This window comes from Rosa chinensis, chromosome 3, assembly GCF_002994745.2.
Source record: "Rosa chinensis cultivar Old Blush chromosome 3, RchiOBHm-V2, whole genome shotgun sequence".
Taxonomy (NCBI): domain Eukaryota; kingdom Viridiplantae; phylum Streptophyta; class Magnoliopsida; order Rosales; family Rosaceae; genus Rosa; species Rosa chinensis.
The window spans coordinates 7,454,068-7,526,156 of record NC_037090.1 but is presented as its reverse complement, the minus strand read 5'-3'; the positions used below and the strand labels follow the sequence as shown (position 1 = coordinate 7,526,156).

General features: G+C 36.7%; 3 protein-coding genes, 2 long non-coding RNA genes and 1 pseudogene across 13 annotated transcripts; 1 reads left to right on the top strand and 5 right to left on the bottom strand.

The window, feature by feature from the left end:
- The first annotated feature begins 19,357 nt into the window (after positions 1-19,357).
- LOC112195249 lies at positions 19,358-31,234 on the top strand. 4 transcript variants are annotated; one of them, XR_002934430.2, is made up of 5 exons: positions 19,358-20,038; positions 20,122-20,265; positions 20,940-21,013; positions 30,777-30,839; positions 31,005-31,234. It is a non-coding gene; the product is annotated as an uncharacterized LOC112195249 (long non-coding RNA). The 4 variants fall into 4 exon arrangements; XR_005808234.1 differs by having other exon boundaries at positions 31,125-31,139; XR_002934429.2 differs by having other exon boundaries at positions 19,365-20,038; positions 30,777-31,234.
- LOC121048806 lies at positions 27,011-54,375 on the bottom strand. Of its 5 annotated transcripts, none has more exons than XM_024335618.2 (7): positions 54,194-54,375; positions 53,888-54,016; positions 53,034-53,387; positions 52,739-52,936; positions 52,392-52,586; positions 52,039-52,233; positions 27,011-27,457 (listed from the first exon to the last, which is right to left on the bottom strand). In XM_024335618.2, the coding sequence occupies exons 1-7, from the start codon at positions 54,327-54,329 to the stop codon at positions 27,270-27,272; spliced, it is 1,395 nt and encodes a 464-aa protein (XP_024191386.1). In that variant the 5' UTR covers positions 54,330-54,375; the 3' UTR covers positions 27,011-27,269. The 5 variants fall into 5 exon arrangements, with proteins under 5 accessions (XP_024191386.1, XP_024191387.1, XP_024191385.1 ...); XM_024335619.2 differs by lacking the exon at positions 27,011-27,457 and adding an exon at positions 50,546-50,983 and having other exon boundaries at positions 52,739-52,933; positions 54,194-54,374; XM_024335617.2 differs by lacking the exon at positions 27,011-27,457 and adding an exon at positions 50,546-50,983 and having other exon boundaries at positions 54,194-54,373.
- LOC112195247 lies at positions 33,190-35,349 on the bottom strand. Its single transcript, XR_002934425.2, has 3 exons — positions 35,139-35,349; positions 34,905-35,042; positions 33,190-33,396 (listed from the first exon to the last, which is right to left on the bottom strand). It is a non-coding gene; the product is annotated as an uncharacterized LOC112195247 (long non-coding RNA).
- On the bottom strand, positions 48,903-50,417 carry LOC112195245 (mechanosensitive ion channel protein 8). The gene is made up of 2 exons (XM_024335624.2): positions 49,774-50,417; positions 48,903-49,596 (listed from the first exon to the last, which is right to left on the bottom strand). Exons 1-2 carry the CDS (start codon positions 49,866-49,868, stop codon positions 49,194-49,196), a joined length of 498 nt encoding a protein of 165 aa, XP_024191392.1. The 5' UTR covers positions 49,869-50,417; the 3' UTR covers positions 48,903-49,193.
- Positions 54,376-62,818: 8,443 nt separating the features above from the next.
- Positions 62,819-64,298, bottom strand: LOC112195242. Of its 2 annotated transcripts, none has more exons than XM_040516440.1 (3): positions 64,128-64,298; positions 63,825-63,953; positions 62,819-63,282 (listed from the first exon to the last, which is right to left on the bottom strand). In XM_040516440.1, the coding sequence occupies exons 1-3, from the start codon at positions 64,246-64,248 to the stop codon at positions 63,086-63,088; spliced, it is 447 nt and encodes a 148-aa protein (XP_040372374.1). In that variant the 5' UTR covers positions 64,249-64,298; the 3' UTR covers positions 62,819-63,085. The 2 variants fall into 2 exon arrangements, with proteins under 2 accessions (XP_040372374.1, XP_040372375.1); XM_040516441.1 differs by having other exon boundaries at positions 62,819-63,276.
- A 3,200-nt stretch (positions 64,299-67,498) lies between these two features.
- The window catches only part of LOC112194040, a 5,026-nt pseudogene continuing 435 nt past the window's right edge, over positions 67,499-72,089 (bottom strand).

Sequence of the window (72,089 nt, the reverse complement as noted above, 5' to 3'; positions counted from 1 at the left end):
ATTATTTTTTATATAATTATGTTTCTTTACTCTTTTTTATTTTACTAAAATAATTATTTAGATGATTTCATTATGAATTCTAAAAGTTAGACTATAGAGTGTTTAGGACAATCTATATTTTGATGAATCCTCAACCCTTCACTTTATAGTATATATAGATAGATGTAATGCGTCATCTTCTTATTAAGAATCTAGCTTATTAACACAATTGATAAGTAGGTAATGCATAGGGTGCCTGGCGAGCTGGCGGCCGGTTCAAACTGTTTTAGCACAATAGTAATATGATATCCTTATCTAAGTCTACCAATGTATTGGGCAAAGGTTACATATATAGTCAAACTGAAGTTGGGCAACCTTAATAAGCAATTCAAAAGTGAGTAGGCCAATATAAATACATGCAAAAATAGGAGTAAGAATTTCTGGACTTAGGAAGCTATTGAGGAACCGTGTGATATCGATAAAAAATAAATAAAAAACTTACAAAAAATCATTAATGATCATTGAGTTATAACTCGTTGATACTTAACTCACTGCCGTTAAATCTCTTGTTAGAAGTTGATGGTATATTTGTCGAAACACTAAATATACATTTCTACTTAAAAATTAATTTTTTCTAGATAAAAAATCACAGTTTTTTTTTTTCAAATTAAAGTTAAAATTTGTTTTAATATTCTTTTTTTTTCATTAGAAATTATCATTAAGCTATAAAAATTTGAAAAAGAAATCTAATAACTTTCTTCAAAAAAATCATTTTTATTTTAATATTTCTTTTTAAAATATTTATATGTAATTTAACAAAAATAATCCTCTCCGTACAGATTTTTAAAGACACAATAGACGAGAGTGAGTTATGTGAAAGATAAATATTAAAGTAAGTGAGTTAAGTGATATTTTTTAAAAGTTAGTGAATTAAGTATCGAACGAGTCATAACTCAGTAACCATTAGTGATGTTTTTCTTTTAACTTTTTTTTTTTTTCCTCGCTCTTATGCATTCCTTAGAAATGAACACACCGGAAGAGTGAGTTATCGAATTTCTATTTCTTAGCATTCCTCGGTGCTTGAAGCCTCTTCGCTTCGTCTATGGACCACCAATGCTGACCACCAAATGAAGGTGGTCCACAAATTTGAATCTCAGGACAAAACAGTGCATGCACCTACATTCCAATTGAAATACACGTGATTTTAGGCTGAAGTCTAGAAGTTGTCATACCCACGTTGCGACACGCATGCATGAGGTCCCACAAAATTCACGGGCTCTTGAATTGATGACGAGTCATGGTAATATGGACAAACGTTTTTCCCTATAAGATCCAAGACAATGATGAGAATATATATAGAACAATTCTTAAGTTCACCCCTAGGGTGAGTGAACATATTCACCCCATTGTCGATTAACGCATAATAACTTTATAATTTTCTAATCTAACCATTCATGTTGTATAACGTAATACAAAGATTAGCTTTGTAAAAAATCAATCAAATTGAAGACCTTTCAGTTATTCATTTCTATGAAATACATGGACGGTTCATCATAATAGCAGTAAGTGTTGTTAGAACCATCCATTTGTTTGATTCAATTAGATAATTAAACGATTTCTGATTCGCTTAATTTTTTACATAGATGATCTTTAAAGGCTAATTTTAGATATGGACCGTTGGATTATAAATTTATTAAATAAAAGTATGTTAATCGACAATAGAGGTGAATATGTTCATTCACCCTAGGGGTGAACCTAAGAATTGTTCATATATATATATATACGTACGTTCGGTGAATATTTATATGGTAGAAATAAAGGACTAATTAACGTGTAATAATTCAGGGTGATAAATTGGTTCAGATTACTTTTCAATTAGACATATGTAAGTGGTGCAAATATTATATATAAATAAATATATATATATATATATTATATGTATTTATTTTTCATTAGGACACAACGGATAGAAATATTTTCATTTAAATAATTTCACCTTTTTACTGACCATAATAGAAAGAAATTACAAATCTTAATTGAAAACTATATCAATATAATGAATTCAAAACCTCCAACTTCATGCACTATCCCACAACTTAATTACGAAGAAGAAGACGGATGAAGATTATTCACCTTCATCTCATATTCAGAAATGCATACATTTCAAAGACAACATGCATGTAGTTAGGGGCCAAACCAAGAAGTTTGAAATTGGCTGATTGGCACAACCGTAGGGCGTGATATAGAGAGTGCACGGCCAAGCTATTTCAACGACTAAATATAAAGGATCAACGCATGAAGCGAAGGTTACGTGCGCAGATTCAAGCCAAGCCTACCTTGATAAGCAATGCAATAATCGATATATATATATATATATACACATATTAAGGAACGGATTTCTATATTTTGACAATTTTTCGATCACATATTCACATCTTAACCGTTCAGTTTTTAGGTCCTAATGTATAGATCACTTCTGAAAATTTTCAGCCAAATTGATGATCGTTAAGGTATCGAACTCGATTAAATCAATGAACGAACTGAATATGTCCAACCTGAACCGTTCGTGTTCATAATTGTAAATTGCAGTTTTGGATACCTTAACGATTATTAATTTGGCTGAAAATTTGTAAAGATGATTTATACATTAGGACTTAAAAACTGAACGATTAAGATGTGAATATGTGATCAAAAAATTGTCAAAATATAGAAATCCGTTCCTTAGCTAAGGAACGGACCTCCTTAGGCCATCTCCAATAAGAAGCCTAAGGAGGGCTACATGTAACCTTAAGCCCTTTTTGCTAAAAAATGGACTCCAATAAGGGAATGTCCAAAGGGTAAGAGGTGGAGAGGTGGGTGGAGAGAGCTAAATTTAGCCCTATGGCTAACCCTTTAGCCCTTGGTGGGACCCACGACATATCAGCCCAATCTTGCTCTTTGTGATGCAATACATTAATCCAATTGGTCATAATCATGCAAACAATTGAATCAAATGGCTCATAATTAAAGAGTATAATTATACACATGAGCAACTAGCTGTTGGGTTCATAATTTTTTTTTGTTTTTAGTATATATGTATTCTAGCCATTGGCTTCGGTAAATTTGATAAGACTCTATAATAATTAATCTTACCAGGTCGACACTATATCTAATCGGGAATCTACATATTTGCTTCCAAAGTGGCACGTGGCATTTAAAAAACTTATCAGAAAATATTATCAACAATACCACATAAATACCTCATCCAAATATACACCTTAAAAATTAATTTTTTCCTCATAAATTAATTTTAATCTAAATTAAAATATTATTCAAATAAAATAAAATCATAAAAATTAAAAAATATAATGTAAAATCATAAAATACTTGATAGGGCTAAAATTTAGCCTTCTCTTACTGGAGATGGTTCATTTGTTTATGAATAAAGAATAATATTTATGGGGGCTAAATTATATCCCTGACCCCAATATAGCCCTCTGGAGATGGCCTTAGTAGAGCAAATCCGTATACGGAATTTTTTTTGTCTCCTATACACCTACATTTTTTCTCATAAAACATTTCACAATTGCCGAAAATCCTATAAATGACGGGTAATTTGAATAAAATGGCGTTAGCTCAGTGGTTAGAGCGCCCACTACCTATGTACGAAGTTATGGGTTCGAGTCACCATGGGGGCAGGAGTGAAACCTTTGATCCTCTTTAAAAAAAAATAAAAAAATATATATATATGGTGGGACTATTAGGAATGGGTGATGAAAAAAGTTTGTCACCCATACTTTGAATATTTTAAAAATGACTAAATACAATATCTATTAATTAAACATTTCTTAGACCGAATTGATTTCAGCATTTCTCTCAACATTAGTCAATAAAGTCGGAAGTTCAAATATTCCCTTCCATTAAAAACGTTCCCAGAGCATTTTTTTGATGATAAAAAGGTTCCTAGAGCATGTTCCTCCTTATTCACATTTATAGTATTTGGGATGACTTTTTCACCCATGCCAGTTCGTTGATGTTGGAGCTTACGATAGCCAATCAATCTCACTAATCACAAGTTCATCATTTTGAACTTTCGGACACAAAAAGTATGGTTTTATTACACACCTAATGTAATTTTAAAATGAGTTTTTCTATTGGAACCTCCAAATTTACTCACTTGACCTCTGTGCTTTTTACACCTCCTATTAAATTTTCAAATACTAAATTTACTCATTAAACCTCACTAAAGTTTCTCAAATAACCTCACTCATATAATTAATTTACAAACAAACTAAGATCTTTATAATAAAAAACTTAGTTATTTCAATGATTTAATTACTCTATAAATCTTTATTACATCTCAATTCCTTAATCAGATAACATAAATCTTTTATCCAATAAAAAAAAATCAAACACAAGGTATTGAGTTTTAAAAATTAATAAAAATAAAATAACATGAACTATTATGTGATTTTTTTTTATTTACTTTTTCTTTTTTAGCTGTTCAAAAAAAAAAGATTGCTCTATTTTCTGTACCTCATGATTAAATATTTTTTATTTATTTTTATTTGCTAGCTCTTTTTTCTGTTTTTCTTTTTTTTACAAATATAATAGATAGATTTAGATTTAGGGCATAATACAATTTATTTTGTTCTCCCTGACCAATATGCGTTCAATATGCATATCATACATTTTTATCTTAATCATAGTTTTATTTCTTAATATATATATATATATATATATATATATATATGCTTTAATGAGTACGTAGTGAAATTGGAAAATGAAAATAGATAGGGAAAATAATAAAGAATGCAATCTAATATTATTGAATTGGAAAGTCTAGAGAAAATAAATATAACCATTTTTTTGGTATAATTATTGTCCCTAATAGTCATTTTATAGTAGGTTATATATGTCATTTAATAATTCATAACAGAGTGAGGTCAAGTGAGCAGATTTGGAGGTCCCAATAGAAACTCTCTTTTAAAATTAGATAGCATTTTTTTTTAATCTTCGCTCACTCCAACCTTATATATGTCAGTAAGAATTAAACTCATGACCTTTACAATGTTGGAATTATAACTTATTACACGTCATAGCTCATTGACAAATAAAATATAAAAACAATATTAAAAAAAAAAAAAGAAGAAGAATGGATTGCATGTTTAATTATTTTAGTCATTTTTATCTCCTATACACCTACATTTTAGTCATTTTATCTCCTACATTTTAGTCATTTTAGTCATTAAAAGAAGAAGAAGATTGTCAAATACAATTGTAAAGTTATGGCTCTGACTCTCTCCCGAGAGAAATATCGTCGTCTCCTCTCTTCGGCGAGGGGCGGCGACAAACCTTCTCGCTTGCTTCTCTCTTCTTATGGCAGCGGCGATAAATCTCTTCGTTTTCCACTATCTGTTTGGCTCCAAAACCAGCTGGTGTGCAAACAGTCTCTTTTGGGCGTGTGATTGCGTAGGCGTGCCAGCACCGCGGGGTGCAGTCGTTGGGGTAGTCCCTTGACCTGACTTCTTCTTCAAGCGCTGTGGACGAGAAGAGCACCAACCTCGTCACAGGGTTCTTCTCTTGCCTTTTGGGAAAGGACTTTTGCCTTACGGGTAAGGACTTTGGTTGTGATATCTTCGGTCACCAAAATCGATACTCAACGTTGTAGGTTGAGCAGAGCAATCACTGGGAAGTTCTGAGAAAGCACGGGGTTTGCTAAAGCGTATCTTTAGCTTCGCTAGGTTGCGAGGGCGTTACCCTTGCTTCACTGGGTGTATCGGTGGCAGTAGTACTGGCAGTCGGCTCGCGAGGAGACTGGGACTGGAAGTACGGTCGCCGGGTTGATCTGGTGAGGCTGACAGTCGGCTCGCGAGGATACTAGGACTGACGGGCGGTCACCGGGTTTCAACGAGGTTGAAGGTTTGCTCCGGGGAGGCTTTGTAATTGCTGGGATTGATTGATCAGAGAGAGGTCCTTGATTTAGCCACTTAACCCTGTACTTATACCCTAGGGTTTCGACTGCTCCTTGCCTTGTAAGGATTCTTAATTGTAGTTTCCTATTTCATCTCTACTACTCAAATTCAAGAAGGTTTCGTCTCCTTATGAGTCACGGAATGGGCGAAACTATAACCCAGACCCGAGTAGTTTTATTTTTGGGCCGCAGGTATCGGCCCACTGCCTTGAACCCACCAAAGAATCTTGCCAAAAATGCTTTTGGGCTCAAACACTATCTTCGGTTTAGGGAGGCGATTTAGCTGATGTTGGTGGGATTGGGATTGGAATTGTAATCGTTCAGATCTGGTTTGGTAGTCCTGTTGATAGTGATGATGGATCTATTTTTGCTCCATCGATTGATGGTGGTGGTAGCGACCGACGCGGTGGCCAGAATGCTTCTGTTAGAGGTGGTAAGGCTTGGTGGCGGGGTTGTGTGCCTCCGAATGACGAACCTAGGTGAGCTGATCGTTTCGTTCTCTGTTCCATCTTCTCGTTGTATTCAGACGATAGGGGTGGTGCAGGGGGTTGCCTCTGGTTCGTGACGGTGGAGTATCTAGTCTTCGATGATGGAGGTGGTACTTTGTCTGGAGGCGGTGATGGTTTCTGGTTGGAATCTGATCCCTTTGGGGTTGTGACCCACGGCGGTGGCAGCGGTAGCTTGCACGGCGGTGATCGAGTGCTTGAGGTGCCCTTAGCAATTTTGCCCTACTGGGCCAGCTGGGATGACGGTGACGACAAAATTGTTGGGGAGGCTATGGTTTCTCCTAAACTGGCTTTCTGGGCTCTAGGGTTTACCCAACTTGGGCCCTGGAGGTGGTTACTTTTGACAGGGTTTTGGGCCCATTTTGGGTCTCCTGATGCAGAGGATATGTGGAAGGTGGTCTGCCATCTTCTACTGCTATTTTAATTTAATTTCTTTTTGGGTCGCAAAAATCAGTGCCTTAGTTATTATTTATGCTTGGAGGATGGTATGTCATTCTCTGCTTCGAGGTTTCTGGTTTTGTCAGAATAATGGTGCGTAGATTTCCTAAAAGGTGGGTGTACTCGGGATTTTTTGGGATTTTATTCTTCTAGAATAGGGTGTCATAAGGTTCTAAGGAACGATTGCTTTCTGTCAACCCCATAGGGATGTTTCGTTTTTGTACTGCTTGCTGAATCTAATAAAATGGCTGACCTATTTCTTTCAAAAAAGAAGAAGAAAAAGAAGAAGAAGAATGGATTGCATATTTTAGTCATTTTTATCTCCTACACACCTACATTTTTGTCTCAAAAAACATTTCACAATTGCCGAAATGTCCTATAAATGACGGTTAATTTGAATAATATAGTGGGACTATTAGGAATGGGCGACCTTGTTTGTCACCCAAATATTTTAAAAATGACTAAAATACAATATCTATTAATTAAACATTTCTTGGACTGAATTGATTTCAGCATTTCTCTCAACATTAGTCAATAAAGTCGGAAGTTCAAATATTCCCTTCTAGTAAAAACGTTCCCAGAGCATTTTTTTTTTATGACAAAAAGGTTCCCAGAGCATGTTCCTCCTTATTCACATTTAGAGCAAGTTCACCCGTAGTTAAAAAATGTCAAGGTTGAAAAGTCGAGACGCCGACCTGTCAAGTTACTGTTCACTGCCACTGGACATGGGTTTCCACTCGTTTTTTTCTTCACCAATCAAGACTGTTCACTTTCATTGTTCATCATTTTTTTTAATGTTCAATGAGTGTTTTACTTGTTCATTTTTACTGTTCATTGATTTTTTTATTATTTTATTATTTTTATAAAATTAAATTGTATTTGATGTAAATAAATGATAATAATGGAGATTTATGGATAATTAGTGTCATAATTATGTAAATTTACTATTTTTCTAATATTTTCGGTGGACAATAGTTGGTGTGCTTTTAATTTGGCTAATGTCTATATTTTTTATGTTAGTGTGATTTTAATTTGGTTTGTATTATGTTTTTTATGTGCTATGATTTTGAATATAAGGTGTGTACTTTAATAAGAGAAATTTTCAAATACAACTTTTATTTCATTAAATTGTCACTTACATAAATGAAAAACTATGAATAAATACAATACAATTACACAACATGCATAATCACCTAATTATTCAAATTATGATCCTCATCCTCTTTAAGAATCCAATTTGTGTTTGAAGGTTCATCATTAGGGTTAGGGTTGGTGGAATCACCCGTAGAAAAAGGTGAAAATTGTGGTTGTGTAGGATATCCCCCAGGGTAAGGTGGTTGCGGTAGTATCCACCGGAGTAAGGGGGTTGTGGGAATCCACCGGTGAAGGGAGGTGGTGGGAATCCATCGGGGCAAGGTGGTTGTGGGTATGCACCGGGGTAAGGTGGTTGTGGATATGCACTGGGGTAAGGAGGTTGTGGGTATGCACACCAAAATTTGGTTGTGGGAATGCACCACCAAAATTGGGTTGCAGATAGTATCCACCTATAGAAAGTGGCGTCTGCTCGCCAAGTTCTTCTTTCTCCGCTATCTTCTTTTGCTTTCTTGATTAATAACGGTTTTTATTTAGCGTCATTTGACTTGTATCAATCTCTGTAATATGCTCTTCTCTCTCTTTAATTCGGTCTTCCCTCTCTTGTAATAGGAGTTGCTCTTTTAGCATTTCGATTTGCAATCGGATACATTCTAGTTGATTTTCCTTTTGGAGACTTCGAGCGAATTCCTCATTGAATTTTTTCTTACCCGCGGTTGCCTTTATTTGGTTGTTCGTTATACTCTCAAGTGTGTAAGACAAAGGACTTTGGTCTTTACCTGCCTTCTTTCCTTTCCGAATTGCTTCTTTCGCAACATTCCTTCCTTGAGGCCTCACATTAGGATCTGCAGTCTCACCTGCAATTACCTCATCTACATCCATGTCCAAGTTGATGGTGGAATTTTCAGCAATTGGTTGTGTGTGCGCATGTTGACTTCCTTCATTTGATGTTCCTCCGGATGTATGGCTAGGGATGTCTTTAAATTGTGCAAAGACCTCCACAACAGCGTAACTATCAAAACTCTGAAACAGGTGTCTTTTGGTCCTCCCTTTTTTCTTCATCCCGTTATGCCACAATTTTTGTGCTTCATCTTGCTACGTAATTAAAAAAAGTAATAAAAAATGCAATTAGTACAAATATAAACGCTATTATGAAGGGTCATCTATTATAAAGGTCATAATTTTAATAAGAAAGTATCTCACCATTTTACAATAAAAATCAATAAGTACAAATATAAACATCGTTGTCATTACATCATTATTTATCAACTAATTATTTTAAGAGTTAATTTGATTTAAGTCCAAAACATAGATGTAGTCCGGATGAATTTTTTTATTAATCGCGGTCCTATGACTCACCTGCCACGTTAGATTTGTTTCCTTTTCTATCTTGCTGATTCAACACCTAAATTTTTTATTCCTAACATATCCTTATTTAATATATTCTACAATAAACTGTAAAAATCAATTATGGTGATTATAATCCTAAATTATTGCAATCTTGTTAATGTAAATTAGCAAATTTAATATGCTGACCTTAATTAACATTATTAGATCCTTGATTGAATTCAAAAGAGGAATCTTTATATATTAAGACATTATTTTTCCTTGCTATTGCTTATTACATATTGTCTTCTTCTCCTTCCTCCTCCTCCTCCTCCTCCTCCTTCTTCTTCTTTTCTACCGAATCATCTCTGGTCAAGACAATTATCTAGTTAAAACAATTAATACAATTAAAATGATATTATAATTACTATATTATTTATCAAGACATATTTTACTATAATGTATCAACAAATTAAATAATTTATCAAAAAATATAAAGGTCATAATTTTAATAAGAATGTAACTCACCGTTTTACAATAAAAATCAATAAGTACAAATATAAACATCGTTGTAATTACATCATTATTTATCAACTAATTATCTTAATTGTAACGAAAAACAATTACTACAATTAAAATGATATTATAATTACTACATTATTTATCAAGACATATTTTACTATAATGTATCAACAAATTAAATGATTTATCAACAAATACATACCTCATCATCCGCATTCGAACCGCTTTTGTACCAATTTTTCGCTTGCCTTAATGCACAATGCCACTCAAAGAGTTAAACCTTCAAAATTTTCCACCTTCCCTGCAAAGATTGGGTTGATCGGCTCTTGGGCCAATTTGGGTCAAAGTGTCGCTTCACGCGCAACCATAAGTCGTTTTTTCTTATTTGTGACCACAACCGAACATTGGCTTACAACTTTCCAAGACTTGCACAATTGTACATCTTCCTCATCCGTCCATCTCATTTTCTCTTCGGTATTATCATCTTCACTTTGATCTCCCACGTGTCCGGCCACTGGACGTGTGTTTCCCCTTTGTTCGGCCATATTGGATAATGAAAATTTTGGATGATGAGAGCTATATGAAGAGGAGGAAGGTGTAACCATGAACTCTAATTTTTTGGGTGTGAAATGTAAAAAAAATGGTAGGTATTTATAGATAAAATTTTAGAATTTTTTACAATTTATTTTGTTACCGTTTATTAAAAATACAATTTTTTTCCTTACTCTTTTGTTACCTCACATATATAATCATACATATTAATTGCCTAGTCGTCAGATCTGCCTTCACTATTCAATCCAACGGTCTGGATCATTTGACCGTTAGGCCCTCAAATTCCAAACCATCCAATTCTGGTGTGCTAGTCGACAAAAGAGATGCAGACGCCAGATGGAGCTTCCCCATTCGTCTGTGCGCTCCAGTCTCCCTCTTCTCTGCGTCTATCTCTGTGCCCTGACGTCAGCCACCGTTCTCTCCACTTCCGACGTGGCAGCTGGGCCTCTCCTTCTACTGGTCAAGAAATTATTCAGGGCTTTGCCCTTTTTCTTACCCTGGGTCATCAAAAGCCAAGTTTTGGTTGGGTAAATTAGGCCCGGTGGAGGAGTGGAAATGGAAATGCCCGATCACCACACCATGTTTCCCTGCTGGTGCCCGGTCAAAACGAGACCGCTGCACTTGCTCTAAGAGAAATGGATGACTTTTTCACCGATGCCAATTAGTTGATGTTGGTGTTAACCAATCTCACTAATCATAAGTTCATCATTTTGAAGTTTCGGACAACAAAATTTATGGTTTTATTACACCAAATGTAATTTTAAGATTGGATAGCATTTTTTTTTTTTTTAAACCTTTAGTCCACCCCACCCTTAGGGCTAGTTTGGGATTGCTGTGACTTTAAAAAGAAATTGTTGCTACTGTGTTTTGAGAATAATTAAATGTGAATTAAAACACTTTCGTGTTTGGTAAATAATATTTTTAAAAGTGTTTTCAGTACATAAAACAATTGTAGAGTGTGTTTTGATCCACAACAGTTTCTAAAAGCAACCTCTAGGCTGCTTTTAAAATCTGCTACGAGTGACCTATAACTTTCAATTAAAGCTGCTTTTTATTTATTTACCAAACACAATCAGAGTGTGTTTGGTAAATAATTGATTACACGCATTTATATACATGTAATTATTAAAACACTAGAATTAAGCTAATCTTCAAACTAATTATTTTGTAATTAATCCATTTTTATTTATGTTGTAGTAAATAAGTGGAGTTATGGATTTCAGAAGAAGTTGAGCAAAAATAGAGCTAATTGGAGTGATCGACAAAAAGTCAACAATGATCAGGAGTCAATGCCCCAAGCAAATATGTGAAAATCATTGGTTTGAAGCAAAAGAAGAAGAAGAAAATTGAAGCAAAGAAAAAGTTGTATTAAATAATTATTTGATTAATTAACCCTTGTATTAATTAATTAAGTGATTAATCCCACGTTGCAATTAAACCTTAATAATTGCTTGCTTGTTAATTGAAGGCTACCATGTGCTAGTGTGCCAGCCATCCCTCTCTTTCCCCTTGCCCACTCGCATGCTGCCACATGGCAGCCCCTTTCCCATCATTTCCTCTTAGTTACGAAAGCAGTAGCCACTCATTCTCTCCACTCTCCCCCCATATATACATATATCCCATCATTCTCTCTGACCTAAATCCAAGAACTGTCGCACACCCCAGACCCCATTTTTTCCTTCTTCTCCAATAGTGCCGAACCCACCTCCATCTCTCTCTCTCCTCCATGTTTAATTCTCTTACCATTTTCTCTCACTCATCACCTCACACTCTCTCCTCTTCCCTTCTTCATTTGTTAATTCCAATCTTTTGGGATTGGACACTCAAGGCCTCAAGGGAATTATCATCAAGAGTACCACACCTTAATTTGGGTAGTTGGGTGAAGAAATTGCTTGATTCATACTAGCTCATAGCTAGAAGTGACCAAGCTAACTCTCCCATTTCTTCCTTATTATCCATTTCATAATTTTTATATACTTTTGTTAATGAATTCTTGTATGGGTTGTGTGTAGTTTAATTTTGGGAGTTAGGGTTGTGAAGCCCTAACTCATCTTGTATAAATATTGATGCTTTAATTTTAATAAATGCAATTTTCATTGTGTATGCTTTAAATCCGAATGTATTGGTCCTTAGAAGCATGTTTCTAGGCTTTGTCACCCTTTGAAATTATGTTGTGGGCAATTGTGATGAATAGATTGATAAATTGACACTTTGTTAATCTTGTGGCATCTAGGATTTAAGTGTGGTAACCATTAGCTAGCTTAATTGGAGCTAAGCTTGCTTGAGTCTCTATTATTTTGCACTCTAGGCCTCTAATTTTAGATATTGCGGCCTTAACCGGCGTAATACCTAAGTTAGAGAGTTGATTGTAGCCCTAACAAGCATTATCGATACACCGAAAGGATAATTGGTTTAGTAGCCTTGACCGGTACTAATTACGGGACTTAACACATATAGGAAATCCATGCATTTGTGAAATTGACATCGATATTTGCAAGAGAGTTAGTGTGAATCACCCGACACTCCCATGTTCCCATTAATTTGAAAATCAAAATTTAATTTCTTGCTTGATAATTAGTTGTTTGCTTTTATTTTAGTTTGCATTTAATTTAGTTAATTCCCAATTCAAAAATCCCAAACAAAATTCTACATTCCATTGTGCATAACTCATTTGGGCTACAAGTTAGTGGCTTTGATTAGGCTTAGTGTGAGCTAAGCCGAGCATTGCGGAGGCTTGGTGCCTTGTGAATATTTTATTTTTATTTTATTTTTATTTTTCATTGAATGCATTTGAGTTACTCTACCGCTAATTACCTCGGTTAGGTCCAACACTTAATCCCCGAGGTACGATAATCAAGGTTTTAATATTTCCCTTACTTGACAACGATTCGTACGCTTGCGATAGCATATGAACCAAGTCAATAATATTTTTAAAAGTGTTTTCAGTACATAAAACAACTGCAGAGTGTGCTTTGATCCACAGCAGTTTCTAAAAGCAACCTCTAGGCTGCTTTTAAAATCTGCTACGAGTGACCTATAACTTTCAATTAAAGCTACTTTTTATTTATTTACCAAACACAATCAAGTCTAAAATTTTGAACAAAAGCTGATTTTTTTTAAAGCGAAGCAATCCCATACAGGGCCTTACTTCATCGAAAAAAACATTGGTCCAGGTTAACTTTATCGATTGGCCGTTCAATTATAGATAGGGTGTATGTATAGACCAATATTACATATTTTGCACATGTTAGACTAGATTTTCTGGCATCTTCTAAGTTGCAAGATAATTGAGAAGCTTGAGCTTCTTTTTGAGTTTTTTCACTTTATGTATATTAATTCTTTTATTCATGACATTTTTTCTTTTCTTTTTCTAATGAGAGTAGAAAGAGCTTTACAATGGCTGGGAAAAAGGTTAGGGTTAATGCTAATATTGCTCGTAAACTTTATCACAAGAGAAAATTAGGAAAAAAAACTAAAACAATGAAGCTTCTATTAGGAAAAACTCATTTTTGTTTAAGGAAAACTGAAATTTGGAGAGAATTGAATTGTGCTTTCATTGATAATAGGGGTCTCTTTATATATAGGATTACAAGCATAGAGATAGAGTTATACATGGAAACATAATAGTACATTGATTGGATATCTCCTAAGATTCACCAAGAATATCTCTAATATAAATCATATTTCAACTAGAACAAGTAACCACGAGTTTGGGCCAGACACATATTCTGGATTTACTTGAACAATTTATATATTTTCTTTTAATTTACACATATTCACATAATTAAACCTTCCTTATAGGTTTTAAGTCTAGGGTTTTTATCCATTTACCCCTTTTTTAGAGATTTTTTTCTCACTTACCCCATTAAGTTTTTTTAATTCTCTCTTACCCACAACACTCTAAGGAGGTCTTCCCTAATACCCCATTAAGATTTTTTTTTTGTTTTTTTAATTTTGTTAATACCATTTTACCTTCACCCCTTTGTTACTTAGAGAGAGAGAGAGAAAAAAAAAATGGAAGAGAGAGAAACCATAGGAGACTTCGTAGGAGCCCAATCACCAATCACCGACTGCCGGAATCAGGTCAACTTTTGTCGGATTCCGGTCATCGGTTGCCTGATTTCTGTCACCGGCCGCCGTCCACCAGATTTTTTCTGAAAATCTCACTGTAAATGTTTATTGCCCCCAATAGACATCTATTACCCCCCAATAGAGGGGCAATAGACCTCTATTGCCTCCCAATAGACCTCTATTGCCTCCTAATAGTTGTCTATTGCCCCCCAATAGACGTGCCGTGTATTACCCCCTAATAGACGTCTATTGCCCTCCAATAGAACTTTTGGTCGCCGAAATGAGAACTAATTTCAGTAAAATTAGACAAATAAAACTTTAATTAAGAGAAAAAATGAGGAGATTATATCAATTCAAAACATTTATTGCCCCCTAATAGACATTTAACGGACCTCTATTACTCCCTAATTGACTTTTTTTTTTCTTTTCAGGGTTTCCTGGCCCCTTTTTACCAAAAGAAAAAAAAAAAAAAAAAGAGAGAGAGTGCAGACATGTTCGATCTCAGACGGAAAGAAAAAAACATATAATTCGTGGAACACAATCTAATCAGTGATTAACTGGAGTATAAGTTACCATGTAATATTGCTGGCTTAAATTTGACTCTTTACTAAACTAAGACCCAAGAGTCTGTACCACCATTTCTTTGATTCACAATCACATTAAATATTCCCAACTATACAAACCTTGAAACCACGTGTAGCCATTACCTAACCCAAAGACCAACTCACATTTACAGAGCCTCCATTTTGATCTCTCTCTCTTAGTTCCCAGTGAGTTACTCACTGAGTCAGTTCACCGACTCACAATGTGGCCGGCTCTCTTCACCGCAGCATTCACGGCCTCCACCGGACTCGTCACCAAAAACTACCTCCTCAAGCCGCCGCCGAGATTGCGTGCGGCTTGATCATCAACTCCGGATCCACCAACCGACGTCGTCTTGGACGATGCGACGCTGCAACGCTCCGTTGCTTCTGTTTCTAGGTCTCCGGTGCTGCCGTGGGAGAGTGACTGTGAGGATCAGTTGAAGGAGGTTCTTTTTAGGTTTTCGAGCAACAGTGGGAGTGGGAAGAAGAAGAAGAACTTGTCTTAATAAGAAGATGAAGAAGAAAGAGCCCAAAGACTTGTCCCTCCCAGCTGCTATTGTTGTTGTGGCCGAAGATGCGAATGAGGAGGAGGAAGAAATTGAAGACGGTGAAGAGAGACAGAAGAGCAAATGCACTCATGAACCAAGGGCAATTGCTGATTTGCTAACCAAATTGGTACTACCAATCCACTATTCATCCCAAATTGGCAATTGCCTCCAGCTTAGACAATGCACCAATGAAAGTCAATTTGCTTGCCAATTCACTATTTACAATTCAAATTTGAATAATTCATTAATTCAAAATAATGTAAAACTTATAATTTAATTAATTAAATAATTAATAATTAGATTAATCATACAATATTAATTTTAAAAAATTAATGAAATTTTTTTAAAAACAAATTAAATTGTATATCAAGTATAAATATCATTCCCAATAAAGAAAAACATAGATATCGTTATCATAAAAAAAAGGGTATTTTGTTGTGAGAAGATTGATAATTGAAAGAAATGAAGAGAAGATTGATGGAAAAAGAAGATGGAGAGGTAAAATTTTAATTTTTGAATATTTTGGTGTGAGAAATTAAAGTGTGGAAATAGATATTTATAAAATTTTTGAAAATAAATTTTAAGAATTTATTTTACCTTACAGATTATTTTTTTGGTGAAACAAAAATTGCCGTTGTCATTTAATCACAACCATTGGATCGAAGGATCCAACAGCTACGATTAAATAATCGTTACAAAAAAGTATGGGTCAAAAAAAAAAAAGTCGTTGGCAACAGGTCTACATGCTTGTGGAGCCCACCACCACGGTCGGGCAATTCATTGACCGACGATTAGCAAACCAATTGCCTGGGCAAGTGGTCCTCATGTGCTGCACAGTGAGTGCCTGGGCAATTTTGTCCCGCTGCATGGCCAATAGTGATCCTCCTCTCCAATTGGTCACCCAATTGGCTTGTTGGTGCATCTGCTCGAAGAGAGCGATTGATGATGAGAGTGGACAATTGTGTAGTTTATCAATTAGGTTGAGGGCAAAATAGTCATTTTACTTTAAATTGGGTTAGTGGGAATAAAAATTTGTTGTTGGGGTAAGTGAGATAATTTTGAATCATTTTGGTGTTTTGGGTTAAGAACCTTTAAGTATATAATTATGATTTTTCATTTTTTTTAGTTTGACTATTTTACCATTCTGATTGAATAGGTAAAATATTCCTCAAATATAGATGTGTTGAAGGAAAACCTAATTTGTGTTTAGCCCAAACTCTAGGTTACTTGACCTAGTGGTAATAGGATTTAATTAGAAGGATCTAGAATCCTAATCAATGTAGAATTACTTTCCTTGTATGATTGAGATTCTATGCATTGTAATCCTCTATATAAAGAGGCCCCTATTATCAATGAGAATACACAGCAAATTCCTCCCAAATTCAGTTTCTCTACAACACGTTATCAGCACGAAGCCCTAACCCTGAAATCCTAAATTCGTAGCCTTCAAATCCCAGAAACCACCGCCGCCCACCTTGAAGATCCCAACTCCAGGAGTTCAGAACCGGCGGCCTCACCCCCAGAACCGGCCGGCAAACCACCGAACCGGCCACCGGAAAAAGCAAAGGTTCCCCTGCCCGGTTCAAAGCTTTTCTCACCACCTCCTGCAGCCATACTCGACCACCTGCAGCGTCTCCACCCCAGAAACCCAGAACCGGAAATTTCATCACCAGAACCGGCCAAAATTCCACCGAACCGGCCACCGGAATCCTCCTAACCTGAACCGGCAGAAGAAAGAAAAAAAAAAAAAAGAGGACCTGTGCAGCCCACCTGCTGCAGGCTCAAACCCACAGGTTAAGCCCACGTGCAGCAGGCCCCAACCCAAGCTGCCAAACCAAGCCGCCAAGCCGCCAAGCCTTCTGCCATGTCAGCACCGGACCTGCCACGTCAGCGCGCGGACCTGCCACGTCAGCTACCGGTCAACGACCGGTCAACACTTTCCGACGACTTTTCCGGCCAACTTCCGGCGACTTTTCCAGCCACTTCCAGCGACTTTTTCCGATCAGCTACAGTAACTTCCGGCGACGACTTTTCCGACCATCTTTTAAGGTAATTTTTCTAAAAGTTCCCGTTTTTCTGAAGTTTTTCAATTTCTTCTTCTTTTCTCGGGGACTTCCAAAATCCCTTCTTCTACCCCCCTTTCTCTACATAGGGGAGACCAAAAGCCGAACTGTGGGGGTTCGCGCTCACTCCAAGCTTGGAGCTTGTAGAGTCCTCCAAACTTAGAGTTTGTTGAGAAGAAAACGATCGACCACATACATCGTTATTTCGATCTAATCCAAACCCCCTCTTGGAATCGGATTTTCTTGGAAGCGACTACGCTCAGAAAATTCATAATTTCTTGGAAGCGACTACGCTCAGAAATTTAATAGTTTTTCGTGGTAGCCTTTTTCGCTCCGAAACTAACCCTAATCTTGTGTTGTTTTTCAGGATGAGTTACCTGAACAAGTTGAGCTTTGTCCCACTCGAGACAACTGGCGCAGGATACCATAGGTGGGTCCGAGATGTGCGCCAACATCTTAAGGCTGATGGAATTCTGGAAACCATCCAAGAGCCTGGTCAGAACGTACTCTCAATTGAGCAAGCTACTGCTTTTGAAGCAAAACAAGCTAAGGCCATAATTCTCATGACAAGGCACATGAATGATGCGCTCCAAAATGAATACCTCAATGAGGAAGACCCAAGAAAGCTATGGGTAGAACTAGAGCAGCGATTTGGCAACGTTCGTGACTCCCTGCTTCCTGATTTAGAAGTGCGATGGCATAGCCTCCGCTTTTGTGATTTCAAGTCTGTGCTTGATTATAATTCGGAAGCTCTTCGTATCAAGTCTCTGATGGAGTATTGTGGCCAAGCCATAACTGATACGATGTTGATCGAGAAGACTCTCTCTACCTTCCCCGTCTCTGCATTGATGATTTCAAAGAATTATCGGATTGATGTAAATGCAGGAAGTATCACAAGGTTTCATGAGCTCATTGGCGCCATGAACGTAGCTGAAAAGCACGATAATATCCTTGTGAAGAACTATAATGCTAGACCCGTGGGAACTAAGCCTATTCCGGAGTCTAACTATAGTCGCGCCCCCAATGGAGGACGCAAGGAGCGAAACCCTAAGGATAGGGACAATTCTGGACGTTCTGGTCCATATATTCGCCCTAAAGAGGAAGGAAATCGCCAAGAGAGGCGTGCACGGAACCGTAGAGGTCAACGTGTGAAGAGAGAGAGAGGCGGAGCCTCCGACCATGGTGGTAACGCCACCAAAAGGATAGGTTGTTCAAATCGCGCCCCAATGGCGCCTCGATCAAGGGAGCTTGACCATGATGATGTTTGTTTTCGATGTGGATCAACTGAACATTGGGCTAAAACATGTACCGCACCCCAGAATGTTGCAAACGCATACAAGACGTATCGTGAAGCAAGGGAACCAAATTACATGGCACAAGATGATCAAGATGGTGATCTAGATCTAAGGGTGGAAGACTACAAGGATCAAGACCCAGAAACTGGCGATTTTGATTAAGTCTTTTTATTTTCCAAGAGATGTAGGCGATTGCCATATTCCTTTTTTGGATTAGATTTTCTTTGATCATAGAAACAATGATGTATTTCGTTGGCTTATGAATAAAATTTCGAGTTCTTTTCATTATGACTCAATTTTGATTCTGAGCATATGACTTTGTGACTACGATGGCTAGACCATCAGTATTAATTTAAGGACATGGAATAGCCCAATAAGTTCCACTTGCCAAATGGCACCTTGATTACATGTAATACCCCGAAAATCCAAATTATTTTCCGAGGACATTTTCGAATGATTTAGAAGTCATGGGAGATTGTACGAAGCTTGGAGAAGTGTGGAAGTAGTTCGATCGATCTTATTTCGAAAACGAACGTTATTTAGGGGCACGTGAAAATCGACTTTTTATACGTACCAAATTTGGGAAAATTTCCTTGATGAAAGTTGTAGGGCTCGTCGATATGATCGCGTGCATATGCGGAAAACAAAAATCGGAGTTCGTATGAATTAGTTATGATTTTTTTGAAGAAGTTTCCAGTTTAATATAAAAGCTACCATTTTTGGCAATTTTCCAAAAATACCGTCAGTTTCCAAAATTGGAAGCTGAACTTCTCTCTCTTCCTCCCGCGTCCGAACGGAGCCGAAAGCAGGGACTAAGTTCTCCGGCCAATTTCTTCCTCTTCCGGCCACCTCTGGACGATCAACCACGTCCAGCAGCTTCGTCTCACTCCTCTGAAGTCGTCTGTGGCAACCTTGCACGGTGGCGAGGCCCCTAGCGGCGGCGGCGAGCCGGTTTCGATTAAAGCTCAAAATTGGTCAACGCTGGTTTTCTCCAAGTTCCGGCCACCAAAACTTCCGATCCTTGGCTCCATGAACTCCCCTCAACCTGCTGATCATCATACTAGGAGGATTGCACCTAGAGTGACCGGTTTCACGTTCGTCGGAGCTCGGTATGTATTCGATCCGAAACGAAAATCTTTAGATCGGTATATCTCGAGCTGTAGTGCATCGTTTTGACTGATTCTTTTTCCAGTGGGTTAACCTTGATGTCCTTAGCAACTCTCTAGAAGGAATCGAGGCCTGAAATTGAAGTTTTTACGTCGAAAATCGAGTTGGTCGGTTTCTGCAAATTTCCGCCGGATTCTGGAAAATTCCGGTCACCTTCATACTGTTCAAGGTAATTTTCGACCCCTTCCGGTCATTTTCAGACTTCGTGCTAGTTATGAAAGTTATTCAGCTTGATGAGAGAAAGAGGAGCAGCCCGTCCCCGACACCATTGGCGGTGGTCGGCGGCGGCTCTGCCCTTTTTCCGGCGACCTTTTCCGGCCACCTCCGGGGGTCAAAAATGTGATTTCTTTACAGTTTTAGATGCTACGTTTCGATACGATCGTTTGCATATATAATTCATAATTTTTGGATATCGTATGATTTAATTATGAATTTTTACGGTTTCGATCGATTTCGATAATCCAATTAATGTTTTTCGAAGATCGGACCGTCCGATGGATTTGTAGTTTTGATATGTTGATCGTATGACTGTCCCGGTGACTCTGTGTGGTCATGGGCGAAGATCCGACCGTTGGATCTTCGTATAATTGCTAAACAGTGATTAGGGAGGCGATTCGTGTGAATCCGTCCGTCGGATTTTCGTATAAATTGGTGAAGATGTTAGTAAGGACAATTCAGGAAGATCCGACCGTTGGATCTTCGTGATGATTTTTGGAGGATGATCCTGAAGGCGATCCGTGAGGATCCGACCGTTGGATCATCATTTAATTTCAATCTGACCGTTGGATTGTCGTTTGAGTATGTTTTTGAGTTATTGGCTAAGTTAAGGTCATGTTTGATTAGGTGATTGACGGTCTTCCTTGGGTGAGCGGTTTCGGTGTGTATTGTGTTGAAGTGAAGACGCAGCGGGACTAGAGGTGAGTAAACCTCACGCGGTTCATATTACGAACCGATTACTTTTAATTAATTTTATTTTGTCGTAATTGTGTGAAAAATATTTATGGAATAAATATTTGTTTTAAATCATATGGACTTGATCAACTACGGTCCATAGGTAAGTAAAATGATTTAATTATACAAAATGATTTTCTTGTGTGAAGTATAGTTGGTATTAGTGGTCATTCCTGAGTGGGTGATCACGTATATATATATTTACGTGATTATATATGGAATGGTGTGACATGGAGATGTGTGATTTTATAATGATTTATTTGATGTGAAATCGAATACGTGATTTATCATATTCATTTATGATGATAGTGATTGGTGAAATTATATTGAAAATTTATGGAGGACGTGGTATTGAATGATGATATGATTGAGTATGGATTGATGATTTGCTGAATTATATTTTGAGCACATATTTACACAATAATAGTACGTATCATGGAATTATTGATCCTATTGTGTGAAAGAATATTATTGTACTCAATTTTGGTTGAGTTTAGGGTCAACATAGTGACCAGCATGGGGGAATCGGATGCCCTAATACTAGGTGGAAGATGGGCTACGATTGGTTGAGTTTAGGGTCAACATAGTGACCAGCATGGGGGAATCGGATGCCCTAATACTAGGTGGATGATGGGCTACGATTGGTTGAGTGTAAGTGATGCCACAACCCTTGTTGGGTGATGGGCTAAGTTGAGTATGTGTATCGGACGTTCTATGCTGATGAACTACGATAAATGCAAATTATATCGGATGCCACAACCAGGGCCAGGTGATGGGCTACGATGCAGTAGAGCTCTAGTCTGTCAGTCACCGTATTTGTATAAATACGCTTTCGGGGTTTTGAGAAGAAAGATGTGAGTCTAGTTCCCGTATTAATCTTTGGTGATTTAGAGTTGGTGATTTTAGTGACTGATTTTGGGGATTGTGGATTGCTTTGTGGGTATTGTGATTTGTGGATAGTGAAAATGTATTCCTTGTGGTTTTCCATGAATGGATTGATGTCTCTTTGCAGACGTAATACTGTTGAGTTTTTACTTGAACTGTAAGAATTGTAATTTAATAAATCAACAGTTCCTTCTTGTTTACTCATACGGGCTGTCATGGCTTACCGGGTTTGGTGTTGTTGCATTCCCGGTACACTATTCAAATTGTGTAGCGGGTAATCCTACAGGTCAGGAGAATCGAGAAGGTGATCAGACTGCTTAGAGTTGTGGTATTCGAGTTACAACTTTGTGGTGAGGTTGTCATGCTCTTTGAGCTTACATTTAATTTTGGAGAGGGTGGGTTGTAATATTAAAGAACTTGAAGATTTGGTTTATTGTAGTAATGAGAGGTGTGAAGTGTGGTTGTTTGTGAGAAAAAAATTCAGGACGTTTATTTGTAATTGTTATTATTCATGTTTCGGATTTGAATTGGTTATTCAAATTCGGGGCGTGACATTACAGTTGTCACAGAAACTCTCTACGCTCTTAGGGCAAATAGTACCCTATGAATAGCCAACGAATTCCATGCGAAAATGCATGTAGAGAACGGAAATGAGTTCCTTTGCATTACCTCTAATGATTGCGAACAAAGACGCATCTTAGAGACGTTTATGTGTCTCTCTAGTGGACTTTATGTCACTATTCGAGCTATTAAATCCAATAAACTTATGAGATAAGATCTCTTGGATTTAGACACATATTGGCTTTGTCACGACAGGATAGATCATCCTAGTCATGATATGATGATCCGTCTACAAAAGACTTCACATGGACATTATTTCTTTTGAGCAAAATGAAGCAAGATGCCGCCATAAAAGGCGCCAACCATGGGCATAACGCCATGGTTGTTCCTCCTTGTGGCCATGACGCCATATATGCTTATTTCCATGGCTCCCACGCCATGATGGGAGATGTAGTCACACATTTTGCTTCTAATAGCGCTACAGACGCTTAGGCCTAACCAAAATCCTCATTGGTTGCTTCTACAGCCTCTCGCTCGTTTTACAAAGCCCATTCCTTAGGGAAATTAGGACTGAGACCGTCCTATGCAAAGGATATGACAATACTCATTCTGCTCTTACAAAGAATCCGTAGGGATTTTGTGGATTGATTCAACCAACTTGCGGACGCTTAAATATTTCATGATGTTGGTTGACACGCAAACACGCCGGTCACGTGTTGTGCCATTGTCCACCTATAAATGCTACTTATGCTACACTCCTAGCACATATCATGTGACAACGGGCTAACTCCCCAAATCATCCTATTCAGTCAATTGGATTTGACTATGCTAGTGAGTTTACATCGAAGACTTTCGATGGATATTGCAATGGGTTTGATGTTGGACATCACATTCCCATGTACACACCCAATTGGTCTCGCGGAAACTACTACGATGGTCGTCCGAACATTGGTAATGCGCACCAATCTTCTTACATCCGCTTGGGGTGATGCGATATTGCATGCAGTCATGTTAATTCGTCTACGACCTACCGCCACTCAATGTACCTATGCGTTACAGCTAGTGACTGGGTACACGTATTTTGTACTTACGCACATTTGAGTGAGCCATTTATGTGCCAATTGCACCGCCACAGCGCTCTATGATGGGTCCTTACAGACGAATGGGCAACTACGTTGGATTTGAGCTTCCAACAATCGTCCGCCACTTAAATGCCCTTGCTAGGCGATCTTCTTACTGCTAGATTTGCGGATGTCACTTTGATGAGACAGTCTTCCCGTCGTTAGGGGGAGATAAGAACACGAATGTTCAACAGGAACGACAAGAATTGTCGTAGTCTGTCCCCACTATGTCTCATCTTGATCCCTATTAAAGTGACGAGATCACACAAATATGCTGCAAACATGCCTGCAAGGAAGGACGTCCCTACGAGAGAACGTAGCGCCACCCTACACGGAGGTAGGCATGGCGCCAATGCCAAAGAAAATGGCACTTTGGCGTTACAGGCCATGGCCCCAGCTAGGATGCGTGGGGAGGCCCGTGGGTTCGAAGGATACTTTGGCACATTCCAATTCTTTAATCATCAAGACTCAAAATCCGTCTCATGAGTATCTTCCGGGTTATGGTTATCGTTGGGGGACGCCTCAACGTCAGAACCTATTCTTGAGAATATAGAGCTCTATGAAAATTACACTAGTGTACATGAGACGTGGGATAGAAACTCCATCATAATTGATGATGTAGTTACGCATTTTGTTGCGCATGAGTTTGCTGAGTCTGAAGATATCGAACCACGCTCCGTTGATGAATGAATGAATGCCAACGTAGAGAGTTTTTGGCCTAAATGGAAAGATGCGATCCAGGTTAAGATGATTCTCTAACGAAGAGGAAGGTTTTCGAGCTAGAGATGCCAACACCTCCTAACATAAAACCTATCGAATAATAGGTCTTCGTTAGAAAGCGTAGTGAGAAAAGGAGATGGTAATCTCGCCTTATGGCGCAAGGCTTCTCACAAAACGCCCTGGAATCAACTACGATGAGACATATTCTCTCGTAATGGATGTCATTGCACTCCACTACCCTGTCAGTTTGGTAGTTTCCGAATAACTGAACATGCAGCTTACAAATATGGTCACTACGTATCTCTATAGGGATCTAGATACGGAACATACATGAAGGTTCATGGCGAACTTCATTTACCCAAGTCAAGAGGTTCTAGACCATGGAGCGCGTTTACAAAGAGGTTGAAACGCTCACTAAAGTGACTACTTGATTGGGAAGGGATATGCCCACGCGTTTCTATAACAAGTTTCGGATTCTATCGCGGTTCATGTTGGACATGATCTTCATTAGAAGCCCTTAAAGAGTTAAGGGAAACCGCTGAACACTTGAAATCCGAGTTTGAGATGAAGGATTTTGGGAGAACACGATTATGTCTCGGTTTGGAACTTGAGCATCGTGTCGATAGATGCTTAGGCATTTTGACAAGGTCAAGCCTTCAAGCACCCCCTTGATCGTCCGTAGTCTTGATCCTGAAAAGGATCCTCTTCGTTCGAAGGATGATGACGAAGATGCGCTAGGGGCAGAAATGCCCTAGTTAAGTACAATAGGCGCATTATTGTACTTATCTCAATGCACAAGACCGGACATCTCATATGTTGTGAACTTGTTAGCTAGATATAGCTCTGCGCTAACGCGACGCCATTGGATTGGTGTAAAAGATATCTTTCGATACTTGAGATGTATGAATGATATAGGCTTGTTCTATCCCTACAAAGAGATGATGGATTTGGACCCATCACACACCAGATACGCCGCCAACGCTGGCCTGCGTTCTCTATCCCCATCCCAAAATGACATGTGTTTTGGAAGGTTTTGCTGATGTTGGGTATCTCTCTGACCCACACAAAGGTCGCTCCCAAACTGGTTAAGTGTTCACCATGAGAAAAGATCTTGATATCTTGGAGGTCTACAGAACAGACCGCAGTTGCTATATCTTCGAACAATGCAGAGATCATTGCTCTTCACGAAGTGGTTCGTGAATGTATATGGATTGGATCCATAATTACGCATGTTCAAACAATCGTGGTTTGAAGTCTACCACAGATGAGCCTACGAGCATTTAGGATAATGCTACTTGTTTTGAACAAATGAGGCAAGGCTACATCAAAAGCGACAACACCAAGCATAATCAGCAACAACAGACACTCCTCGAGATCAAAGTGAACTAGGTTCGATCTGAGGACAGTGAGGCAGACTTGTTTACTAAGTCATTGCCCAATTCCATGTTCGAGAAACATGTGGCAAGAATTGGCTTGCGGAAATTATCTGAACTCCCATGATCGTTGTCATCAGGGGGAGGCGCAGACATCAAGGGGAGATGTCTACATGTTCACCTCGAAACGTGAATGGTGTGTTGTGCTCTTTTTCCCCTTCGACCGAGGTTATTTTTGTCCCACTGGGTTTTTGTTACTCGGCAAGGTTTTTAACGAGGCAACGAGAGAAGCACCGCGTTTGGGCAACACAAGGGGGAGTGTTGAAGGAAAACCTAATTTGTGTTTAGCCCAAACTCTAGGTTACTTGACCTAGTGGTAATAGGATTTAATTAGAAGGATCTAGAATCCTAATCAATGTAGAATTACTTTCCTTGTATGATTGAGATTCTATGCATTGTAATCCTCTATATAAAGATGCCCCTATTATCAATGAGAATACACAGCAAATTCCTCCCAAATTCAGTTTCTCTACAACAAGATGTTGATTTTTTAGTAAAATATTCATATCACCTCGTTTACCGGAAATGAAATAGAATAATCCAACACCCTTGTCATTAACTTTCACTTGCTAATTTTGATATTTATAGATGAACCATAGGCCTAACTGTATAATCATTCCTATCGTACGTACATGTGTTAAATATCATTTGAGTTTTAACATAAGCAAATGATTTAGGTACCTATCATTTAGGAGTTCACAATTTGTACCTATCAATCAGGGAATAACTTAGGTAGAATGAACCACAGGTAAAATTGCATAATTTTGTCTATCATTCATATGTTAAACGTCATGTGGGTTTTAACATAAGCAAATGATGTAGGTACCTATCATTCACGGAGTTCACAATTAATTTGTACCTAAATCATTTAGAGAATGACTTAGGCACCTATAATTCAAGCTTTTGAATGTGGAGATTATATGACCTCCAACCCAAGTATTGATTTAAATTAAGCTTTTGAATGTGGAGATTACACAACCTCCAACCCAGATATTGATTTCAATTGTTGGAATCAAGAGTTGATTAATTATGGGCAATGTCTTTGCGCAACCGTTTCAAGACTAGCATCTGCAGAAAGTTTGGGGATAGTGACAGCTTTAGTAATTCTTAACAACAATGGTTTTAATATTTATCTTATTTAATAGTTTTTTTTTTTTAGATAAACCTAATTAATAGGTTTAAGTGTATATTAAAACAATCTTATAGATGGGTTTAATCTAAAAGGTGTGTGTGAATTTGGGTGTAGAATCAAATTCCCCTTTTCATAATAAGCTGATTGAAACTGATCGATAACAAGCATACAACATAATTAAGGCCGCTTACATATAGGCATAAACAAATGCAAGCTTATTCTACATAGAAACTAACTAAAGCCTTAAAACACATCATTAAGGCAGCTCAAAGGAAGTCTAGGGCATCATCAGTAGGAGTAAATCCAACAAATTATAGCCCTTTTATTAATCATCGAACTCGACCATTTGAGGAAGAAGCTAGCAGCTAAGCTAGACGGGGAGGGCTCTGGCTTCAGCTCCGGTCGTCTTACCGCAATAGCACAATGCTCTCTCAATTGGATAAATAAGTGTACATACTGTGCAGTCATCACATTTCTCTATGCATTCTAGATATGGAATAAAGCCTCCCACTGATTTTGCAACTGGTTTGGCTACGTCCAATTCTGTAAGTAATTTTTCTGCATGCACGAATATGGTAGTAACACATATTAAGATTGTAGAACCAATTAATATATATGCCAAGTAGGATAGGAAAAATGTTATAAAAATAAATACTCAAAGGAAGAACACCAAGTTAACAAACAAATAAGAACATAAAATCGAATTAACTAGTTACCTGCATATTCGATTGCTGGCTTCTTGGAGTCGGAATCAGTCTTTTTACCACAATAGCACAATACTTTCTCCATTGGCAAATTTTTTGTACAAATTACACACTCATCACATTTTTCGATGCATTCCGGATATGGAATAAAGCCTCCTACTGATTTTGCAATTGGCTTGGAGACCAAGTCCAATTCTTTATGCAATTCTTCTGCATGTATGAGCTTGTTAGTAACACAGATATTTAGTATTGTTGATAAAGAAAGTATTTAATGATTATTGATTCAAATTGGTTAATTACCGGCCGCTTTATTGGCTGATGATTTGATGTAGTCACCACAAACGCACGTTGATAGTTCAGGTGGCCAAATTAGTGTACAAGCGCATACATGCTTGCAGTTTTTCTGGCAGTCTGAATAATTCATTATCTCTGATTTCACGTTGCTGCTACTCATTTTCGCTTCTTGGACTAAAGCAACTGGCTTCTTGGACTCGTCGTTGTCTCCGCAAATGCACACATTGCTCTCAGGGGGCCACATTCGTGTACAAAAACATTTATCGCAAGTTTTTATGCACTCTGTATAAGGAATGGTGCCTGAAGACTCAACTTCAATATCTGATTTTTCTTTTTCTATCACCTGCACTTGTGCTCCGTCTGCACAAAAAAGTAATGCTATCATATTAAAATACGAATACTCAATAATAATTGTTGGATAGTTCTACAATTTATGTGTCATCGATTCTTTTGCGTGGCAAATCTTATATTTTTTTATTAGTTATCCCTATTTTGTTAGATGTCCTCAAATAGACGTCCGTAATGTCTGGTATATTAGTTTACCGGTTCTTGTCTTCGTCGATTCTACATCAAGTTAGTCCTTGTTGATTTGAGTCTCATTCCATACAGTTAGTCCTCGTTGATATCAAGAGCCGGAGTTGGCCGGTACAATTATATATCAAAAGCCAGAGTTCTGTTCCATATAGTTAGTCCTCGTTGATTTGATGCATGCTTTTACTGCATCTATGTGGATAATTCTAGAAGAGTTAAAGTACTTGTCTTTTTTCATATGAATTATAATAGAAACAATACATCAACTATCAATATCAACAAAGAACAACAAAATTATTTTATATTCTCTTAATTTAATTTGTTAACTTACCATATTTTTGGAGTTCTGCAAATGGTTTCCACTTTCCGCAAAAGCACTCTGCAAGCTCTGCCACACGCCTATCGCAAACGCAAGCGTCACAGACACGGCCGCACAGTAGATATGGAATTTTCTGGCATTCTTATAATTGAACAATAACATATATATATGTGTTAATAAATTATACCAATAATATACGTTTATTCTATTATATGATATAATTTAAGAAACAATCATATGAACATGTAAATTTTGAACTGGAACTAATTAATTTATAGCTAGCTAAGTAGGTATAGGTAATTACCCGAATTAGGGTCTGGCTGGTTCTTGGAGGTAAGGAGCTGGCCAAATAGGTCTAAGCGAGCATGAGCACTGGTTGCTGCCAATGTCACGGCAAGCAACATTAAGAAACTCACTTTCAACATACTTCTGAAACTCATGGCGTTCTCTCACTCAACTCTCAACCCAGTGTGTGGGAAATGTAGAGGCGAGTGAGGGCTATTTATAGCTCAAAATTGTACGCATCGACATCTTCTTGATGATAAAATATATCTAATACTAATTTAAAATGGAAACGTGTTTCTTCTGTTTTTCTTTTCTTCTGGCAAGATGCCATTGTCCAATCAAGATCCAAAACGTGGACCACAATATATATATTATATAAGTTTTGGCTGCCTGTGTTGTAAACAAGTAGGGGCCATCGATCAAGATTATTAGGGATAAGGTTTGGTCCAATATTACACTGTCGTACACCAATTATTATACAAATAATGAACAGTGATGAACAGTACTCCAGTGTTTTTCCGGATTTACCCTCAAAACAGATATAGATCAATGATCAATCTTTAGTTTTTTTTTTTTTTTTCCCTCACTACTATATGTGTCCGGGTCTGACATCTTACCGATCGATTGGATTGGTTTGAGGTGAGTTGGTTGCTGACTTAGAGTTTTATTTTTGGTTAGTTTTTTCAGGTAAAACTGTAGTGTTTGATCATTTGAAAATTTTGATTGATTCTGGAGTCTAGAGTATTCAAATGTTTTTCATTGTTGTTGTTGGAAGTATCTGGGTTTTCTAATTTGATAAGAACTTATTGAGGTATTATTGGGTTTTGATTTGGGAAGGAAGGAAGGAATGTACCTCGATGTATAAGTTTCAGTTACCTGTGTTGTTATGCTGCTGTTTGATTTAGTTTTCTAATCTATCAATTTTGGTTTATGCTTTAGAAAGTGTAGATCTGGTATGTCTCAAAGTAAATGTCTCCAAGCATAAGATAGGAAGGCTAGCCTTACATTATAGAGTCCAAAACAAAAAGGAGTAAATCAAATAAACTTCAAAACAATATCAGGTATGTTTCAAATGGTCTAGGAGAAAAAGGCAATGTGCTCTTCTAGAACATGGCTAAAAGGAACTGCATGATTAAGGAAAAAAGCAAAGAAGCAAAATGTGTAATTTTGTTCCTCCTTATTCATCAAGGGAATTGTTTGGTTGGGATCTACATCCTGGTCAAGTTTATGGATATCCAGAGAATATGAATAGACGGAGATACCGTCATGAGGCTATTAACATATATTACAACATTAATAAAGTTTATGGCTCATGTCATGTAGCCATGTCAATGTTGTATTTGAAAAAGTGGATCTACTACTAATGATCAGGTATCACTATAACCCTTATGAAATGGATCTGATAAGAGTACAAGGAAAAAAGACACAACTGCTACAACAATAGCGTGAACAGTTGAGAACCTTCTGTACAGAAGGGGGAAAAGGCATCAATACGTAAGTTAATAGGAATATCAGAAAACTCAGTCTTTAGTGTGGTTAAAAGACTATGCACATATACATTTGCGGAAGATATTTACCGGTTGTTCCATTCAACTTTTTCTGCTTTGCTCAATTTCTAATATTCCTTGAAGCTATGAGGACTAATAAGATTTGTTAATTTGCAAACCTTCAAGAGCAGAATTTCATCAAGATCAAAATCCACACTGATATATCAAGCCTCCCTTTCTCTATGTTGGTTTTGTAGGTGAGACCTACTCTTGAAGAGCCTAAAGCTGAAACCAGAGGCTTTGAAAATCCAATTTTGAAGGTCTGGTATTGATTCCATTCTCACTCTGTTCACTAGGTTTCAGTTCCGACATACTTTTCCTCCAAAATTTTATTTTGATTCTCTATACACTGACTTCATTTATGTACATATTGACTGTTTGGATTTTCTTTTCTTTTCTTTTTCCTTCGTCTTGAGTTTCTGAAGATGTTGGTTTAGTTTTCACCCAAAGGAGGGAAAGATTTGATGCTAGGATGCTCCATATTCTCATACTGTGTGCTGGAGAGAGCTTAAGATTTGGAATTTATTGGGTTTTGTTGACTGTAGGAGTGGAAACAAAACACTGCTTTCAGTGCTTTGACTCTTCCTTTGTACTAGTATTTTGCTGGGGTTTCTTTTTTTAACCAAATATTGTGCAAGTGATTAACCACAGAAAACAATGAAATCTATGCACATTGTCCGCTTTTCTCTTTTGCCAAAAATGTTATCGCTTGGTGTTGGTTGAGTTCCAATTCCATCATTTTTACTTTGCAATTCATGTCATATTGTATCATCATATCTGTATCATGTGAGTTAAAGCTGGCCTTTGATTTTTGAAAAGCAAAAGCACTTTTCAAAGAAATTGAAATGCATGTATACTCGGTAACTTTTGCATTCATGATTGTTTTCATCCATATTAATTAGCTGTAAATTTTGTCTAATGTACTGCAATGAAATAATGAATTGTGGTAAAAAAAAATGAACAGTTTGTGTCTCTTTACAAAACACTATTCTGATTAATGTAATATATGGTATGTTATCAGTTTGATAGATAATAAAGTCATTTTCAATTATATATTTCATTATTGTAAATTATTACCAAACAACAAATCCCACCGCAAAGCGCGGGTACTATTGCTAGTTTCCACAAAATGCCACGTGATATGGGAAGAAGACTGCCTTTACCCCTTTGATGAATTTTTACGACCTTGAATTAATGGAATGGGATGATTTTTACATGCTTTGTTTCTTGGTCTTTCTTGATTTGTCTCCTTGATCTTCTTATTTGGTGAACTTACATCGTGTTTCTCTTTATTCATAATTTTACATGTATAAACTTTGACTTTCCACCCACGTAAATTTGTTGATGTGGTGGTTACTGGTGTTTCTAATCTCTACTACTATAATTGGAGGCCCTCTTTTGGTGTCAAAGGCTTCACCAAATTTTAAAAGTACCTATAATACCCTTCAATAATATAATTATCAAATTAAGTTAATAAAATATACATAAATAAAAGAGTAAATTGAAAAAATACCCAAGCCATCACTATTTTATGTCCAAAAAATAAATAGTCGATCTATTTTCCATTAATACCACATTATCACCCGCGAGAAACGCGGGCACGTTGCTAGTAATTAGAAACCGAACCTGAACAACAACTACAAAAGCGAAGAGAGAAGACCACCCGTGGATAGCCATAATTTGAGTTGCTAGATTCCTTAATATTAGGTACTAATAATTTATGTGGTTATATTTCTATTATCAAGGTCTATTTATATTTTTATAAACCCACATATTCTTGCTATTAATGGTAAATATAGGACAGGATTTTCCGCCATTGAAGATGGATGAAATAGAGAAGTAAAGTGAAAGGTGCGGGTTCAAGCTCTTTCTTTTCTGGCAAATGAGTAGTTTCAACAGTTCTAAATTTTCTAGGAAATATAGATATTTCACAATAAATATATTTGAAGATAGGGAATATGCAATCACACAATATTTTGTGTCATCAATGAATTTGTCAAGGAATTTGTTTTCAATAAGATCACTTGGTAAAATAAGTTGGCGGTATAGTATGAAATCGAGAAAGCTAACTAGCACTACTAGCAAAACAACAATGACCCACAGATTTTAATCTGTATGTAATAAGACTTTCTCACACGGATTTCAGTGTGTGATAGCTTTTACCTACAGTACACGCACAGATTGAGTTACCGTGTGGTTTGAAAGGGGTGTAATACTCATCTCACACGGATTATTTTGTCCGTGTGAAAATTTGACGTGGGCCCCACAATCTTTCTATAAATATAAAATACCGTAATGAAATACAATCAGTGTGAACAACTCTATTTCACACGGAATTCTGGGCCAAATATGTAAACTCTATTTCACACTGATTACTGTGTGAGATACAACTCATACTGATTTTTGTGTCAAAACCTATAACTTTATTGACACAGATTTCCGTGTGAGATCCATGTACCCTAACTCTCACTGAATTCTGTGTGTAAAAGTGACAGCATGTTAAAAAAAAAAAAATTCTGCTAATTTTGCTAAAAGTGACATAATAATACTTTTATTTCTCTATAATAAATATACTTCATATATTTACAATAAAGTTAACAAATCCACAACTCAATCGAAAATATTAAAACTTTACATTCATAGTAAGATGTTCTTTACATTCCAAGCAAAATACATTTCATACCAAAGTAAATTCTTGGATTACAAAAAACAAGGCTGCCTTCCAGAATACATTGTTGTTGAAGGTGAAATATCACTAAGATTTTCCCCCTTGTCCAAGAATAGTTCCCATCATTAAGAGAGTAAGAGCAAATGAAACTGCATTGAAAATACTAGGATGAAACAAATATGCCTAGAGGGGGGGGTGAATAGGCTATTCTTGGAGAAATCACACTTTCTTTCAAATCAAAACGTAACAGACAATACAAGGATTGAAGCACAGGTATGGATCCCAAAATAGCATAAAGACAATACAAGGATTGAAGTACAGGTATGGATCCCAAAATAGCAGAAAGACAATACAAGGATTGAAGTATAGGTATGGATTCCAAAATAGTAGAAAGAGAACTAGGCGAACCAAGATAATCACAAACACACAGCAACCAAGAGACACCAGAATTGTTTGCGCAGTAAAAACCTCAGAATGAGGAAAACAACTGCGGGGCCTTAACTCTCTAAAGCCCTAATGAAAACCAATTCACTTAATGGAAAGATATGAGTACTCTTACAAACAACCAATAGCACTGACCTCGGCTATACTTACTAGACACATTCTAGAAGGTTGTATGATCACGTCTTCGTAAATCTTCTCCACTGATGAACTGCGCTCACTAGTAGGATTGATAGGCACTGACCTCGACCTTCAATCTTCTTTGCACATCAGCAACTCCAACTGACCTCGAGAGTACTTGATATGCAGTATATGATTGATAAATGAAAAAGTGTTTGACTCACCAATCTACTTTAACATGGAACAAGTAGATTACTGATACGATTTGAAGCACATCACTATTCAAAGATGAATGAAGCCTTTTTCTAAATCACAATGGATGAATACAATCTTTTTCACATCAAAGGCAAGCACAATGAACGCATTTTATTGCTGTTTATAATATGCAGACTCCCCCTAAAACTTTGGACAATAATGACACCAAAACCTAATTGACTCCTTATATGGAAGGGACAAATCCTAAAAAGATATTCTACAAATAAACATGATTTTATTCCTAATGAAAAAGATAGACTTAACTGAACAAATCATGTAGAAAAAATATCCTTTTACAACTTAATGACTGACAGCAATAATGCACAAAAGATATCCTAACTAAAGAAATCGAACACAGACCAACTCACATATTCTGACCTAACCGGGATTGCAACACATGCATCAATCCTAGTATGCATAAAGACACAAAATGTATGAGATGCATATGCAATTACCTGTGAAGTACCTTGAGGAGTCAACTGAAGCATTGAGTGCATTGAGTGTTTTTCTTTTCATTCGACTAGGTGTTCACTCCAATGATTGGCACACTTCTAACTTAGACCTAAAACTCTAGGTTTTGTATTAGGAATGCCAATATACAATAAAATCTATACTAACAAACTGCATCGAAGACAATTAACTTGTGAACTTGGGAACCAAATAAAAGTTTAAAGTCAACTACCATTATAACATCATGTATATAAACTTTGAGATCATTTTCTTGGAACCGTATTTGAAGTTAAAAAGTTATTCCAATCTATATAACGAGTCACTACAAGTGGCAAAAATAATATACCTGTCAAAATTATGTAAATCGAAACATGAAAGAAACAAAACAGACCTTGTGAAGAAGCTTTACAAGACTGCGGTGCTGAAGTTTTGCAATCAGTATCACTTCATTTTTGAACTCTTTTATTCCTTGTCCAGAACTTCTTGAGAGCCACTTCACTGCAATTTCTTTTCCATCTAGTAGTGTACCCTGAAGATTATTCACATTTGCATTAAGATTAGTTGTTGTTTTCTCAACATAGATGCTTAACTTGTATAATTCTTTTGTTAGCAGAGTACATATTACCTCGTACACAGATCCAAAACCACCTTCTCCAAGTTTATTATTAATTGAAAATTTATTGGTAGCAGTCTCTATTGTTGACAAGTCGAACAATGGTAGCTCCAGGTCTTCATCCTTCTGCTCTTCAATGTTGTTTTGAGTACCTTATATGATCATTAACAAGCAATAAAAGTTACACACGTTTTGCTCTATATTGTTTAGACCTTCTCCATCACATGCAGCAACTCTTCTTCAAAAGAATGACAGATCTAGATTGTAATCTAACCTTTAAAACTTTCCCTGTGTCTGAGTCTAAGAATGTAACAATAGCCAAATAAGAACATCGCAAGAATTACAGCAATGGCAGATGCACCTATCACTCCTATCTTCCACTTCTTATCTTTCCCTCCTTCATGGGTAATTCTGAGTCAGTTAACAAAATATAGTTATAAATTTAAAATCTACATAAGTTAATTTCTTCAAGAGTAACAGGACTAGTAGAAAAAGACAAATGGAAACAAGACGTCCTAGTACTGCAAAAAACTTGAAATAAAAGAAGCACTAGAAATTGTTACTAGTAAAAAAGCATATGTTGCTTCTGTATGCAAACATATGTGCCACAATGTCTTAGGCAAATTAAAAATCAATATAGGCAGGTAGTTTCTGCAAGACCCACATTTGTGAAATACAATTGTATGCCATGCTAAACTTTTGACAGGGGAGTTTACAAGGCATAAGTAGTCAGTCACCTTGTGCTTCATGTAACTGATTAGAATTGAAGAGTCAGTTGAAATCCATATCCAAAAGTAACCAATTCAAGAAGCCAAAAACAGTACAACTTAATGATACAAACATGTACAAAAGATAAGTATTGCTCGTAGGGTCAATGCCAACTCTCCCACCAGGGGCCAAAAAGATCATTCAGCCATTTAATAGTTGTAGGTACACCGAGATTACAACCCGCATGAGAATCCAACTAGAGCTCAGTTGCTTTTCAGCCTAATAATAGAACAGAGTAAATATATATATATATATATATATATATATATATATTTATATATATCATTCGATCAAAGGAGTAGTAAGCCATCACGATAACCAGAGTGAAAAATTAACTTGCTGTCTTTACAAACCTGAAGATAATAGCGCCCATCTGTCCAAAGAGCTGCTTTATCCTTTGTGACGACAACAGTTCCGGCACTCCCAGTGAAACCCGACATATAGGACCTCTTCACATAACATTCAGCAATGAACTCACTCTGAAAGCCAAAATGAAAAAGTCCTATATGAGCTCTTAATTCACAATCGAAATGGTGCAAAATAGTAAAATCTAGCTGAGTTGATCCCCACTAGCACATCACAGCATACATCTCAAACTTACAACCTTAAGCACAATGTAAAAAAATAGTATCTTGGAGCAGAGACCTAGCTTTGAGTTCAAGGTCTTGTTCGAGCCGTAGTGAGATTGCAAAAGCCGTGTCTAGTACTAGTAGAAAAGAATACTTTGATTTTAGGGTTTTCAATAATAATACTATTCATCCCACAAAGGGGTATATATACAAGGACAAGAGGAGTAGTCTAACCCTAATAGGAAACAATCATTCCTATAATTACATGATAACCTAAATAAATAAGAATCATAATTACATAAGATTTACAGCTATTCTACACTCCTCCTCAAGTTGGTGCATAGATATCTATCATGCCCAACTTGTCAACTGAGCTGTAAAATATCTTTCTGGACACTCCTTTAGTAAGAACATCAGCTAACTGCTCTTCTGAGTTTACAAATGGAAAACGAATAACCTTTCTGTCAAGATTTTCTTTAATAAAATGACGGTCAACCTCCACATGCTTTGTCCTATCATGCTGAACTAGATTATGTGCAATCTCAATTGCAGCTTTATTATCACAATGCAAATCCATAGGTTGTCTAACCTTGTAACCTAGATCTTTCAGGACATTACGAATCCATAACATTTCACAGACTCCATGTGCCATACCTCGAAATTCAGCTTCTGCACTTGATCTGGCCACAACTTTCTGTTTCTTGCTACGCCAAGTGACAAGGTTCCCTCCTACAAAAGTGAAGTACCCAGATGTAGAACGCCTGTCAGTTTTATCACCAGCCCAATCTGCATCTGTGTATCCCCCAACTTCCAATTCATCCTTTTTCTCAAACAGTAATCCTTTACCTGGCGCCATCTTCAAATACCTCAAAATCCGAAAAACTGCATCCATATGTTCTTCACTAGGACAATGCATAAACTGACTGACAACACTCACAGCATAAGCAATATCAGGTCTAGTATGTGAAAGATAAATCAACCTTCCTACAAGACGTTGATACATTCCTTTATCAGTTGGAATTTGATCATGATAAATGGCAAGTCTGTGATTCATCTCAATGGGTGTCTCAATTGGACTGTAGTCCAGCATCCCCGTTTCAGTAAGTAAGTCAAGAAGATACTTCCTCTGTGACAGTGAAATTCCCTTCTTAGACCTTGCAACTTCAATACCCAGAAAATACTTCAGTTGCCCCAGATCCTTCATTTCAAACTCCTTTGACAGATACTTTTGTAACTCATTTATCTCTTTCGGATCATCCCCTGTAACAATCATGTCATCAACATACACAATAAGAGCTGTAATCTTACCATTCTTGCTCTTGATAAACAAGGTATGGTCAGAATTGCTCTGTCTGTACCCAAAGGCTCTCATGGACTTTGAAAATCTCCCAAACCAGGCTCTTGGAGATTGCTTCAGGCCATACAAAGACTTCTTCAATTTACACACCTTGCCAACTTCACTTGGGTAATTCTTAACACCTGGGGGCACATCCATGTACACTTCTTCTTCCAAAATCCCATTAAGAAACGCATTCTTCACATCAAACTGGTGTAAGGGCCAATCTTTGTTTGCTGCAAGTGAGATTAGAATCCGAACAGTATTGATCTTTGCCACAGGTGCAAAAGTCTCCTCATAATCAATCCCATAACGTTGTGTGTATCCTTTGGCAACCAACCTCGCCTTGTATCTATTAATAGTTCCATCTGCATTAAGCTTCACAGTAAATACCCAACGACACCCTACAGTTTTCTTTCCAACCGGCATAGGTACTAGTTCCCATGTTGCATTCTTTTGAAGAGCTTCCAATTCTTCATTCATTGCCTTTGTCCATTTTGATCCGTCAATGCATCCTGCACGTTACTAGGAATAGATACAGTAGATAATTGATCAATAACAAGTGCATGTGACCCAGAAATCCTATGGTTAGACATAAAATTAGCTATAGGGTATTTAGCTTTGGCTTTGATATCTGGTTCATATTGTTTCTTAGGAATTCCCTTGGTAACCCTTTGTGATTTCCTAGGTTCGACACTTTCTAACCCAGAAGATTCATTAAAGTTTAGGGGTACCTGAGGATGATCATTCTGACCGGGATCTTCAGTTGGTGATGTAGAAGGGGGAATATCTTGTGTGTGAGCTTCAGATACGTCTTGATTTTGATTCAAACTATCCAGAAAAATCGTCTCTTCTGTCTCGGAATTCACAACACTCTGTTCGGCAGTTACATTTTCTGTTTCGGAATTCACAACACTCTGTTCGGCAGTCGCATTTTCTGTTTCGGAATTCGCAACACTTCGTTCGGCAGTCGCATTGTCTATTTCAGAATTCACAATGCTCTGTTCGGCAACTGCATTTTCTGTTTCCAAATTTTTTCTACCCTCAAATGTATCCTCCAAATTTTCCAAGTCTTCAAAGACATCAAAATCAATAATAGAACGAGGATTCCCTTCACAACCTCTCTCCCCCTGAAGGGAAGACTGAGAAGCTCCACCTGAGTAATAAGGCTCGGATTCACGAAAAGCAACATCAAGAGAGACATTTAAAGTGCCAGTAAGGGGATCATAACATCGATAACCCTTCTGGAAGTCAGCAAAACCAACAAAGATACACTTACGGGCACGGGGATCAAGCTTGTTGCGTTGAGGCTTGGGAATATGAACATAGGCTGTGCACCCAAACACCCGGGGCTCCAAATTAGGCATAGAAGGGATGGTCAAAAATGTATGAAGCTTCTGATGAGGATTCTGAAACTCAATCACCCGTGAAGGAGTACGGTTGATAAGATATGCTGCAGATTTTACTGCTTCTCCCCAATAGGACCGAGGTACATTCATGCCAAATAAGGAAGCACGAACAACTTCCATCAACTGCCTGTTCTTCCGTTCTGCTAACCCATTCTGTTGAGGAGTATAAGAATTGGAGGTTTGATGACGAATTCCTTGTGACCGGCAAAACTCAATCATAGGGCCATTCACAAACTCTCCACCATTGTCAGACTGAAACACTCGGATGGATTGTTGATACTGAGTTGCCACCATTTTGTGAAATTCGATAAACATTCCAAATACATCACTCTTATTCTTCAGCAATGACACCCATGTCATGCGAGTGCAATCATCAATAAACGTTACAAAATACCGAGCTCCAGAAAGAGAAGGAATCTTTGCAGGACCCCAGACATCAGAGTGAATTTTCATAAAAGGAACAGGACTTTTATGAAGACTTGGTGAATATGAAATACGGTGGCTCTTGGCCAGTTCACAAATGTCACAATGGAAATCCAAATCACTGACAACCGAAAACAAATGAGGTTGCAGCTTCTTAAGATAACTAAAAGATAGATGACCTAAACAGCGATGCCATAACCATACTGCTTCCTTTGCATTCTCTACCCCATTAATCTGATTAGCTTGCCCCAAAAGATGCTTCTGGTTTTCTCCAGTCTCTGTCCGATCCAGGTAGTATAATTTTCCCCTTCTAACACCATAACCAAGAATCCGCCGAGTCAGAATGTCCTGAAACACACAGAAAGATGGATAGAAGGTCACAATACATGCAAGTGCTAAAATAATCTGACCAACAGATAGGAGATTATAAGCTAGTGAGGGAACAACTAGGACAGATTCAAGGGTTAAGGTATCAGATACAACAATAGAACCTTCTCCGGTGACCGGAGTTGGAGTACCATCAGCAGTAGAGACAATATTTTGAGAGGAACGTCTAAGGTTTTTCACAAGACTAGGGTCATTGGTCATATGATCAGATGCACCTGTATCAATTATCCATGTATTATTCAAAGTAGCCTTACCCTTCATACCTGACTGCGCTACATTAGCGGAGGCATTGTCGAGATGCTCTTCCTCTGTAGTAGCAATAGCCGCCTTGCCCGGATTCTTTCGCGGTTTCCTGGTGAAGTCCCACCAATCAGGGTAGCCAATCACTTCATAGCACCGCTCCTTGGTATGACCTACTTCCCCACAGACAACACATTTTTTGTTTGCGTATGGGTTTGGTTTGTCATGAGGACGGCGTGGAGAAGGATCTGAGAAGCCTGGAGGAGGACCTGGTCGGCGTTGAACTGCCATTGACGGATTTGGGGTTTGTTTTTTTTTTTTTTCAGGTTTGGTTTTTCTAGGGTTTCAAAAATTCAGGGATGGCTTGATTTTAATGGTGGTGGTACGCAGCTGTTTGTGGTGTGCTTTGGGATTCAGGATTCAGGATTCAGGATTCAGGATTCAGGATTCAGGATTTAGGATTCAAAGGATGTAGGCAAGTTCAAAGGATTGAACCTGCTTTGATACCAAGTAGAAAAGAATACTTTGATTTTAGGGTTTTCAATAATAATACTATTCATCCCACAAAGGGGTATATATACAAGGACAAGAGGAGTAGTCTAACCCTAATAGGAAACAATCATTCCTATAATTACATGATAACCTAAATAAATAAGAATCATAATTACATAAGATTTACAGCTATTCTACAGTACTCCCACAGCGGAGGCGATCTCGCTATGTTCATGACTCGCAATCCGACTTCTGGAGTCTCCAAAACACTACAGATCTGAACATATATGCAAGAATAGCAACAAAAAGTAATTGAAATAGCTGTTATATAAATACTTTTCATACAAAATTGGTATTCCAACTTGGTTTGCTCACTTACCCAGAAGCCGCAAACCCCACAAATTCACAATCAACTCGACGCCACAAACTTGAATCACTAAAGCTCCTTTACTGTGAGTGGAACTTCAAAATTATAGCGCTCGATTCGAATCAGGTCACACAATTGGCTGCGATGGACTGAGATTGAATTGAATGATAGAGATAGGCAGTAATGGGCGGAGACACCGCTTCGAAATTGGGGGAGATATCAAATTGTTGTTGCCTACGACAGCTTCCAGATCAATTTGCGGGTTATAAGCGGAATTTCCACGAAAATCCATGTGAAATACATTTACATTTGCTACTGATATTTGTGTGTATGTACCTCAGTAATCCAAATTATAAGCAGAATTGCCACGGAAATCCTTGTGAAATACTTACACAATTGCAATTGATATCCTTGTGTATTTACCTCAGTAACTAATAATTATCATGTCAATTGTCATTTGATTGTTTACACGAAATTCTGTCTCTAATAGACTTTTTCACACGGAATTATGTAGCTAATTGTTCTTTTCACAAGGATATCCGTGTGAAAATGTTTTAGTTTTTACATAGACATCTGTTACTGTTATTTATTCACACGGATTTCAGTGTTAACATGTCACACAGTATCCACAGTAATCCGTGGGAATATTCAAATATTGAGCGGGAATAAATTAATTAGCCCGCCCTTATTTTTTGAAACTAAATAATTAGTCATCAACTTTTATTTTTATTGATAATAATTTTCTTTCAATTTATTTTGCCACAGAAATCCGTGTGAAATACTTACACATTTGTAACTGATATCTGTGTATATTTATCTGAGTAACACATGCAATTGTTTGCACAGAATTTTGTCTCTAATAGACTTTTTCACACGGAATTTTGTAGCTAATTGTTCTTTTTCACACGGATATCCGTGTTAACATTTCACACTGATATTCGTGTATTACTCATTTCACACAGAAATCTGCACCAAAAACTTATTGTAACCGAAATCCGTCCCTCCATAATTCACATAAGATAAAAAATTAACAATTTCTCAATAAATTTGGCATTACCCATCTATTTATATCGTATTAATAGGTATTATGTAAAAAAATTAACCCGATCCGCCGTTATTTTGACATGAAATAAACCAGTCAACCCTTTAAATGCTTCTACTTCCCTAAGGGGAGCCAACCCTTGAGGAGATAAAATTTCAGAAATTTTTACAGGGTCCTTGACCCAAAGCCCCAAAATGAGGGAAAATTATCCCACTTACCCCAGCAAGAGATTTTTGTTCTCACTTGCCCATTTTAAAACAAAATGACAATTTCGCCCTAAGCTAATTAATGAATTTACATCGTGCCTCACTCCACGATCTGAACTTTCTCTCTCTCTCTCTCTCATCCCTCTCCGTTTGCTCTCTCTCTCTCTCCCTCTCATCGTTCTCCGACCTGCTCTCTCTCTCTCTCTCTCTCTCTCTCCTCTCCGATCTGCTCTCTCTCTGTCTCTCTCTCTCTCTCTCTCTCTCTCATCGCTCTCGGATCTCCAACTCCGGCGAGGTTTGACCTCTCGCCCAGGTTCCGCTGCAACTCGCAGGTGAGCTCGACAGCGTCCAACCGCTGTCGCTCTGACAACGACCGCGTCCAACTGTTGCAACGCCCAGATTCCGTGCAACTCGCCGGTGAGCTCGACCGCGTCCAACTGCCTCGCCGGTGCTGGTCGACTTTTGCTCGGATTCTGCTGCAGCTCGCCCAAGCTCGGCCGGCGCTGACAACGACGACCACGCGACGTCTTCGATGGCCTCCTGGACGTCACCGGTGCTCGACCCAGGCTGTGGCAGAGGAGAAAGGTGATTGGGTGCCCAGAGCTTTTCTCTAGGTGCCCAAATCAATTTCTAGTTTTTTTTTTTTTTTTAAAGTAACAAGACAGAAGGAAAGGAAAAAGGAAAAAAAAAAGTTTTGAATGTCTATTGCTCTCTAATTGACGTCTATTACCCATCTATTGGAGGGTAATAGACAGCTATTGGGGGGCAATAGACGTTTTGAATTTATGTAATCTCCTTGTTTTTTTCTGTAATCAAAGTTTTATTTGTCTAAATTTAGGGAGATTAGTTCTCATTTTAGCAACTGAAAGTCCTATTGGGGGGTAATAGACGTCTATTGGGGGGGCAATACATGACTGATGTTCGTCTATTGGGGGGCAATACAAGGCTGATGTTCGTCTATTGGGGGGCAATACATGGCTGATAGTCATCTATTGGGGGGCAATACATGGTTGATAATCGTCTATTGGGGGCAAAAAAAACTTTCCAGTGAAATTTTCAGCAAATTCCGGTGGGCGGCAGCCGGTGACCCGATTCCGGCAAAAGTTGGCAGGATTCCGGTGACCGGTGACCGGATTCCGGCAGCCGGTGACCGGATTCAGGCGGCCGGTGACCGGGCTCCGGCGAAGTCTCTCATGGTTTCTCTCTCTTCTATTTTCTCTCTCTCTCTAAGTAACAAAGGGGTAAGGGTAAAATGGTATTAAAAAAAATTAAAAAACAAAAAAAAAATCTTAATGGGGTATTAGGGAAGACCTCTTTAGAGTGTTTTGGGTAAGAGAGAATTAAAAAAACTTAATGGGGTAAGTGGGAAAAAAATCTCTAAAAATGGTGTAAATGGACAAAACCCCATTTTTACATTAGTTGATATAGCTTCTGCTCATGAGTGATGAGAGCATGAGAGTTTACATATCAAAAAAATAAGTTACGAGTGAGCGGTTATGAGCATATTAGTTTTATGTAGTATTTAAGGTTTAGGGTTGACCTACTAGATCGAAACCCAAACGATGACGAAAATAGCTGAAATTTTGAACACTATCATTTATTCTTATCATGATAACATCCTACGGTCGATTTTGATAAAGTCTATTTCCTACGCATTGTTGCTTATGGAAGATATACTTTTCATTATAACTAATAAACTAGTTATACCACATTAGTAGACATATAAGAATTTTGTGCAATCCAAAAAATAAAAATTGAAAATTGATAAATTTGACATTACCTATCAATTTATAGCGTATTAATAGGTATGGTGTAAAAAAATTAACTCAATCCGTTGTTCTTTCAATATCAGATAAAGTGGTTAACCTTATATACACATATACTTCCCTTAGGGGAGTAAAAGCACGAGGAGATAAACTTTTCAAAATTTTTACATTATTTGGTATACCTCATATTCATGACAGTATGAGAGTTGACAGACCGAAAAAATAAGTTGCGAATGAGCGGTTATGAGCATATTAGTTTTATGTGGTATTTAGGGTTCAGGGTTGATCTAGTGGATTGAGACCTAAACGATAACAAAAATAGTTGAAATTTTGACCATAACTATTTATTCTAAACATGACAACATCCAACGGTCGATTTTGATAAAGTCTATTTCCTCCACATTGTTGCTCATGGAAGGTATACTTTTCTTTACAACTAATAAACTAGTTATACCACATTAGTAGACATATAAGAATTTTGTGCGAACCAAAAAATAAAAATTGAAAATTAATAAATTTGACATTACGCATCTATTTATAGTGTAGTAATAGGTATTGTGTAAAAAAATTAACTCAATCTGCCGTTATTTCAATATCAAATAAGTGGTCAACCTTATATACACCTATACTTTTTCACACTGAATTTTGTAGCTAATTGTTCTTTTCACACGGATATCCGTTTGAAAAGGTTTTAGTTTTTACACCGACATCTGTTACTGTTATTTATTCACACAGATTTCGGTGTTAACATGTCACACAGATATTCGTGTGATATTCATTTCACACAGAAATCTGTACCAAAAATTTATTGTAACGGAAATCCGTCCCTCCATAAATCACATAACATAAAAAATTAACGATTTCGAAATAAACTAATTTATAATATATACAGAAATCAGTGTGAATTGATTTTCACACAGATATCCGTGTGAAAATATTTTCCCAATTATACTCATTGCACACGGATTTCTGTTAGTATTTCTATTTTACACGGATTTCTGTGGCTTTTAACTACAGTAAATCCGTGTGTGTTGTTATTTTGCTAGTAGTGTAGACAACTTCTCCATATTCTATTTTTCAGGAACGTTTGGAAAGGTAGCCCTATAATGTTTCAGTTATCAAATGTGTAGATTGCATTCCGGCTGTATTTGTACCTCCCCAAGGGCGGAAGACAACAACGTCATCAAGAGCCAGCTAGAGCAGTCACCGCCATCTTTTCAGGGAGCTTGTTTGTTTCCAGTGCATTATACCTACGTTTATTCATGCATCCATGCATGCGGATATACTAGGTCCATCAAAGTCGAGTAAGAAATTTCACGGGTTCTAGATATTGATGACAAATTGTAGTGATATGGACAATAATGTACATTTGTTGAATATGCTACAAATAAAAACATGACTAATTAACGTGTAGTAACTAACGTTGATAAATTGGTCCCGGTTTTATAGATCGGCGTATTTTTTTGAAAGAACAAAGATTTTATTCATCAAATATGATTTAGATCATACAACAGGGCATTCGAGATAATATCTATAGCAAAAGCGAACCACTCAGTCTGAATAGAGGATTCAAAAGCAAGGCTAACCAATCTATGAGCAACATAATTTACTTGCCTATTTACATGAAGCAATTCAATGAAATGAAAGGACTTGCATAAATCCTTGATGTCACCTACTAGGTTGCTTAATAAAGAATGACCACCAACTTGATCAGTAACAAATTGTATAGCAACAAGACAATCACTTTCAATTTCTACCTTTGTCGCTCCCAATTATTGAAGCATCTCCCCTTCATATCCTTTCAAAGCCACATCTTTGTACATGTTTAATGTTTTAAATTGACCCTAAATTTTCTCACTTTTAGTATCTCATAGTACTCCTGTCATACATGTGTGATTAGTGAAGATCCTTCAATTCACTTCTTTAATCTTTTTTTTATATTTATGTTTTTCTACTCTTTTTTATTTTACTGAAATAATTATTTAAATGATTTCATTATGAATTCTTACTTTTAGACTAAAGAGTTTTTAGAACAATCCATATTTTGATGAATCATGAGCCCTTCACTTTGTAGTATAGGTGGATTTCTTCTTATTAAGAATCTGGCTTATTAACAGAGTGGTAAGTACGTAATGTACAGAGTGCATGACGAGCAAGACGGCGGGGTCAAACTGTTTTAGCACGATAGTAATCTGATATCTCTATCAAAGTCCACTAATGTATTGAGCATTTGAGCAAAGGTTACATAGTCAAACTGAAGTTGGGCAACCTTAATAAACAATTCAAAAGTGAGTAGCCCAAGGGATAAATATAAGTACATGCAAAAAGAGGAGTAAGAATAATTTTTAAATAAAAAATCACTAATAATCATTGAGTTATAATTCGTTCGCCACTTAACTTACAATTTTTTTTAAATATCACTTTACTCACTCACATTTGCCATTATCTTACAGACTTACACTTAATTCACTGCCGTTAAATCTCTTATTAGAAGTTGAAAATATATTTTTCGAAACACAAATTAGACATTTCTACTTAAAAAAATAATTTTTTCTAAATAAAAAAATGACATATTTTATTTTTTGTTTTCAAATTAAAGTTAATTTTTTAAAAAAAATCCTTTTTTATTAGGAATTATCATTAAACTATAAAATTTTGAAAAAGAAATCTAACACTTTCTTCAAAAAAATTCATTTTTATTTTAATATTTATTTATATGACGAAAATAACTCTATCCGTACAAATTTTTAACGACACAATAGACGAGAGTGAGTTATGTGAAATATGGATATTAAAGTTAATGAGTTAAGTGATATTTTTGAAAAGTCAAGTAAATTAAATATCAAATGAGTTGAGTCTTTTTTTAAGTCTGTAGTTGCTATTTTGTGAAACGTGATGGCACCAAGTTTGCTCACCATTTGGCAAGTCTTCATTGAGTATTAGAGTTCTAGTGTGTAGTTTAGTGGTTGTTTCTGTGTAAGAGATGTTGCTCAAAACTTATTGTAACCAATTCATTATTAATGAAGTTTTGCCTTGATAAAAAAAAAAAGAAAAATGTATCAAATAAGTCATAACTCAATAATTATTAGTGATGTTTTTCTTTAACTTTAATTTTTTTTCCTCACTCTTATATATTCCTTACAAATGAACACCCCGGAACGGTGAGTTATCGAATTTCTATTTCTTAGCTTTCCTTGGTGCTTCAACCCTCTTTGCTTCGTCTATTGACCACCGATGTTGACCACCGAATGAGGGTGGTCCACAAATTTGAATCTAAACTTCTAAAGACGAGAGATTATTCAGATCACCGCCGTGCACTTGCACCAACATAAATGAATGGTTAGATTACATTAAATACACTTTTTGTTTATTAAAAATAAAGTTGATAATAAATATCAAGGGTTGAGATTATTTTATAAGGATTGGGTCACTTACACCGTCGGTGCATGGAATAATTTCCATCTAAAGACATGGACTTACGTTCCAAACTTCCAATTGAAATACACGTGACTTTAGGCTGAAGTCTAGAAGTTATCATAACCCACACTGCGACACACATGCATGAGGTCCACATAATTCACGGGCTCTTGCATTGATGACGAGTAATGGTCAGGCCCGGACTTGAGATTTTAAGGCTTGAGGCGGAAAATAAAAATGGGCCTATATTTATTATACAAAAGAATAGCCAAAAGAATGTTTACAAAAAAAAAATTGAAAAGAAAAATAAATATACAACAGAAAGAGGATTCGAATCTAAGCTAGGAGTAACATAAAAGAAAGAAATACAACTTGCCTACTAATCCAATCTTATTGTTTAGTAAAAGACTTACATTTTATTTACGTAATACTTTTTCTAAATACCCCTAGAAAAAAATTATACCCAATGAGACACTGGGCCTGAGACGGCTGACTCACGAGCCTCATATCAGGTCCGGCTCTGGTAATGGTAATATGGACAAACCTTTTTGTCCCTTTAAGATCCAAGACAATGATGGGAATTATAGTTCGGTGAATATTTATATGGTAAAAATAAAGGAATTAACATGTATTAATTAAGAGTGATAAACTAGTTCAGATTTTATTGATTGGCTTTTCAATTAGAAATAATGTAATAAGCGATGCAAATATATATATATATATATATGGAGAGAGAGAGATGTGCGTGTAAATATATATATATTATATGAGTATAGAAATTTTATTATTTAAATAATTTCATTAGGACACAAAATATAGAAATTTTTTTATTCAAATAATTTCATCTTTCGACCGACGCCTGCGCCTAGATATACAAATCCAAGCGCCGGTTCCTTCTTCTTGTCGTATGTACATCAATACATGATATGATTCATATCCACGTCGATATATGGCATGCAGGTGATGCAGCTAGGTCAGAAATTGTACGGCGGGGGCTCTCACTTCCTGATGACAAATAATGGTCTAGGGACAATAATTTTCTGATTTTTCTCCTTTTTAAGGTGTATGTGACAAAAATAATAAAGGAACTGGTCCAGGTTACTTCATTGAAAAAAAAAACAATTGGTCCAGGTTAACTATATCGGTTGGCCGTTCAATTATAGATAAGGTATACATGCGGCCAATATTACATATTTTGCACATGTTAGACTAAATTTTCTAGCATCTTATAAGTAGCAAGATAATTGAGAAGCTTGAGCTTCTTCTTGAGTTTTTTGTATATTAATTCTTCTATTCATGACATTTTTTCTTTTCTTTTTCTAATGAGAGTAGAAAGAGCTCTGCAATAGCCGGACAATTAAAAGGTTAGGGTTAACGCTAATATTGCTCGGGGAAAATTTTAAGAACAGTGCACGAAGTTTGACCCACTATTAATTTTCGTACACGAAGTTACAAATTATGAACTTTGGTACACGAACATTTGTTCCTGACCAAAGACTTGTACACGACGTTAATGACGCCATTAGAAGGTGTGAAACGTGGCAATTTTTGAGAGGTAAATATGTCATTTCACTGTTCATTTTCTCCAAACCTCTCTCCCCTCTCTCTGCAATATCAGATTTTTTTTTTCCTTCTTCTTCATACCTCAATACAAAGTGTTCTTCTTCTTCGTTTGGATTCTACCATTTGTTTCCTTCTCACCCTTCTTGATCAACCCGAAATGCCAACCCATCAAATAAGGCCAAGCCAAATATAGTTCTAAACAGCCTTCCTGATCCCATAAACAAAATATAACAGTCCCTTCGCAGGATGAGTTCCTCTCCACAAAGAACACCATAATCCTAAGCCAACCCGAAACTAGCCTCCCACAAATCGAAACCAAAATTAGCACCTCCCATTTCCACAGTATCAATTTCCACAGATTCATCTCTCTCAAAACTCTTATAAAACGTTTTCTGGGAAATTCTTGCACAAAATCTCCACCTAACCAAAACAAACCAGAAACTAAGTCCTTACTGTAGGCGAATTCGACTGCTTCGAACCATATCCTGCACATTGCAAACACAAAAAGCAAGAGGTAACACATATGAGAGAGAGAGAGAGAGAGAGAGAGAGAGAGAGAGAGATCCAGAACTAGAGTCACGAAATCGATTTCAAATCAGATCTGATACAAACAGAAGAAACAAATCTTAAGTGAGTGTGAACGGAGTAGAGGCTTCACTCACCTTGAAAGCCATTGTGAATACCGAGAAGGAAGAGAAGAGGCACGAGCATAGAAAGCATAACCAGGTCTAAGACTCAAACCACCAAACCTTTCCATCTCTTCTTTCTGGCGTACGCCATCTCTCTCTCTCTCTCTCTCGCCGCCGTCACCTCGTAATCCGATATCATACCACCATAAATTTCCCCATCCACGGCGACGATTCCAACCGCAATCCACCGCAATTTCAGCTTCTCCTTCGTCTCTAGCTTCTTTTTCTTCTTCCGGTTCTCAAATGCGGCGAACCACTCTTGGTAGTGGAATCAAAAACCGACACGCCTTAAAAGGTGTGGTTCTTCTCCAGCATGTATCATTCAGATTCTTCCAGTGTGATTATGCAGCTCTCTCTTTCGCTTTGTCTATGTGAGAGTCTGTGTCACTGCGATTCAAATCAATATCGATGCCTTGACGTTGATAACGTCATTAGGGACGGTGGTGGGGAGAGAGGGATGATCGGAGGGCTGAGAGAGGAGGAGGGTGTAGGAAGAAGAAGAGAGATGAGGGATTATAAAGAAGGGTTGTGCGAAGGAGAAGAGAGATGAGTTTGCGGTGAAAACCCTATTCTACCCTTCATTATATGGATAATGACATTCCCACTGACGGGGTTATTGACGTCGTGTATAAAAAGTTGGTCGGGTTTATAAGTATATGTACCAAAGTTCATAATTTGTAACTTCGTGTACGAAAATTAATATTGGGCCAAATTTCGTGCACTGTTCCTAAAATTTTCCAGTTTGCTCGTAAACTTTATTTTCATAACAAGTTGATAAACTGAAAACAAGCATACAGCATAATTAAGACCGCTTACATATAGGTATAAACAAATGCAAGCTTATTCTACATAGAAACTAACTAAAGCCTTAAAACACATCATTAAGGCAGCTTAAAGGAAGTCTAGGGCATTATCAGTAGGAGTAAATCCAACAAATTATAGCCCTTTTATTTATCATCGAACTCGACCATTTGGGGAAGAAGCTAGCAGCTAAGCTAGATGGGGAGGGCTCTGCCTTCAGCTTCGGTCTTCTTACCGCAATAGCACAATGCTTTCTCAATTGGATAAATCAATGTACAAATTGTACACTCATCACATTTCTCTATGCATTCCGGATATGGAATAAAGCCTCCCACTGATTTTGCAACTGGTTTGGCCACGGCCAATTCTGTGAGTAATTTTTCTGCATGCGTGCATATGTTAGTAACACATATCAAGATTTTAGAACCACTTATATATGCCAAGTAATAGGAAAAATGTTACTGAAATAACTACGCCAATGAATAACTGTAAGTTAGAGGTGGCAAACGGGCCACTAAGCACGAGCACGACACGGGCCCGGCACAGCTCAAGCCCGTTAGTGGCCCGGCACGACCTGAGCACGTTAAAATAACGGGTCGGGCTAGGCATAAAATTATTGGCCCATTGGCCCGAGCCTGTAATGGGCCCGGCACGCCCCGAGCAAGACATATTATGTGCCGGCCCGTTACAAACACAAAATTTCATTTTGTTTTTAAAAATATTAAAAAACTACAATGATGAAATTTGAATATGAGACATTTTTATATAAAATCTCATGACAATTCCACAAATTCTTTCTTTTATATTATCAAAATAATGAAACAAAACATTATATCCTTGTTTTGACATAAGTATTTTTTCTAAATATTAAATATATGTTTATTAATAAAGACATTAATAATAATACAATTATAGAATGAAGGAAAGAATAATAGATACTAAATCTTCATTATATTAGTAAAGATTAATCTCACAATAATATACTAAAAACAATATATTTTGAGTTTTTTCTTTCTTTCTTTCTTATAGTGGAATATAAAAAATTATTAGAAATCTAATCTTAAAAAGCTAAGATTAAGAAAAACGTTGTAAAACTTAATTTATTTTAATTTTCTAAATATTTAAATAAAAGTAATTTTTATTTGTTCAAATTAAGATTTTAAAATCGTGTTTTATAGTGGGTACGTAGGCACGAGCACGGCCCGTTATTGACCCGGCACGAGCACCGCCCGGCACGATATGGGAAGGGTCATGGGCCGGGTCGGGCTTAATATTTCAGTAAATGGGCCGGCACGAGCCCTACACGATAATAAATGGTCGGCCCAAGCACGGCACGAAGCACAACTAGGCTGCTTAAAATGGGCCGGGCCGGCCCGTTTGCCACCTCTACTGTAAGTTAACAAACAAAGAACATAAAATCGAATTGAAACTAGTTACCCGCATATTCGATTGCTGGTTTCTTGGAGTTGGAAGCAGTCTTTTTACCACAATAGCATAGTGCAGCCTCGATTGGATAAATAAAAGTGCAAATCACACACTCATCACATTTTTCAATGCATTCCGGATATGGAATAAAGCCTCCCACTGATTTTGCAACTGGTTTGGCTATGTCCAATTCTGTAAGTACTTTTTCTGCATGCGCGAATATGGTAGTAACACATATCAAGATTGTAGAACCAATTAATATATATGCCATGTAAGATGGGAAAAATGTTATAAAAATAAATACTCAAGGGAAGAACACCAAGTTAACAAACAAATAAGAACATAAAATCGAATTAACTAGTTACCTGCATATTCGATTGTTGGCTTCTTGGAGTCGGAATCAGTCTTTTTACCACAATAGCACAATACTTTCTCCATTGGCCAATTTTTTGTACAAATTACACACTCGTCACATTTTTCGATGCATTCCGGATATGGAATAAAGCCTCCCACTGATTTTGCAACTGGTTTGGCCACGGCCAATTCTGTGAGTAATTTTTCTGCATGCGTGCATATGTTAGTAACACATATCAATATTTTAGAACCACTTATATATGCCAAGTAATAGGAAAAATGTTACCGAAATAACTACGCAAATGAATAACTCTAAGTTAACAAACAAAGAACATAAAATCGAATTGAAACTAGTTACCCGCATATTCGATTGCTGGTTTCTTGGAGTCAGAATCAGTCTTTTTACCACAATAGCATAATGCAAGCTCAATTGGATAAGGCTTAGTGCAAATTACGCACTCGTCACATTTTTCAATGCATTCCGGATATGGAATAAAGCCTCCCACTGATTTTGCAACTGGCTTGGAGACCAAGTCCAATTCTTTATGCAATTCTTCTGCAAGTATGAGCTTGTTAGTAGTTAGTAACACAGATATTTAGTATTGTTGATAAAGAAAGTATTTAATGATTATTGATTCAAATGGGTTAATTACCGGCCGCTTCATTGGCTGATGATTTGATGTAGTCACCACAAATGCACGTTGATAGTTCAGGTGGCCAAATTAGTGTACAAGCGCATACATGCTTGCAGTTTTTCTGGCATTCTGAATATGGCATTATCTCTGATTTCACGTTGCTGCTACTCATTTTCGCTTCTTGGACTAAAGCAACTGGCTTCTTGGACTTCTTGTTGTCTCCGCAAAAGCACACATTGCTCTCAGGGGGCCACCTTAGTGTACAAAAACATTTATCGCAAGTTTTTATGCATTCTGCATATGGAATGGTGCCTGAAGACTGAACTTGAATAGCAGATTTTTCTTTTTCTATCACCTGCACATGTGCTTCGTCTGCACGAAAAAGAAATGGTATATTAAAATACAAGTACTCAATGATAAATGTCGGATAGTTTTTCAATAGAAGCCCTTTCTTAATTTAAACCGTCATCGATTGATCCTTATGCATGACTAAACTTATATCCTTTTTTCTGTATTAGTTCACCGGTTCTTCTCTTCGTCTATTCTAAATCTGAGTCCTTTTTTCTCTTTTTCAATGAGAAAGTTGTTGAAGTTTATTGTTGAGCACTGTATATATGTTTCGTATGAAACACACATATATGTATTGGCCAGTTCAATTATATATCAAGAGCTAAAGTTCTACTCCATATAGATGGTCCTCGTTGATTTTGATGCATGCATCTATGTGGATAATTTCAAAAGAGTTAAAAAAATGTGTATTTTTTCATATGAGTTAAAATAAAAACAATATATCAATTATCATGTCTCAACTACAACAATATGGATAGAGAACAACAAAATTATTTCATTTTCTCATAATTTAGATAAATTACCAGATTTTTGGAGTGCTGCAAATGGTTTCCACTGTGAACAAGTGCACTCTGCAAGCTCTGGCGCACGCCTATCGCAGGTGCATGAGTCACATATACGGCCACACAGTAGAAATGGAATTTTCTGGCATTCTTGTAATTGAACAATAACGTATATATAAGTTAATTAATTAATCAATTACACCAATAGTATACGTCTATTATGATATAATTCAACTAATTTTAACAACGGGAAGAAACAGAGACAAGCAATAATATGATCATGTAAATGTTGAACTTGAACTAAGGTAACTCCTTACAGGAAATTACCATAATTAGGGTCTGGTTGGTTCTTGGAGGTAAGGAGCTGGCCAAATAGGTCTAAGCGAGCATGAGCACTAGTTGCTGCCAAAGTCATGGCAAGCAACATTAAGAAACTCACTTTCAACATACTTCTGAAACTCATAGTTTTCTCTCACTCAACTCTCAACTCAGTGTGTGAGAAATGTAGAGGCGAGTGAGGGCTATTTATAGCCCAAAATTGAATCGACATCTTCTTGATGATAAAAATTATTTAATACTAATTAAAAATGGAAACGTGTTTCTTCTGTTTTTTTTTTCTCTGGCAAGTTGCCATTGTCCATTCAAGATCCACAATGTGGACCACAATATATATATATATATATACACACACATACATATAAAATGTTTTTATTCAGAGAGGAGTTCCGTTTTGAAATTAAGGAGTGAACTTCAAGTTTTTGTTCACTTTTAGGTCGCATATCCACATCTCGACCGTTCAGTTTTTAGGTACTAGTGTATAGATAATCTCTGCAAATTTTCAGCCAAATTGATGATCGTTAAGGCATTGATAGTTACCTTAAACCTAGTACGATTCAGGCTGGACAGATTCAGTTCGTCGATTGGTTTAAGCGAGTTAGATACCTTAGCGATCATCATTTTGGCTGAAAATTTGCAGAGATGATACACACTAGTACCTAAAAACTGAACGGTCGAGATGTGGATATGAGACTGAAAAGTGACCAAAAACTTAAACTTCACACGTTAATTTCAAAGCGGAGCTCCGCTCTATATAAATATATATATATATATATATATATTTTTGGCTACATGCGTTGTAAACTAGTCGGAGCCATTGATCAAGATTGTTATGGATAAGGTCGAGTGGTCCAATATTATACTCACACACCAATTTCCGCAAAATGCGACGTCATCTAAGAAGAAGACAGCCTCTACCCCTTTGATGAATTTTTACAACCTTGAATTAATAGAATGGGATGATTTTTACAACCCATGCTTTGTTTTTGGGTCTTTCTTGATTTCTCTCCTTGATCTTCTTATGGTTGGTGAACTTACAGCGTGTTCCTCTTTATTCACATGTATAAGCTTTGGCTTTCCACCCAGGTAAATTTGTTGATGTGGTGGTTACTGGTGTTTCTAATACTCATACAAAGAAAGAAATGAGAACCCGAATCTGAACAACAACTACAAATGCTAAGAGCAAAGACCACCGGTGGATGGCCATCATTTGAGTTGCTAGATTCCTTAATATTGGGTACTAATTTATGTCGTTATATTTCTATTATCTAGGTCTATGTATATTTTTATAAACCTACATGTCCTTGCTATTAATGGTAAACATAGGAAAGGATTTTCCGCCATTGAAGATAGATGAAACAAAGAAGTAGAGTGAAAGGTGGGGGTTCAAGCTCTTTCTTTTCTGGCAAATGGGTAGTTTCAATAGTTCTAAATTTTCTAGCAAATATAGATATTTCACGGTGAATGTATTTGAAGATAGGGCATATCCAATCACAAAATATAATTGAATTTGCGAAGGATTTTGTTTTCAATAATATCACTTAGTAAAATAAGTTGGCGGTGATAGTCAAAATATGAAATCGAGAAAACTAGCTAGACAACTTCTCCATATTCTAGCTATTTTTAAGGAACGTTCGCGAAAGGTAGCTCTATGACTAAATATATATGTAAAATGTTTCAGTTTCAAATGTGTAGATTGCATTTCGGCTAGTATTTGAACTTCACAGAGGGTGGGAGACAAATCAATCATTTGTCCTTGTGGATCCGACATTAACCCTCTCACGTCATCAAGAGCCAGCTAGCTAGAGCAGTCACCACCATCTTTCCGGTGCATTATGCCGACGTTTATCATGCATGCATGCATGAGAATATATTTTAGGTCCACAAAAGTCGGGTTAGAAATTTCACGAGTTCTAGATATTGATGACAATTTGTAGTGATAAGGATAACGTTTTTTGTTTCTTTACGTATAAGATCTAAGACAATAATGTACATTTGTTGAATATGCTACAAATAAAAACAGGACCAATTAACATGTAGTAACCCACGGTGACAAGTTGGTCCAGACATTTTTGTACAAGTTTTTAATTGATCCTAAATTTTCTCATTTTCAGTATATCATACCATTGCGATGCATGTGTGATTAGTGAAGATCCTTCAATTGTAACCCACTTCTTTAATTTTTTTTAATATTTATGATTGTCTACTTCTTTTTATTTTACTAAAATAATTATTTAGATGATTTCATTATAAATTCTTATTTTTAGACTAAAGAGTGTTTAAGATAATCCATATTTTAATGAAGAGAATTTCTATTGGGACCTCTAAATCTGCTCACTTGACCTCTCACTCTATTATGAATTATTAAATGACATATATAACATACTATAAAATGACTATTAAGGACAATAATTATACAAAAAAAATTGTTATATTTATTGTCTCTAGACTTTCCACTTCAATAATATTAGATTGCATTTTTTATTATTTTCCCTATCTATTTTTATTTTCCAATTTCACTACATACTCATTAAAGCATTCATCAATAAAATTATGATTAAGATACAAATGTATGATATGCATATTGAACGCATATTGGTCAAGGAGAACAAAATAAATTGTATTATGACCTAAATCTAAATCTATCCATTATATTTGTAAAAAGAAGAAGAAGAAAAAAAAAAGAGCTAGCAAATAAAAATAAATAAAAAAATATTTAAATAATTAATCATGAGGTACAAAAAATAGAGAAACATTAAGAAAAATTGATTTTTTTTGGCACAATTAAAAAAGAAAAAGTAAATTATAAAGTGATTTATAATAGTTCACGTTATTTTATTTTTTATTAATTTTTAAAACTCAATACCTTGTGTTTGACTTTTTTTTATTAGATAAGAGATTTTTGTTGTCTGATTAAGGAATGGAGATATAATTAAGATTTAAAGAGTAATGAAATTATTGAAATGACTAAGTTTTTTTATTATAAAGATCTTAGTTTGTCTGTAAATTAATGAGTGAGGTTATTTGAGGAACTTGAGTGAGGTTTAATGAGTAAATTTAGTATTTGAAAATTTGATAGGAGGTGTAAAAAGCATAGAGGTCAAGTGACTAAATTTAGAGGTTCCAATAGAAAAACTCTTTAATGAATCCTAAGCCCTTCACTTTATAATATAGATAGATATATGTAATACAAAACCTGGCTAAGTAACACAATTGGTAAAAAGTACATAACGTATAGAGTGCATGGCGAGCCAGACGGCCGGGTCAAACTGTTTTAGCACGATGGTAATCCGATATCCGTAGGACCTTATCTAAGTCTACCAATGCACCGAGCAAAGGTTACGCAGTGAAACTCAAGTTGGGCCAACCTTAATAAGCAATTTAAAAGGGAGAAGCCCAAGGGATTAATATAAACACAAGCCGAAAGAGTGAGGAATTCTTAGCATTAAAAACTTCAACCCGGCCTTTAGCGCTTCAAGGAGTTCAAGCGCCTCTTTGCTTCGTCTATGGACCACCGAACCAAGGCGGTACGGAAATTTGAATCTAACGACAAAATAGTGCGTGGACCGATGCTCCAATTGAAATACACGTGTCTAGAAATGATCATGACCACATTGAGACACGCATGCATGTGGTCCAGAAAATTCACGGGCTGCCGCATTGATGACGAGTAATGATAATCCGGACAATTTTCGTGTAAGATCTAAGACAATGACGGGAATATCTGAACACACACGTAGGTATTTCTCTTGATGAATATGCTCAGGGTCAGTCTGAAAATTCATCTTTACTGAAGATGAATACAGTTGAAAATTATTCTATGCACCGACGATGTAAGTGATCCAACCCTTCTCTCGAATACATTAAAGACAACGTCATTCAATAATATAAAATTACGTACCTTCAAATAATTAAACAAGATAAATTTTTTTTTAATAATGTTGAACACGACACTGAAATTAATTACTAATACATTTATGATGAAAATGAACTCCATATACATCTCTCTTCTCCATAAGTATGTTGGGACCTCAATTATGTTCACTCATTTTTCAGTTGATATGTCATAGTTTTGTCTTCTTTATATTGATTAGTATTTTCTTATATGCATGAGCTGTCATTGTTATCAATCGTGCTAATAACATGTGCTCTTATCCTTTAGGAAATAAGATAGGTGTCCTAGTCCTTCTTCTTATCTATCTTGCCCCCTGTATGTATTGGTTTCGGACATTTTGAGAGGAATCGAAGAATTATCATTTAATCTTATTGCTTTCTTTCTCTTTTCTCTGTTTTCCAGAGTAGGACCTTATTATCAGTATTTGTTTGCTGCACCAACCAATAATCCACCATACATCGTGTCTTTTATTTAAAGTACTGAAAATCTTGGTAAACATTTTTACTAAAAGAAAAAGAAAGAAATGAAAAAATGGAATGAAAAAAAAACCTGTAACTTATGGAAAAAAGAAAAACAAAAAAAGAAGAAGCAAAGATGGAGAGATTCAAATCAGGGACGAGAAAGAGATGGGCTCCGCTCAGGGCCGGCCTTGAGGGCTGCCGCTTGAGGCGGCTGTGGAACCGGTGGCCTCGGAAAATTTAGTTCTATATATATGTTATATAGGTATATATTTTGTTTTTGCTTCCATGTGCATGCACAAGCGTGTTGCTTCAGTGGAGGCACTGTTATTCCACTCCCTCCCTAACCAAAGTTCGAACCCTACTTCTTCCCCTTTCCCTTTTTTCACTTTTTCAGTCAGTTAATTCAATTTTTGTTGGACCTATAACGAACCTTGCTTCCTCTTTCACTTTTTTTTTGGCTAATCACTTATGAATTCTATGTCTATTTTTATTCAAAACAGATTATTTTGTACTATTATCTGGTGCAAGTTCGAACTTGGCTTCCTCTTTCACTTTTTTTTTTTGGGCAATCACTATTTTGAATGAAGGAACTAACTTTATAGATAGAAACTCAATAGAGTTGGGATACAATCATATCGTAACACATCCAGATAGCATTCATGAAGTGTTATCAAATTTTTAGAAATTTGTTTTAGCCTAAGGTCAGAGTGGCCATTACATACCCTTCCGCTGCCATGTACAGACAGAACAAGAAGATGTGATAGTACCCACGGTGGTACATAGAGATAGATTAACTCATTTGATGTTTCATGCTCCGCTATTATAGAATATCTTGAATCCTCTTTTAGTACTACTCCAAAAGATCCAATAGTATTATTGATGCCAAACATACTCGGATTCTGTTTGAGTAAACCTCCAGAATCCCAAATACGATACCCTAGAGAGTAGAGTCCATCAATTGGGCCTATGAGGAGCCCGAGTCCAACATAGAGCCCATAGCTGAGTCCACTTCCAAGCCCATCTCCAATTAGGCCCCAAAATTGTGTTATGTTTTGGCACCCATATTGGTTTGGGCTTGAACAAAGACTTGGGCCCCAAAAATGATTTGGGCACCCACCCACAAAAAGGCACCCAATTTGCAGCCTCACCGTCGCTGCCTCCGCCATCCGCACACCTTACCGTTGTTGCCACCAACACTATACCAACAGACTTGTGGGTCGGCTCAACTCTCCACTCCATGATCTGCCTCACGACCTCAGGCAGTAGATTCATAGCAAGACCGATCTGCCATTCCATTGTCGATGTCGTCAATCTCCTCACTGACCTTGCAAGACATTGCACATTGCTTGGCTCCGCCTTGCTCTCAATCAATGCATAATGATGCGCCGCCTCAACCATTAAGCTATCCCATACGAATCCGACCAGATCTCCATGCCCGGACCGCTGAGACTTGAAGACTCCATTGTGATCGATCAGATATTTGAGTCGCCCTATCCTTGGCCTGATTCACACACCTGGATCCCAAGTGCGCCAACTTCTGATCTCGATTAGATTTGCTTGGCAATCCCCCTTATTCTCATCGAGTTTCCATGATCGAGGAGTTGGGCATGGTTGAGCGATCGCTGGAAAAAAGCGGCACTGGAGTGCAGGTACTAGACCGCAAAGCTTGGAGAACCAGTCGCCACTTAGGGCGGAGACCAGAGGCGATCCCCAGAATGGAGAACCATGGCCCGAGCCCTAGGTTTTGGAGAGAGTCACAGTCTTATTTTTACATCTCAATTATCACTTATGACTTCTATATCTATTTTTATTCAAAACAGATTATTTTGTACTATTATTTGGTGCAAATATGTGTATGTACATGTGTGTCTGTGTATAGGCCACATTTTAATCTTTTGCCTCAGGCCGTTAAAATCTCAGGACCGGCCCTGGCTCCGCTCCTTACCCACTGAACTACAAAGGCACTTATGCATTAAAACAAAAAATATTCTATCAATTATTATGTGCTAACTACAACAATTGATATCGATGGAGAACAACAAAATTATTTCATGTTCGGAGCCATTGATTTAGATTATTAGAGAAAAGGTAATTGGGTGGTCCAATATTACACCATCATACACCAGTTTCCACGAAACGCGATGTGATTTAAGTAGAAGACTACCCTTTACCCCTTTGATGGTGAACTTAGAGCATGTTCCTTTTTATTCACATTTATAAGCTTTCGCTTTCCACCCACGTCAATTTGTTGATGTGGTGGTTACTGGTGTTTCTGATACTCATACAAAGAAAGAAATTAGAACACGAACTTAAATAACAACTACAAAAGCTAAGACAGAAGACCACCGATGGAGAACCATCATTTGAGTTGCTAGTCCGTGATTATATATATATATATATATATATATATATATTATCATATATGTATATTTTTATTAACCCACTTATCCTTTGCTATTAATGGTAAACATAGGAAAATCCTTTCCGCCATTGACGATAGCTTCTTCATCATATTCTATTTTGCAGGAACATACGCAAAAGTTGTAAAGATGATAATTGGAATATTAATGATCATTAATTACAATTCAGAATATTATAAGATATATAGTAAATTAATTTACTATCTATGGTATGAAATAATCTAGATTCTAACTATTACCACAAAATAAATTACAAAGATTGACAAAATATGAAAAGAAACAATTAGCATTTACATATAAATATTTTCATGTCATGGGAGATTCTCAACAAAAGCTAGCCCATGCATATAATCTGTAATATGTTTCAATTGTCAAATGTATAGATGGCATGAAGGCAAGTATTTGAACCTCACACAGGGAGAGAGGAACATGATAGCGGCATCATTAGCTAGCTAGAGTAGTCACCATGGGTTTTGTTTATTTCTTGAATATGCTACCAGATTTAACAAAAAAAATAAGGGACCAATTTACGTGTGGTACTCAAAAGTGATAAGATGGTCCAAGTTTCTATAGGCCATCTTCTACCATAGGCCAAAGGCCAAACTAATTTAATCTACTAAAAAGGGAATATTCTCTCCAAGTTGCCTATTTGGTCTATCAATAAAAAGCGGTGCTGCCACCGTAAGTCAAATTCTATAAGCCAAAAAAGAAATATCATCATCTCCAACAGCTATAATGTGAATAGGATTGCCTTCAATGACAACCATTAGATAGATTACGTAAATGCATCAACACCGTTAGATTTAAAATATTTAAAATAGATATTTATCTACATAATATTTTTAAGCAAAAAAATTATGAACATATCTATATAGGGCTCATATTGAAGATCTCAACAAGATCTTAACAATGATGTAATTTTTATATTCAGAAACACTATAGATAACACATTTATATAAGAAAACTATTATTTCATAAATGTATAAAAGATAATACATAAAGAAATTTAAAAAAAAAAAAATGGGACCAAACCATCTGGCCTATGAAATGGGAAGCCAAATTTAACCTTCAAAATGTTAGCGGGTCAAATTTATTTTTTAAAGTCCGTGTAATGGCTTATGGTGGGAGAGAGAGGTAGGCTAAAAATGAAAAAATGACCTACGATGAAAGATTCTCCAATATCTTTATACAAATTCAAATAGAAAAGTACTCATATATTTTCTCACTTTCAGTATCTCATACGATGTACGTTTGATTAATGAAAACCCTTGAATTGTCACCCACTTTTTTGAATTTTTTTGTATTTATGTTTTTCTGCTCTTTTTCATTAAATTAAAACTACTATTTAAATGATTTCATTATGAATTTTTAATTTTAGACTAAGTAGTGTTTTGAACCATCCATATTTTGGTGAATTCTGAACACTTGGCTTTATACTATAGTTAGATAGATGTAATACGGCAATTTGTTGTTAAGAACATGGCTAATTAGCATAACTTGGTAAGCACGTAATGAAATGGATAAATTAATCTACGTTATTTAGTGCAGTGCATGTGATAGAAATAATAAAGGACAAATTAACGTGTAATGATTGAAAGTAACTAATTGATCCAGCTCAATTTTATCGATTCGCTATTCAATTATATATAAGGGGCATGCGTGGTCCAATATTACATATTCGCACATTTTAAATTATATTTTCTGGCATTTTCTAAGTTGCAAGATAATTGAGAATTTATAGCTTCTTCTTGAGTTTTTTGTGTACACTTTTATTAACTACATTTTTTTTTTCCAAACGAGAGTGGAAAGAGCTTTGCAATGGCCGGTCAAAAGGTTAGGATTAACGCTAATGCTCGTAAACTTTATTTTCATAACAAGTTGATTGAAACTGAAAACAAGCGCATGCACGACATAATTAAGACCGCTTGCATATAGGCATAGCAAATGCAAGCTTATTTTACGTAGAAACTAACTAGAGCCTTAAAACACATCATTAAGGCAGCTCAAAGGAAGTCTAGGGCATCATCAGTAGGAGTAAATCCAACAAATTATAGCCCTTTTATTTATCATCGAACTCGACCATTTGGGGAAGAAGCTAGCAGCTAAGCTAGTTTGGGAGGGCTCTGCCTTCAGCTTCAGTGTTGCGGCAATCAATGCACCAATTTGCCTCAGGGGGCCACATTTGTGTACAAGCACAAATTTTGCAGACTTTGATGCATTCTGTATATGGAATGGCGCCCGAAGACTTGGCTTTAATAGAAGATTTTTCTAATCCTATCACCTGCACTTGTGCTTCGTCTGCACCTAAAAAGAAAAGAAAAAAGGTATGTTAATATAAATACTCAATAATAAATGTTGAATAATTTCTTAATTTATATGTGTCATCAATTCTTATGCATGGCAAAGCTTGCATCTTTTTTTAATAGTTATCCCTATTTTATTAGATGTTCCCGAAGAGATGTTGATAATGTCTAGTGTATTAGTTCATTGGTTCTTCTTTTCGTCAATTCTTAATTTGAGGTACTTTTTTTTTTCTCCTTTTTGGACGAAAAAGTTGTTGGAATAAATTGCCAAGTGCTATTTCTCCAATACGTATATATCAGTACTAGCCAGTTCATTTATATATCAGGAGTTGGAGTTCTATTCCATATAGTTATTCCTCGTTGATTTGATGCATGTTTTTGCTACATCTATTTGGATAATTCTGAAAGAGTTAAAAGTACTTGTCTTTTTTCATATGAGTTAAAATAAAAAAATTCTATCAGTTATCATGTGTCAACTACAACAATTAATATCGTTGGAGAACAACAAAATTATTTCATGTTCTCATAACCTTGTTAAATTACCAGATTTTTGAAGTTCTGCATAAGGTTTCCACTGTCCGCAAAAGCACTCTGCAAACTCTGGAGCACGTCTATCGCAAACGCAAACGTCACAGACACGGTCGCATAGTAGAAATGGAATTTTCTGGCATTCTTATAATTGAACAGAAACATATATATATAGATAAGTTAATCCATTACACCAATAATATGCGTCTATTCTGATATAATTTAACTAATTCAACAACACGAGGAAACATCGACAAACAATGATATGAACAAGTAAATCTTGAACTTGAACTAAGATAACTTAGTACAGGAAATTACCTGAATTGGGATTTGGTTGGTTCTTGGAGGTGAGCAGCTGGCCAAATAGATCTAAGCGAGCATGAGCACTAGTTGCTGCCAAAGCCATGGCAAGCAACATTAAGAAACCTACTCTCAACATATTTCTGAAACTCGTCGTATTCTCTCACTCAACTCTCAACTCGATGTGTGAGAAATGAAAAGGCCATTGAGGCTATTTATAGCTCTAAAATTGTGCGGACCAATGATATAAAATATTCAATATTAATTAAAATGAATGGAAACGTGTTTCTTCTTCTTGTTTTTTTATCCTCTCACAAACTGCCATTGTATAATCAAAATCCATAAAGTGGAGTAGTGGACCAAGATATATGTTGTGGTTGATAGTGTGTGTTGTCAATAAATTGGAGTATATGATTTAGCGGATAAGGTGTAGTCACACACCATTCGCCACAAAATGCCATGTGATTTAAGTAGAAGACGACTGTTACCCCTTTGATGAACTTTTCCAACCTTTTTTTTTTTTGGAGAAACGGATAAATCCATTAAGGGACAAGCCCAAAGGGGGGCCTCAACCCAGAAACAAACGGAAAGAACAAGGTTTGATCAGCTCCACCTATCACAGACTTGACATGGAATGGAGAGAAAAAACCGACAAAACCCAGAAAGGGCGAATACAATTACAATTACAAGTTTGCATTCGGAGGACAAGGGAGCCCGTCCGTCTTCAGAACCCGAAGCAAGGATGGTGGTGGCATAGCTGCCCATCTGAGAAGACCCACCGTCCTAATGGCATGCATGGGATGGGATGATATTTAAAACCCATGGTTTTTTTTTTTGTTGGTCTTTCTTGATTTCTCTCCTTGATCTTTATATGGTTACTTGTTTATTTGTAAACCCAATAAATCTTCTCATCTATGGTGAGCTTTGGCTTTCCACCCACGTCGATTTATTGATGAGGTGGTTACTGGTGTTGCTGATACTCATACAAAGAAAGAAATTAGAACCCGAACCTGAACAACAACTATAAAAGCTAAGAGAGAAGACCACCGATAGAGGGCCATCATTTGAGTTGCTAGCTTCCTTATTATTGGGTACTAATTTCTGTGGCTACATTAATAACTATTAATGGTATACGTAAAAGGCTTCTCCATCCTTGAAGATAGATGAAACAGAGGAAGTAGAGTGAAAGTTGAGAGTTCGAGGTCTTTCTTTTCTGGCAAATGGGTGGTTTCAACCATTTCAAATTTTCTGCCAAATATAAAATTTCACGATAAATGTATTTGAAGATAGGAATATCTGATCGCACATTATTTATTGTCATAATTGGATTTGCGAAGGATTTTTTTTTTTAAATTTCAATAAAATCATTGAGTTACATAAGTTAGCGGTGTTGATAAAAACGTGAAATCGAGAAAGCTAGATAGCTTCTATATACTCTATTTTGCATGCAGGAACGTACATAAGCAAAAGCTAGCCCCGTGAATAAATATTTATGTAATATGTTTCAGTTGTCAAATGTGTAGAGGGCATTCTGGCAAGTATTTGAACCTCACAGAGCGAGGGAGGAGGACGATAGCGGCATCAATAGCCGGCTAGAGCAATCGCCACCATCTTTTCAGAGTTTGTTTGTTTCCAGTGCATTATACCCACGTTTATTCATGCATACTGCGTGAGGATATATTAGGTCCACAAAAGTGTGGTCAGAAATTTCACTGGCTCTAGATATTGATGACAAATTATACTGATATGGCAACGGTTTTCTCTATGAGATCTAACACAATAATGTACGTTTCTTGAAATGCTACAAATAAAAGAGGACCACTTAATACTAAAAAATGACAAATTGGTTCAGGTTTCATAGATTAATATAAATTTTCTCACTTTCAATATCTTATACTCTTGTGAGTGTTTAATGAAAACCCTTCAATCGTCACCCACTTTTTTGAATTTTTTTATATTTATGTTTTTATGCTCTTTTTTATTTTATTAAAATAACTATTTAGATGATTTCATTATAAATTTTTAAATTTAGACTAAGTGGTGTTTCGGACAATCCATATTTTGGTGAATCTCGAATACTTTCATTTTATAGTATAGATAGATAGATGTAATATGACATCTTTTTATTAAGAGCATGGTTAATTCACACGGCTTGGTAAGTATGTAATATTGTAGAGAGTGCGCGACAAGCCCGGTGGTGAGGTTAGACTTTTTTAACACGATAGTAATCCAATATCCTTATATACGTCTACCGATGTATTGAGCAAATGTTACATAGTCAAACTGAAGCTGGGCTTGGGTTATGGTGGTTTCTGCTGCATGTTTGCTGATCCACTATATGTGTGTTCCGTATATGTGGTTGCTGCGTGGTCACATACATAAATATATGCATGGTTACTGCATAATCTTCTTCTATCCATTAGTTTGTAACTATTGCTTAGTGCTCACTTTGAGTACTTTATTTCATTTTATTCTCAGAGAGGTTTTGGTTCATGTCTTTCTCTCTAGTCTTGTATTTTCTTTTCTTCTATTAATAACATAAAATAGAGGGACGGGCGGTGGGTTCCCGGTTGCGATAGCCGCATTTCTTTCAAGACTATGGGTGGGTGCCAGTCACCCCAAATCGGTTATTGCAGAGGAAATAATATCGTCTAATTATCCTCTATTTAAGTTTTCTTTTTTAAAATTTTTTTAAATTTTTATTTTTTATAAAAGCTGGGCAACCTTAATAAGCAATTCAAAAATGGGTAAACCCATGGGATTAATATAAATACATGCAAAATGAGGAGTAAGAATGACTTTTGCTTTTCCTTGCAAATAAACACACCGATAGGTTATCGAATTCCTATTTCCTTACATTAAAAACTTCACCCGGCCTTAGAGCTTTAAGACTCTTGGCTTCGTCAATGGAGTATGGAGCACATCAGTTGTGCTACAAAATGTTAATTTGTGCCAACTATTAAGTATTAACACTACAAGGAAAAACTTTTTTTGAGACATATCTGTTTTGTCTCCTATTCAAACAACTTTGTCACTCTTTAATTCCATTTCTAAATACAGCCTGAAAAATTCTCATAAGTGATCACAACTTATAAATTTTGTCATCAAAAGGTGAACCATTATACATTTGTGACCTCACTTTCCTACTCTCTCTATACTCCCGATCTAAGTAGAATCATTTTGCACCGTCATTGAAGAAGCTCCTCTTACCATCTTGTTAGAATGTACAAACTGACTTCGTCTTTTTTTGGTAAATTGGGATCAAAAATAAAAAAGAACGTTAGGGAAGAGGATTCGACGAGCCTGTTCAGGATTAGAACCATTGTTAAGGAAGAATACAAATCCGTAACTATATCAAAAACCAAAAACGGAGATACCATGGACAGCCCTAATCCTGCTGATTATAATCAGACCATTTAGATCACTCACTCACCAATAGTCTTTACAACTACACAATCCACCCTTGAACTGATGAAACCGAACTCGATCGCTAACAATTATTTCTCGATTAAAAGCTTGGGAAACAAATTTTGTAAATGAATGGCAATCTCTACAAACTCTCAGGTTTTTACCTATCCGTAAACATGTTCGTTCTGGAGTTCTTGCCAAGCCAAAAGCAAGTGCCAGCTTCTCACTATGACATGAACCAGAAGTTCCCGAACAGTTGGTGTCTGTAGAGGTAAATTCAGAGGCTGTAATAAGAGATTCCTCTTGCAAGTAACCATGTAGAGCAGCTCGCTGGACTACTAGCTCCAATTTTTGATAGATTTCTTCAGTATCTGGATTGACTTATCATCCGCTACAAATTTGTGAACCTGATGATCGCCAACTTCAATCCAGCTCCAACCAGGAGTGGTCCTCACTCCCTGGTTTTTAATCAATTTTCTCATCCTTGAAACACCATCTGCATCTTTCGCCCTAAAATAAATAGTAGCAAGAAGTACGTAGTCCCCTGCATTCGATGGCCCTAAACAGATTAGATTCTTCAAGGCAAATTCTCCTATTTCCACGTTTTTATGTATCTTATTGCAAGAGCTAAGCAGAGTCCGCCATAGAACTGGATCATCCTGTGCATGTGAAGTCCCAATACTACTACAAATCTGGGCTATAAACACCATTAGCAATGGTGTGAATTGGGCTATTGGGCACCAATCAATTTTGGTTAAAGGTCAATAGCCACCGTTCCACACACAATCTTGTGTTGGTTGTTGTTGCTGGCGTGACAAATACTCATGGGGTCACCATCATTTTTTTGGTGCCTGATATTGTGAGTACTGTTACTTCATTGGTGACTTGCTACAATACACATGGTTGAATAGTCAACTATAGCATATCACTATAATTAACAATAGTGAGTTTGAATTTAATAGGACATTCAATATCATGATAGGATAATTGATATTCTCCCGTATCCCATATTGTTAATAGGACATTCACACAGTTAAATGAAAAACTAACAATATTGCAAGAAAGTAATAGATCAAGTTGTAGCAACTCAAGTATATGCTTATAATGTACATTAATTACAAAGGATCATTGTTAAATCATATGAATTTGCATTACAGGGCATCCTTACCAAAATAAACTTGACGACATAAATAAACCTGCTATGTTGATTGCAAGTAGAAACAACATGAGCTTGATCACAATTCCTTCACAAAACATATGCATTTCTTTTTTGAACACATCAGGTTTCGAGATGAAAAACAGAATCTGAAAAGAGAAAACACAATCAACAATTCAATGATGTTGAAATTTAAAGTGAACCAATCAATGTACAGAAATACAAACCGCAACTTTCGTTTTTGGTTCTCTTGATGGTGACCCTGCTAACACCAGTGACTTTCTTCATACCCAGCTTCAGCATTGCCTTATGGCTCTTCTTCTCACTCCTGCTTTGCTTTGAAGACTCATTTCTACCTGCAACACACTCTTTAATTTAGAAGACAACATACATAATCCATTTAGCATAAATTTGTAATTGAACACCAACTTTGAAGTAAACAAATGAACCACATGTAAGGCCCCAAATTTGAAATCTTTTAGTTCAGAACAATATGGTCTTAAATGCATAATTGGCAGGAAGAGAATACAATTGAATTGTATGACATAGTTATGCTATTGGCACTGTCGTTCGTACCTAAAGCCCAGAAATACTAGATATATCAATGAAACTAAAACAACAAAATGAGAAAACACACATTGCTGAGGTAAAGATTGAAAGATTGATCCCTTTGGATTTGGCAGTTATTGAACATTATAAGAAAATATGTTCATGTTCCAGCACTAAAAGAGTGAATGACTGAATTTGCAACTATATATGTTAGATGAAACAACTACAATAAGAGAACGATTGATCAAAAACCCATTTATTGGTAAATTTCGAAGATTGGTTCCTCCACAAACAAGGTCAAATTGTAATGGCCGAAAACCTCAACGTAAAATCTCATTTGAAAGCAGTTGGTATGAAAAATTGTGAAGGCCATACACAATCAAACCACAAATGAGGACCCAATCAGTTAGCAAAAATCAAGGCCAACAAACAAAACAAAAAACCAATAAGAGAGTCATCTTTGGGTTTGTCAAAAAGCTATGAAGGCTTCAAACACTTACCCTAACCTTTACAATTTAACTTCGGAGATTAAACAGAACAACCCTGGCAAGAAAAATATATTGACCCATAAAACCACCAAAAATCAAGTCTTTCAAATCCAATCATCATCATCCTCATTGAGCTTCTTCGTCACATCCGCCACCACGACTTCATCTTCTTCCTTGTTCTGCAACACATCCCAGTATAATTACACAAACACAAAACTCAGTACAATCAAACGCACAATTCCAGGAACAAGTGACAGACCTGAAGGCCATTCTTGAGGGATTTTAGGTGGACATGACCTCTCCGACAAGCTCCTCCTTGACGACACCCGGAGACATTTTTTTGGGGTTGGTCGGAAGTCTGGTGAAAGAACCGGTCGCAGAGAGAGCAATGGATTGAGTTTCTTCCTCCTTCACCTTCCTTGATGAGCTTCTTCTTCACTCACATATTTTTGATCTTCTCACCGACTCTTTCAAATCAGTTCGTCGCCGGCTTGGTGATACTCTGAATCTCATCGGATCTCTTGAATGCCTCGGCCACGAACTTGCGAGATCTGTAAAGAAGAAGAGCAGATCTAGAGAGAGAGAGAGAGAGAGGGAGAGAGAGAGAGAGAGAGAGAGAGAGAGAGATGAGGCTGAGGCCTGAGGGAACATTTATGGTTTTTTTTTTTAAGGAAGGGTGAGAGGAGAGAATTTCGGCCACCATTCAAACACAATAGTGATAGTCTCATAAAAGGTCTTACCATTTTAATTATGGTGTGCACCACAAATAACTTTTTAATAGTATTTACTTACACACTATGGTTGCTTAGCTTGATTTAATGACTAAAAGAATTATAAACAATTAAACCCCATGTATGAGAGTATTAGTGAATTCCAAAACACACCAATAAATAATTATATATGGGGTCAGGACCTATTTAGTATCAACAAACACTTGTTTTGTTGTGTGCTGCCACCATTCTTGCAAAAGTGGGGAAAAAATGGTATCTATAAGGCATATTTGTGGTAGTGACATGAAGCGCCTTCTCGAGCTTCCCAGCTCGACCAAATAGATCCACCTGACACCCATAGTGCTTAATTCCAGGTTTGAATCTGAACTTGGAGCTCATCATATGGAAGTAATCAACACACCCTTCTCTACTAATCCTTGGTGACTACACCCACACAACTACAACCCGAGAAATGCGATGGAATTCGGCTGAACACCTGCCATCATCATCTTCTAAAAAAAAAATGAATTGCTTCGTCCCCGCGAGTCCTCGACCATGTACTCCATACCCAACAATCATGGAGTTCCATGTAATAGCATCCTACTTTCTCATTCTCTCAAAGACACAAAGACACAAAGAGCATCATCGAAGTCACCACATTTTGCATACATATCTATAAGCGCATTGCCAACATAAACACTTCCCAAATACCCCTTTTCACAAACAGTTGAAACCTAACAACTTACTCATTCACTCCAACAAGGTGAATTGAATAATATCAAAAATATATTGACAAAAAGATGAAGTTTACATAGATATTTCTTTATAAATAATATCATATATATATATATATATATATATATTTTAGATAATTCTTATTGGGTGGGTATGGGGATGGGGATCAAAATATCATCCCCGCCTCATACCCGATTTTAGAATTCGAATACTAGAGATCTCCATCCTCGTCACCCGATTTTCCCCAAATTTGTCCCCATTAGGGTCGAATACCCGATGTGTACTCTACCTGATAAGGATTATTGCCATCCCTACTTTGTGTACATATAAGAAATATGAGGAACGAAAGGAAATAGAGAATGGGTAAAGCTGGGTAGCTTATCATTAATATAAAAAAAGAGTTAATTACATACATGGTTTTTTACTTCAACAGTGTCTGAACTCTTCGAGGACTTTTGAAATGATACCTGAACTTTCAAAGTTATCAATGTGATACCTGAACTCATTTTTTAGTATCAACGTCGTATCTGCGGTCGATTTCCGTCACAGAACCGTTAACTATGACCACGTGCCCAGCACGTGAGGCACTTAATGAGGTTAAAAGATTAATTTACCCTCAAAAGTATTGTTTTTTATTTTTTTGCTTTCTTTTTTTCTTTTTCTATGTCTTCTTCCCTCTGATTTGTCCCCTCCGATTGGAAGCCATGGCCGCAATCAGATCTCACCTTCTCTCTCAACCACCCAGCCCTTTCCAAGCACTACCTGACTACAACCACATTGAACTCAGCTAGATCGATATGGCTACCTTACAAAAATTCAAGCTCCTCGCCACTCAATGCCCCGTCGTCGCCTGAAGCCCCACGCGCAGCCTATCCGCCAGCCCCGTCATCCACCTCCTCTGCCGTAAACCCTCAGATTGTTCCTCACCCGCCCC

What these genes read in the sequence shown, in the direction of transcription:
- LOC121048806 (XM_024335618.2), bottom strand. Translation starts at nt 54,329, where the DNA reads ATGAGTTTCAGAAGTATGTTGAAAGTGAGTTTCTTAATGTTGCTTGCC. An exon ending in TGCAGCACTCCAAAAATCTG is followed by an intron (nt 53,388 to 53,887) that starts GTAATTTATCTA and finishes TTTTTCGTGCAG; the next exon opens with ACGAAGCACATGTGCAGGTG. An exon ending in ACCAGCAATCGAATATGCGG is followed by an intron (nt 52,587 to 52,738) that starts GTAACTAGTTTC and finishes GCACGCATGCAG; the next exon opens with AAAAATTACTCACAGAATTG.
- LOC112195242 (XM_040516440.1), bottom strand. Translation starts at nt 64,248, where the DNA reads ATGTTGAGAGTAGGTTTCTTAATGTTGCTTGCCATGGCTTTGGCAGCA. An exon ending in CCAACCAAATCCCAATTCAG is followed by an intron (nt 63,954 to 64,127) that starts GTAATTTCCTGT and finishes TTCAATTATAAG; the next exon opens with AATGCCAGAAAATTCCATTT. An exon ending in TGCAGAACTTCAAAAATCTG is followed by an intron (nt 63,283 to 63,824) that starts GTAATTTAACAA and finishes TTTTCTTTTTAG; the next exon opens with GTGCAGACGAAGCACAAGTG.
- LOC112195245 (XM_024335624.2), bottom strand. Translation starts at nt 49,868, where the DNA reads ATGGAAAGGTTTGGTGGTTTGAGTCTTAGACCTGGTTATGCTTTCTAT. An exon ending in TATTCACAATGGCTTTCAAG is followed by an intron (nt 49,597 to 49,773) that starts GTGAGTGAAGCC and finishes TGCAATGTGCAG; the next exon opens with GATATGGTTCGAAGCAGTCG.